Source organism: Haliotis rubra, unplaced genomic scaffold, assembly GCF_003918875.1.
Source record: "Haliotis rubra isolate DU_JTF1 unplaced genomic scaffold, ASM391887v1 Scf173, whole genome shotgun sequence".
Classification (NCBI taxonomy): Eukaryota; Metazoa; Mollusca; class Gastropoda; order Lepetellida; family Haliotidae; genus Haliotis; species Haliotis rubra.
The window spans coordinates 1,484,849-1,556,937 of NW_025765703.1; the positions used below are offsets into that span (position 1 = coordinate 1,484,849).

The window sequence follows — 72,089 nt, forward strand, 5'->3', positions numbered from 1 at the left end:
TACGTAGAAATCACTTTAGTTAAAGAATCCTAACGTAGATAATTAACCTGGGTTTAGATTACTTAATAAGAAGTATTTTCAGATTAAGTCATATCATATTTCATTCTGAAACAGAACGCCAGCTCAATCGTCAGTGTAAAGACGCGTTAACTGAAGAATCAAGGAACATGTCCAATGTTTTTTTAATCATCACAAAGAGGGTTCATTTGATTACACAATGTAGTTGAAGGATTCTCAATTATTTTGGGGAATGAACGGGGATGTATATTAAAATCTATGTAGTTCCTTTTTGGATCCCACATTGAAGACTTTACTTAGTGGTATGTGGCACACTATGATAAAGACGGAAGATATGTTTGTTTTAACCCCACTCAGCAATATTCCAGCGACGACAGTCTGTTGATAAACGAGCCTCGGCTAGACAATCCAGTGATTGACATTATGAGCACCAATCTACACATTAGGGGATGCCATGACATGTTTCAACCATACATGACCATCCGATCCCGTTTCAACAAGAACGGGTTGGTGAAGGTCGGGTGATCTCGGGCTTGTTGTCTGAAAGTAAATGCATATAACAGTATTATCACAACAAATACCTCCTCTCTAGGCGGCCGGGAAGTAAACTGTGGATACTGCATGCGTATGTCTGTCATAATGACACTATACAGGACGTGCGCAAGCTAATCGCCTCATATCTGTAGTGATTGGACGCTGGACTTCGATACGATTGTCTATGTTATCAGTAGAGCAGTTAATTTCAGCCAACAGCTCGCTGGCGTTAAGGAAACTTCCGATTTGGACACTCGGATAACTGACCTCTCCGAAGATGCCGTTCACCACTACCTTTGTTTGTTACTTGCATATTACAGAATGACAAGAATTGAAAAATATATGCATAGTGTCCAGTTTGTGATTATACTCAGTTACTAAAAACTGGAAAAGGAAGAGGATAGAAGTAGTTTGTGTTATGTTTTAGTAGTTTTTTTATCAGTGCTAAAATAAGTATTTTTAAAATAGTATTTTGGTAAATGTGTTTCATAGTCTGATGATGATTTAATTAAGGGCTTGTCATATACATTTAATTCATAAATCATGACAATAACTGCCAGTTTTATAACTAAACGAAAGTGTGAAAGGAATTGTGCAGACCCGTTAAGATCCGGGTTAGAATTGATCTTTAGCAACCCATGATTGTCGTAAGAGGCGACTAACGGGACCGTGTGGTCAAGCAGACTTAATTGGTTGACACATGTCATCGTATCCCAATTGCGTAGATCGATGTTCATGCCGATGTTCACTTGATTGTCTGGCCCAGACTCGATCATTTTCAGGCCGCCGCCATTTTGCTGAAATATTGCTAAGTGCGGCGTTAAACAACAAACAAAGAAGATGTGCCGATCCTCATGTCTTTAGCTGCATGGCGAGACATGCACCGGCAAAAGCGTGTATTGTATTTTGAATCGGCATGTACGTGAGCGGCAGTCTGTGCACAGAAGGCACTCGCTCAGCAATTCAAGTACTTCATGCAAATCAACTGCAGAGATCGCCAAATGTATCCATTGATGGACTTACTGATCAAGACTTTTAATTGTAATGTCGTTAAGAGCTATTTTCGCAATTATCACGTGTGGGCATGACAGAAACTTTGATGGTTCGAAATCCGGTTCGTCCTGACGTTTTGACTAACGTAAAAATTAACCCTTCCTGATGAGAAAAGTAAAATCCGACCTGAATGATACCAGAGATGAATATCACGAACTTGTCAATTAACATTGTTAACAATCGCTCGGGTGCAGTATAGTTCACTTCCGAGTTTTGTGGGGTAGCCTAGTGGTTAAAGCGTTCGCTGTCACGCGGAAGACCCGGCTTCGATTCCCCACATGGGTACAACGCGTGAAGCCCATTTCTTGTGTCCCCGCCGTGATATTGCTAAAAGCGGCGTAGACTAAATTCACTCTGAGAGTTGTGACACTAAATCTGATGCGTTAGGTACAAGAATGCTGTCAGTTTACTTTGTATAAATTCGATGAGCCGATCTATGTATGACTAGGTATACTGTATAATATGTACACCTCCAGTCTGTCTCACAGTCCCTGAACCAACTACAATATTTTCCCTACTGCCTAGCCCTCCCTGCAATGCCAAAGCCCTAAATGAAGCAAGTCTAGATTTCTCAGGTTCCGATTTTCCCATCCAACTGTTCTTCCTTTTCAATTTTTAATGTTGCTATCAAAATTATATATATTCAGAAACCAAGCGTTCGTCTAGTACACCTCGCCTCTCTGTCTCAGTTCCTGGACCACATTATTTTCCCTACTGCCCAGCCCTCCCTGCAATGCTAAAGCCCTAAATGAAGCAAGTCTATTTCCTCAGTTTCAGTATGTCCCATCTGGGACTGGGGTTCCTTTACAACTTAAATAGATTTTTTTTGTTAAGTAATATATATTCAGCTACTAAACGTTAGTCTACTCGTAACAGTGTACTTCCTTGAACATTCAGTATAAGCACACTATCTCCTGGGCATAATATACTCTGCAATACTGTAGGGTTTAATTATAACGATTGGGATTATCCGATGCGTCTCGGTGTACGGTTGGGACACGTCCACGTTAATATGACCTGGTTATGGGCATTGTACTACCATTATCATTAGGAACTCCTGTCAAGTGACATGCGTAATGCACTGTATAATGGCGTCTTGACAATGCCAGCATCTTTAACGAAACTTCGTACCTTCTCAATTCCCTATACACAAGAACGTCATCTAAAATGGCGAAGCTAAATAATAACACGCGCATATTGTTTCGTAGATATTGATAAACGTACTTAATAACATCACCCAAGAAATTTACCGTCGCCATTTCAGTATGGAAATCAGCATGCTGACTAAATACGTAAATTACAACAAAATTGTCAGATTTCACTTCGTTCTTTTATATCATGAAATGGCATATATACACAATGAATCGCGATATCAATGAGCAATGGCGTGCGCATTTTGCATAACAATAAATAATTAACAAAATTGCACAAATGAAAAAGTCAATGAGCACTTTTGATACTGTCTTTCGATGACCCGTATGAGGGATGTCAACATCCACTTGCCACACTGAAGTCAATCTGCTGCCTGTCCAGTTTTGCCCTGATGCAGAGCGAATGTGAACACAATGGTAAAATGAGTTAATGTACGACACTTGATGAGGCGGTGATGATGATAGCACTAGGTGTGAAAGTTTGTACATAATTACACAAGTCAGTTTCACAACATCAGTATTCACTTCTTGGCTGCTGCCTTCTTCTTGGGGCTCTTTGCCTTCTTGGGCTTGGCTGCCTTCTTAGCGGGAGACTTCTTGGCTGCCTTGGGTTTAGCTGCCTTCTTTGCCGCGGGCTTTTTGGCTGCCTTAGGCTTCCTGGATGCCTTCTTGGGAGATTTCTTGGAGACAGCTGCCTTTGGCTTCTTCACTTTCTTAGCTCCGGCAGCCTTGGGTTTGACAGCTTTCTTGGCCTTGGGCTTCTTTGTCTTCTCAGACTTCTCTCCGATTTTAAATGATCCGGAGGCACCGGTTCCCTTGGACTGCTTCAGAGTTCCGTTACTGACACCAGCACGGAGAGCCAGCTTCAGGTGAGTTTTGGCGGCATTAGCGTCAACTTTAAAGTTGGCCAAGATGTACTTTAAGAGAGCCTGGCGAGACGAACCACTACGATCTTTCATACTAGTGATGCCCTTCTTGATCATGTCACAGTATTTAGGGTGACTTGCTGGCTTCTTTGGCTTGGATGCCCTCTTCTTTGCTGGGGCCTTAGCAGGTGATTTTGCAGGTGCGGCGTCGGCCATGGTTGGAGCTTTGCTGTAGAGCGAGTTCTTCTACTGCGTGTTACCGGCGAGAGAGCGAGAATGCTGACAGCGGCGCGTTGACCCCTATATATTGACTTCGCGCGGACGTCGGAGAAGACAACCAACAACTCGCAATGGCTTCGCTAGTGTTATGACTGCTTATACACTAGAGTGTGCTTCCTTCATTCTCTTTGAGAGCTAAAAGCGCTTTATCCTTATGTTGACGCCCATAGGTATTAATATTTACCAGAAGAGATATGAAAATGCTATCCAGCTGTGAAATTTGAACGATATTTACCGCATATTTGCTGAGAAAATTCATTTTATTGAGCGATGTCTGTATACGTGTTTGGCTAGCACTACCAAACATGACGCCTTTTTTAGAAAACTCCATGTCCTCAGCACTGCAATTGTTATGTTGGTCCATTATTCAATAATTAATCTCTTGGTGAAAACGATCATATACTTCATTTGTTGAAAAATTATCTCATGATCGATGTAAACTTTCAAAGCAACAAACACAAGTTGTCATTTTCGGCCGCCATTTTTCTTCACATCGGACGCAAATAACTCCACTAAATACCCAATTTCACCTTAATGTACGTAAAATCATTTCGTTTAATTTCATATATACATTTAGTATCACCAAGGGAAATAGTATATACCAATTCATAATACTTTAAAACTCAGAAACCGGTGTATCCCTTAAAAAATTACGCGTCGTTCACAGGGACACATAATTGGGGGGTTGACTACAGACGCCAAAATTTATAACGTGCAAAAGGACATTTTTGGATAATATCATTAATTACACATCTTGTAAATATATTAGACATGCAACAGGTTATGTTGTCACACGTGTGTGAACTAATTTTCTCAAAACCCACGGAACTTCCTGCATAAAGTGTGTGGAAAATTTCCACTCGCCCTGTATTACATTTGCTCGTCCATAGATTTGTTGATACAAATATTTAGTATATATTGAGTCTATGTGTAGTTTTACGTTCATGTAGATGTAAACATCAAATTAGAATTGATTTTGTTCTGGGGATGATTCCACGTTTTGAATATCATATAATATATTATTTTGTTGACCAGATGCAACGTTTCACCAAGCTCGACCTAAGTTCCCACCTCTACAACCCGTCCAGCATTGGGACGTGGCAAAATGTCAAAAACCTGACTGGTTATGCCAAACAAAACTTGAAAAAGACACTTTTAGTATGACAGAACACTTGATTCTCAGACAACCCTGTTTTACTGTGCACGCTGTTGATGTATTCTCTCAGGTCGTTACGATTTGATGACGTCATCTCTTCACTACACAGCCATGTCAGGTAAAACAACATGTGATCTTTCAAAGTCTAATATGAATGTTTCACACAAAGTATGATAGTTATAATTTAATCAGTTTTGTACGAATTATTTCATTTGTGTATCAACTATTATGACAAACGGCTGCACAATGCTTGTATTCTAATACAGGTATGTAATGCAAGATCGCATGTAGTCTCGTATATGTACGTTCTCTGGTAATCATGTTGGTCCCGGCAAAATGAGATTCTACTTAAGCGGCATATGTTTCCAGCACCAGTAGAGAAAAACACACTCATCTCGTGCGACGTCAGGATGGTGTGATCATGGTTATTTACAGTACTCGCGATGTTACTAATTTAATTTGTGAAATGTGGACTCTAGACAGACTCCATAGTGGTCACGCTACATGGAGACCGCTCGTTCATGCAAATCTATATTGTTACATGTAATCCAATCCTGAAAGAAATTAATAGTAGTAGTAGTAGTAGTAGTAGTAGTAGTAGTAGTAGTAATAATAATAATGATAATAATATTTGATATTTTCACATAAAAACAATTCAAATCACCAGTTCCTGTAGTAGTTTCCCGCCACACAACCCAGGCAGGTATATAAGTACGTAAACCCGTTTTCCTGCTTGTGTTGAAATGTTTTCTAGTTTCATCCATTCCTCCAGTTAAGCCTTTATTTAGATTCCATCACATTATCCCACAAGGAAACAAATACAATTCACGAAAATGTTAATATATTTATGTAAAGTAAAGTTAAACAGTAAATGAAAGAAATTAGTATAATGTGTTTTCCGGGTTCTGTATTCAATCTTGACATTATATTGATATCACAGATGGACAAACACCCAGTTATACATTGTCGCCACAATACAACCTCACATTGACTGAGTATAGATACAACATATCGAGAATATGAACCTGAATAAGCTTACAGTATGCCATGAAGCGAGTTGGGCAACTCAGAACCTGTGGAAAATGTACGTATGCTGAGAGAAAGATTATGAACTACTTATTGTCATATACGCATGTAAATGGAATTAAAGGGTCGTCAACTACTGAATTCGCTCATTGAGAAAGTGTCATCCGCAATCTTCCACGTCTCTACCTGTCCAAGGACGATCTCACTTTAAACAAGCTAAACGCCGGTCATGGAGGAAATATGTGTCCAAAATCAACTCCCGCACACCCATGTCCAAGGTGTGGAACATGATTCAAAAGATAAAGGGCAAAGGATCCAAATCTGGTGTTCGCCATCTCAAAGATGATGACTCCCTTTTAACCAATAAAGTTGAAATTGCAAACAAACTTTGCGAAACTTTGGCAAACCACTCCTTCTCGTCAAACTATAACCCCAAGTTCCAGAAATACCAAACCCAACAAGAAAAGAAATCAGTCAATTTTAACTCTGATAATGGTGAGGATTACAATGAAATGTTTCTCTCCATGAACTACGTAATGCCCTGGGGCAGGCTCACGACACTGCGGCAGGAGCTGATGATATCCATTATCAGCTTCTCAAACACCTTCCTGATTCAAGTTTGGAAACTCTACTCAATACATTTGATGACATTTGGACAACCGGCAACTTTCCTCCTTCGTGGCACAACGCCATTATCATCCGTATACCAAAACCTGGCCGGGATCATACTGATCCCTCAAACTACCGTCCTATATCACTAACTAGCTGTGTTTGTAAAACCATGGAACAATCGATTAATCTGGTACCTGGAGACCAATAACCTCCTTAGTGATCTCCAATGTGGTTTCCGAAAAAACCGAAGTACCATTGACCATCTGGTGCGTCTGGAATCTTTTATGAAACATTCCATTGTCAACAAACATACTGTATCTATCTTTTTCGATTTAGAAACAGCACACGATACAACATGGAAACATGGTATCTTAAAAGATTTACATGAATTTGGACTGAGGGGCAGTTTACCTCAGTTCATATCTCAGTTTTTAAACAACAGACAATTTCAAGTACGGGTAGGTTCCACATTGTCTGATTATTTCCACCAAGATCAGGGCGTCCCACAAGGCAGCATCCTGTCTGTCACACTGTTTAGCATCAACATTAACACCCTCACTAACGTCTTGAACAGTTGTGTTGATGGGTCCCTTTTCGTGGACGATTTCAATATTTCATGTCGTGGTAAGAACATGCACGCAATAGAAAGGCAGCTACAACTCTGCCTTAACAAAATCCAAAAATGGGCCAGTGAAAATGGCTTTAAGTTTTCAAAATCCAAAACAAATTGTATTCACTTTTGTCGTAAATACAAACCACACAAGGATCCAGACCTATCTTTAGATGGTACTCCCATCAAGGTAGTATAAGAGGCCAAATGCCTGGGACTCATATTCGACCGTCACCTGACATTCTTACCACACATAAAATATTTGAAAACCAAGTGCTTGAAGGCTCTGGACTTACTAAAAGTCGTTTCAAATACAGAGTTGGGAGGGGATCAGACTACCCACCTTCACTTGTACATATCTTTGGTTCGCTCTAAACTAGACTACGGCTCCACTGTTTATTGTGGAGCCTGCAAAAGCAATTTAGAAAAATTAGATTCTATCCACCACCAAGGACTGAGGCTCTGCCTGGGAGCTTTTAGGAACTCTCCGGTAGACAGTCTATATGCAGATACTAACGAACCTTCCCTTGAACAACGCCGCATTAAACTTTCACTGCAATATATCACTGAATTACGTTCAAATCAGTCCAATCCAGCATACAATTGTGTTTTCAACCCTCTCTATGAAAACCTGTTTCCCAAACTGCCAAGCCTGGTTCCACCACTTGGAATCAGAATTCAACCACACATATCTGCAGCTAAAATTGATCTCAATATCATAGCACCTTACCGACTCCTGTCTTCACCACCCTGGCAGATGGTGAAACCACAGGTCGATCTTACCCTAACTAAACTCAAAAAAGTCTGAAACGAATCCTTTGGCGTTCCAGCAGGAATACAACCAGTTACGTTCCAAGTATGACACCCATAGATCCATTTTCACAGACGGATCCAAGGAAGAGGGCCAAGTTGCCAGTGCTACAGTCATTGGATCCAAGACTGTCTCCTCTAGGATTCCCGACAACAGTTCCATTTTCACTGCCGGGGCCAAAGCTATCTTCTCAGCATTGACCTACATTAAACAGCAGTATCACTTCAAAAACTTCATCGTTTTTACAGATTCATTATCTTGCCTTCAAGCACTTCAAAATATAACTTCAAGTCACCCAATCATTCTGGAAATTTTAGAACTTTACAACGACCTTTCTACTGGCCAATGTGACATCGTCCTCTGCTGGTTGCCGGGTCACGTCGGCATAGCAGGTAACACAAAAGCCCTTATCTCCACTGCTGATCCCATACAGTGATTTCAAACCCACTATCAAAAGCTATACACGGGACCTCATGAAAAAAAGGTGGGACACTCAAGTAGGAAGAAATAAACTGTATGAAATGAAGCCAACAATTGGTTATACCTACTTGGGTTGTCAGTCAAGACGCGATGAGGTAATTTTACGACGATGTCGTATTGGCCACAGTCGGTTTACACATGACTATCTGCTGAAGACGGATGGGGATGAACCCCCCATGTGTGTCTCCTTGCGATGAGGTTTTCACCGTCAAGCATATTCTGCTTGACTGTGTGGACCTGTCGTCTGCAAGGGACTCACATTATGATGCAACAAATCTGAAAGAAAGATTTGTTCTCCCGTGTGAGCGCTCATCTGATAGTGAACTACCTGAGGGAAGTTGATCTGTATCATAAATTGTAACTATGTAATGTGACAAACGAATTGCCTGCTTTTAAATTTGGTGCTATGACTTTTTCTGTTTTTAAATGACAATGTAATGAATATATGCTTTTGAAATAAAACTCATTCCGAGTATGTACTTACAATGTTTATTAATGCAAACTTGTTCTCGTCACTATATGGCTGGAATAATGCCGATGTGACGTAAAACCCAACTCAACTCAACTCAACTCAACTCAACTTTCATGTTGTACAAGTTTGTTTTGATAATTCCGTGTCTTCTTTCGACTTGGTGTTGCCGTTATTAGAGTAAATGAAATTCCAACATAGACTCAAACAAGAATAGCGTTTCTTTCTTTAGTCGCTGTGATGCAGCCTAGGAATAACTATGTGTGTTATCCCATGTGCACGAATATTTGAGTCAGTCGAGTAAGAGTTTATATTCTTCACAGAGGTATGGATATCGGGGAACGTTCACTACTACACACTGTTCAACACGTCTCAAAAGTATCCCAACCTTTTGTCTGCAACATGACGTTATTATATTTAAGGAATCAGGCCGAATCGCGACTCGGAATTACAGACACGGACTTGTCTTGTGAATTTAGGACCATCGACAAGGCTTGGGCTTTTCAACGTTATTTCTCTAGAAGTACACATAATTAGTAGGTTAATATTCTCCATGTCTCTCCTATCGTCAGAGTAACATTTTGTTCCGGAAAGCTGTCTTATTTAAAAAGGAATGTCTGCGAAACATATGTAGGAATACAAATGGCATTGAGAACAATGCACAATATGAAGCTGAGGCAGTGCAGGCTTGACAGTCATTCTATACTTGAGTTGGGTAAATGTGTTCTGTGACACAGACTACTACACCGTCTGTCCATGAATCTGAAGTGGAAACATATATCCTAAAAGCTCATTCTGAGATGGAAGAATGGAGGCAGACCTGTTTTGCTATACATGGAAGTGGCCTCTACTATACCGCTCTGCGTTTTTGGTTGTTGGTCAACAAATGTTATGTGGGTTGACACAAAGTACCTACTGGTCAACTGCAGGTCTCAGCTCGCTACTGAAGGGAACGCAACGTGTGACGTTATTTAAAATGATCAGGCCGCGATGTTCAGTGGACCGAGCAGTAAGCGGTCAACCGGGTTTCTGGTTACTGGCTGTCATAACCATATAGGACAAAGTCGCTGGCTGGTGATATCCAGTCTCGCAACCACCGTCGTTGTTAGGTGGGCGGCATTGAAACAAACAACTGCATGACCACGTACCTGATGAATTGTAGATTAGGATAATAAATAAGCTGAACATCGAGGATCAAGATCAATCTGTACATATAAATAAATCATATATAAAATAAATAACTTGTACATCTGTAGCGAGAACGGGCAGTAAATTTAGGAAAACAAACATGCTGTACAGCTAGGTAACAAAACAATGTGAACACCTAGTATCAGGAATGTATACTGCCTAGTGCCTGCTAACAGGTATCAGGAATGTATACTGCCTAGTGCCTACTAACAGGTATCAGGAATGTATACTGCCTGGTGCCTACTAACAGGTATCAGGAATGTATACTGCCTAGTGCCTACTAACAGGTATGAGGGAGTGCCTACTAACAGGTATCAGGAATGTATCAGTGCCTGCTAACAGGTATCAATGTATACCGCCCTAGTGCCTACTAACAGGTATCAGGAAATGTATACCTGCCTAGTGCCTACTAACAGGTATCAGGAATGTATCAGGAATGTATACTGCAGGTATCAGCTAGTGCCTACTAACAGGTATCAGGAATGTATACTGCCTAGTGCCTACTAACAGGTATCAGGAATGTATACTGCCTAGTGCCTACTAACAGGTATCAGGAATGTATACTGCCTAGTGCCTACTAACAGGTATCAGGAATGTATACTGCCTAGTGCCTACTAACAGGTATGAGGATAATACAAAATGTGTACAACTCGGTGTCGAGATAATTTGTGCAGCTATAGGGTCAAGAATAAGCTGAAAAACTCGCATAATACATCAGTTGTACATCTGGGTTATACATAAACTCACATCTCGGATAATACATCAGCTGTACATCTGGGTTTATACATAAACTCACATCTCGGATAATACATCAGCTGTACATCTGGGTTATACATAAACTCACATCTCGGATAATACATCAGCTGTACATCTGGGTTATACATAAACTCACATCTCGGATAATACATCAGCTGTACATCTGGGTTATACATAAACTCACATCTCGGATAATACATCAGCTGTACATCTGGGTTATACATAAACTCACATCTCGGATAATACATCAGCTGTATATCTGGGTTATACATAAACTCACATCTCTACATCTGGGTTATACATAAACTCACATCTCGGATAATACATCAGCTGTACATCTGGGTTTATACATAAACTCACATCTCGGATAATACATCAGCTGTACATCTGGGTTATACATAAACTCACATCTCGGATAATACATCAGCTGTATATCTGGGTATATAATTGTCTGCAATAAAGTTAGGGTCGGTCGGGCGATGAGAAACAGAAAATAAATATGCTGCATGCCCGTACTGTATTTCTTGGATGTTATAGCTCGCTGGTCCATATTGTTTCTTAGAAGGTTTCGACGGTTACGAAATAAAGAATATCTTTTCAAACACAAGAATAAATTCATTTCTTCAGACAAATAATGTATTCCGGGTTTTAGGAATAGTCACTCAACAAATTTTAACATCTTCGTAATGAATATGCTCAAAAATTATTAAAAACTAGTAAAAAGAAAACTTGTGTGCTTTTATTGATTTTCGAAAGCGCTTGATAATGTATGGTGGGTTGGGCTATGGCATAAGCTACTCCACAATGGAATTAATGGCAGATTTTTTACACTTGTTCAAAATATGTATGCTAATATCAAATTTTGTGTACTAGTATCAAATAATGATATGTCGGATTACTTCCCATGCTACGCTGGCGTGCGCCAAGGTGAAATCCTTTACCCTCTGTAGTTCTGTCTATTTATAAATGGCCTGGACGAATACCTTATTTGTGATGGCTGTACACAAGTGAGTCTTCGTAACTTCCCGTATATTGATAGGAACGTATGTATTTCATTTATGATACTACTTTATGCAGATGATACAGCCCTATTTGCTGATTCAGCTCCTGAACTTCAGCGTACGTTAGCTCATTCCATACATATTGTAACATGTGGCATCTAGAAGTAAACCTAGATAAAACAAAGGTACTTATATTTGGGAGCGGTCCAGCAAAACACTCCAAGCTAAAGTTCCACTTTTGAAATACTTTGATTGAAATTGTAGATGATTACACTCATCTTGGAGTGACTTTCAACAGAAACGGAATATTTAATAAAACAATAAAAAATATAAAAAATTCAGAAAGCGCATCTAAAGCTATGTTTTGCCTTTTGAAAAAAAACAAGAAATGTTAATACACCTATGGAAGCATTTGATGTGATGACGTCACCAAGCTTGCTCTATGCCTGTGACACATGGGCATGTGAACATTTACAAGTTATTTAGAAGGTTCGTTTGAGATTTCTTAAATCAGCTATTGGTCTAGGCAACTCTACCCCAAATTATATGGTATATGGAGAACCAGTGCGAGAATCAATTCTGAAAGATCAGTTTTACCAAAGCTGGAAAGCTGAGATAGAAAGTAGCCCTAAAGGTTTCCTATTACAAACACATTAAAAATCTCCCAATTTTAGAAAATTATCTTCTCCTGAACGCTGATGTACGTTGACCAATTTTAAAATACAGAACCTGTAACCATAACCTACCTGTTGAAGTTGGCCGTTGTCATGGCATTGATCGTGAAAACAGAACCTGTAATCTCTGTAAATCACCTGCTGTAGCATATTAATTTCATTATTTATTTAAATACCAAGCTTTTATTTAACAAAGAAAGAAATACAATCCCATTAAATACTTATCTTTTCCAAATCTAATGACTTGTAGGAACATGTTTTGAAGCAAAATCTTATACAATCACAAATGTAGCAAAATATCTAAACTTAGTAGATAAAAGTTTAAAAAAAAGAAGAAGATTATATTGTAAACTGTAACTATGTTGTATCTACATTGTATATCTATAATTGTACTTTCTGCCATCTTGCCTTTATATGTTGTAAATGTTTAATAATGCATCTCTTGTACCGCCAAAATCTGTGGGGCTACATAACAGGTATCCGTGACTAAGGAATTCTATTTACTAACAGTTCTTTCTTAACTGGAGAAAACCGTCAGAATACCTGTGTAGAGCTGAAATCTATACCCATATTCTTCCCCAGAAAATACATCAGGACCCTAAACATAATAAGTACCGATGAATACAAATATTGACAGTACTGCAGGTTTAGCAGGATAACAAGTTAGAAACAATTTGAGGTAAGTTTTTAAGTCGTTTCCTTCCTTTAACATTTTTTTTTCTATTTGTCTAATTACAAACTAGTTTTTGGTAATAATTTATTAATAGCTAAAAGGAAATAGCATTTTGGGGCATGAGATAATAATACGAATAATAACAAAATCATGATTTCCAAAGCTTCCCTCAATAACAGCAAGTTAGTGTGCTCCCAAACCCCCATGTTATTTCCTAAGTAAGTTTTGAAGTATTATATTTGGGTAATCGTCTGAGACACTCCAAAAGATTTATCTTTTGCTTTTAAATATATTTTTTTTAATAAAAAACGACAGCTTGCTAGAGTAGTCCATTCTTCTTCAGTGCTTGATGTTGAATAAACATACGGTTTGTAGAACGCTTTACAGAATTATTCTGTTCTCTGTACGGATGTACATGTAGCTGTTCTCCTCAGGAATCACTATTGGTGACAGGTCTAGATGGTGTTTAGTAATTAATTATTTTCAAAGGACAATTATTCTGGTCCATTTGCTATTAAACGATGTGGGAGACCTGGCAACTGTCAGAGTCTCTCACTAACTGTAGTTACCAACGAGTTTAGGTGTACATGTGTATTTGGATTTCACTGAGACTGGTCTAAGGGAAGTAACTCTATCTGTAGGGAGGGTGGGGGTGGGGATTCCAAACAGGAGTGGCAGGGCGCTGTATCTTATGCTGACTAATCATAACAGCAAAAATCTGCGCGAAGTTGTCTTCACGCATACATGTTTACGTTTTATATATTACGTAATGATTACAAGGACGTTTTTATTAGTTTGACGGTTAGTTGACTGAAGCATATTATGTGTTCTTTTTTTTCATGATCGGGTGGTCAGGCTCGCTGGCTTGGTTGACACATGTCATCGTATCCCATCTGCGTAGATCGATGCTCATGCTGTTGATCACTGGATTTTCTGGTCCAAACTTATTGTTTGATTCCAGCGTACAATCGCTAATAGCTGAAAGGATGATTTAAATCCAGCTATGAAACCGTGCAGAAAGCACGGCCCCATGAATGGTGGGCTGTTCCTGCTTGCGACCTTTACCCATATTCATGGAGTGTTGTGTATTACCAGTTTAATATTTTGCATGCTATCAAACAAGTTTTAAATAAAATGTGATAATCTAGTTGTTATACTGCCATTTGACTACAGGAATTTATCCCGTTTGAATAAATTTGTTACTTACAATTTTCTCTCGCTTAAGTATTGCCGATGTGACGATAAATGTCTTACTCACTCACCGTTTGATTGTATTGGTCGCGATTTCTTTAATGGCTTTTTTTTCCTTTACATGTTTTGGGTGTGGCGACAATGATCGTCACACAAATGGACGTATATCACGCGCATGGGAAATGTGGACGGCAACACCATAATAACCTTCACCTTCGACCTTTTGAAACTCGCATCCTATAATGAACGCAAGTGTAATGAATTATGTGTCAAAGTAATGTTTACCCTTTGTCTGGAACCAGTGTAATGACCGGTTTGCATTTTTGAGTGAAAATATTTTTTTCCATCTCTAACAGACATCTTGGATGTTATGAAGGTTTGGTTATGTTATTTTTCATTTGTCGAGGCCCTTGTGAAAAACATTAAGCCGAGAACAAATAACAGTGTTCACTAATTATGTTGAGACAAATAACCCCATTCTCCCTTTCTCGGCTTCCATGTTTTGACAAGAGACCCAATAGTCAGACGTCAGACAAAAGGGACGTCATAAAATGGGGTAAGCCATGATAAACATTGAAAATATTAATCCGTATTTATAAGTTTCGCTTTATAGTTAAACATGGCTGACTCCATTTGCAATAAGAAACTAATGAATTTAACACAGACAATAAATATCATTTCAATATTTTAATTTTGAGGTTCTATTTACAACGACATGAGTTTTTTCAATGAGTATTTACAGATGAATAATATGCAACGATAAATAACGGAACGAGATCATGATACTTTCAGTCATTAGCACTTGTATCAATCTCATGATGGCTGCCTATGAAGACAAGAGTTCCGAGAGCACTAATGTCACTTTTCACTCCTCTGGCGCGGGGCACTTGTTCAGTTCGAGGGGAGGTACTCTTGCATGGCGGACAGGAATGATGATGTAGATGTGATGAATGATCTACGATGAAATGGGCCGCGTCATATCGACGATGGGACGTCACAGCGATGACTGGACTGGATTAGTGTCTCAGTCGATGATTTCTACGATGATAGGGCATCCTAGCCCATGATGTAGCGATGAAACACACGGATGAGTTCACTATGTCTATGAATTAATCTCATATAAAGTCAAGCATCACGCACTTCATTTCTTAGCTGCCTTGGCCTTCTTAGGGGTCTTTGCTTTCTTTGCCTTGGGCTTGGTAGCCTTCTTGGCTGCCTTTGGCTTGGCTGCAGCGGCTGGTTTCTTTGCCTTTGGCTTCTTTGCCTTCTTGGGAGATTTCTTGACACCAGCAGCCTTTGGCTTCCTCACTTTCTTAGCCTTGGGCTTAGCTCCGGCAGCCTTGGGTTTGACAGCTTTCTTGGCCTTGGGCTTCTTTGTCTTCTCAGCCTTGTCTCCGATTCTGAATGATCCGGAGGCACCGGTTCCCTTGGACTGCTTCAGATTTCCGTTCTTGACACCAGCACGGAGAGCCAGCTTCAGGTGAATTTTGGCGGCATTAGCGTCAACTTTGTAGTTGGCCACGATGTACTTGTAGATGGCCTGGCGAGAAGAACCACCACGATCTTTCAGACTAGTGATGCCTTTCTTGATCATGTCACAGTATTTAGGGTGACTTGCTGCCTTCTTTGGCTTTGCTGGTGCCTTCTTCTTTGGTGCCTTCTTTGTTTGGCTGGCAGGAGCGGGAGCGGCGGCGACTTCAGCGTCAGACATTGTGAGACTGTCAGAGAACTGTCGGTAGACTATCAATGATGAAAACAGTTGCAGTATGAAGCCTCCGGTCCGCTCGCAGCTTATAAATACAACGCGCGGACGTCGGAGAAGACAACACGCACTAGGCGCCCGCCGACAGCGAAGCTTTGCCTTCTGTCAGAATATATGTGCTTCCTACACTAACTTTTCGGTCCCCTTTCTCTTCTGCCTGAAAAACAATCGTTATGACAACAATTGTTTTATAGAGTACATATATTAGGCTAATTGAGAGCAAAAGATAATTAACTTTTATTCAATGATAACATAGATATTCCATTTTTAGCTGAAGCGACTGAAGCGTGCTATCTTGATACACTTGGATTTCTTGTCGTATATTTAAGAACTGGTGTATCATTCGACGAACAATTCAATTAAAATATGAAATTCAATCATCCTTCTTTCAGATTCTGTCACTCAACACTGCTGATCGATAGCTGAGTACAAATAACTTTCAGATACATTTCTGTCAACAAGCACAAACTCGGAAATCTCGGCCGCCATTTTCATTATAATGGTAAATGATCGCGTATGTTTTCTAGCTCATTTATTACAAATTACGTAGGCATACGTCAAAATAATAGCAGAAATGCATTCAGAGATGAATTCGTCACGGTATCTTACAATTTGTTCAACTTATATCAACGATGATCTAAAGATTTCAGAAATTTTATCCTGTGACCCGTTTGTTAGGTCATCAGAAAGATGGCGGTTTGTTCCTTTCGTGTCAGAGAAACGAAAACTTGTTTTGGATAAAAGTAATACTTTGTGAATAATGTATTTGAGTTTCGATATAGTACAACTGTACTTCGATGTATTTGGTGTGTTTCAGTGAAGTTTGAATCAGATCCACAGTACAGAAGTCAAGGAATTGTGTGAATATCCACTGCCAACTGACAGGCACGTACAAGCAAAACAAACAATATTAATTTCGAACCGAGATATTCCATTCCATAAATACTATTTCATGTAGCAATATTACAAGAATAAGACGCTGTGTGTAAGTCAGTCATTTTTGAGACTTTCAATTATTTGTTTGACATGGTGCAAGTCCTTGTTTGTTATTTCTTTGTCGTTTTCTCTTACTTGAATCGAGTTTGACAATGGCCTACATACAAGCAGATGCCGGAAAAGCTCTCCCAGTTTGGGATAGGGTAGCAGATGTTCAGGAATGCATGTACATGCAAAAATTAGAGATGCATCGGGAGGTTATTGGCGCACGTGCTCTGACAAACTAATTCTAGCTGTAAATATTAGTGTCAGAGGTAAACATTGAGATTATTTCATCTGGAATCTGCCAAGTCTGTATTGTGATGTAAATTCGTGACGTCACACAGCTTTCTCTGGGACATTGTGTGGTTTCATTACATAAGGTGCTAGATTATTTCTTTTAATTTAATTCCTTCATTTTGTATAATTTAAACATTCATACATTACGTGTAACGCTTAGGCCTATTATTACTGTTGTTTTCCACAACAGATAATTGTTTTAATGTAGCTCTCTATATATTTCTTGGCAACTTCACATATTGGTCTAAAGTTACTATATTTTTGTTTATGTTTGATAATTTGAACATTCAGACACAGCTTATTTTCCATCGTTTTTTTTGTTGTGTTTTTGGGGGGTACGAGTAACGCGTCAACAGACCTATCACGTGATGGAATTAAAATGGAGTAAAATCTAGTGTTTCTATTAATTGTCCATGTCTGGTTCGGCGTGATTGTGCTTTTGAAGATTATGATGGTATTTAATTTTATTTTTATTTCCATGTACGAGTTAAATGTGGAGTGTTTTGCCAAATAGGACAACCTGCATTCTGTTGCCACGGCCGTTCGTTTGAGAAAGGATATATGTCAATTCTTGCCAAATGATTATAAATTTCAAAGATTGTTTAGGCAGGCCGCAGACACGCGGGATTCACTCCGCTGCAGCTGTGTTTACTCGCCTCAGTAGCAAGTTTATACCCTATCCGTAAAGACGGGTTAGAATTGGTCTACAGCAACACATGCTTGTAGTAAGGGGCGACTAACGGGATCGGGTTGTCAGGCTCGGTGACTTGGTGACACAAGTCATCGTATCTCAAATGCGTAGATAGATGCTCATGCTGTTGATCACTGGATTGTCTGGTCCAGACTGGATTATTCACCGACTGCTGTCATATAGCTGAAACATTGCCCTGCCCACGAAGACGTTCTGTACAATTAAAAGTCTTGAAATGTTTCAATCTTCACAGATGGATGGATTTTGATATAATTAAACCCTCACCACTGCCGGTGATTCTCATTCAAAAGGTCGCCCCAAAACGTTTAGTTTGTGATTTCAGGGCGGCATTTTCGGTAACAATTACTTTTGTAAGTGAGAATGTGAAATATAAAGAAAAATAGGTTTACTTCATAGAAGAAGGAAAAAATGTATATCGGTGCCCTTGGAACGTGCAGGTGGGTAATCCAAAGCTTTCATTGCTTCCCAATCCAGTCAGTCTAATACAGTGTTCATACATGCATATGCTTGGCTAGGATCTACTACACCATTATAAACTAGCTTGAAATTCGCCATGAATTGTTTAACTGAAAATATATTAACCGAGGCCAACGCACTATGCTTGGTTGTCATGGTGACAGGGGTTGACGATACTCAGATTCCTCTACAATGGTGGTATAGAAGGTGACATCGAACTACAGACGTCTATAGGATGGGATGGCATATGCTTTTGGCATTGAGCACGTACAGCGAATAATGGAATAGGTCAGCCAGCAAACTGGACCTCGGACTAATGTTGGGGCTGGCCGAATGTGCAGTTCAAACTGAACGATATTTGGAAACGTGATCCGAACTGCCCACGTGACATAATCAATGTTACCCGATGGTTTGACAACCCTGGTTGTGTTAAGTGGAGTCTGTCTTACTATACCCTATCCTGACACTCAGCACACACAACCCCTAACACACGGCTCCAAACACATACTCCTAACACAGGGCTCCTAACACACAACCCCTAACACACAGCCCCTAACACACAACCCCTAACACAGGGCTCCTAACACTGCATACACTAACACATGTCCATTGGCGGATCCAGAGGGGGGGGGGTGGTTCAGGGTTCGAACACCCCATCCCCCCACCACCCAAACTTGAAAAAGACTTAAGACCACATTGAAGATTTTTTTTGCGTTGGCGGAGCCAATGGGGGTTCAGGGGCTTCGAACCCCGACCCCCACCCCTTTCAAAATTCCTGGTTCCGCCTATGCACGTCAACACGCTATTTTTCAATACTTGCTACTATTTCCTTATGCACAAAAGATAAACCCATCTAGCTCAAACCCAGAAATATTACAACCTGTCAAATATTGCGATCCCAGCAAATATGAATACAGCATACAAAGGGTACAGTCCTCGCAGCTGGATGATTGTTCCGTATTGTATCGGTTTGAGCAAACTCGATACAAGTTGAAACCGCTTCTGTGTCGACCTGATAGAAGCGGCCAAGAACACAGCCCACGGCTGAGCCTGTCATGTTCGAAAATACTGTGGCAGGAAGACACCTCAAGTAAATCTAGTGTGCTGTTATGCCTTAGTCACTTGTCTGAGGGGAGAATCTGGACGACCAGTTCTGTTTCAGTGGTATTTAGATCGCCTGTCAGTTTAAAGGGAGATAACTCCACTCGCGTTGTTCAATAGGCATTGATTGGTGTGTGTTAGGTGGTTGTTCTCACGTCAGTGAAACGCAGCGACGTCATGCACGAAGGTCGTTGGTGTAAACATTGAATTTGGTTATGCTACTTTTCGTGTTGAAAGTCTCCATAGTTTAGTGATTACGTCCACAACGCGGGGGTCGACAGGCTACGACATCGCGCTGATCCACAGGTTAATCCGGGGGCTTCAGCCATAAACATGACACAAAAATACAAATGGATCTTACGAATATTATCTGTTATGATGTTCTTAAAACTTCTACATTGATTCAACCTGAAAAGGTTACTTTTAGAATTCACATGTAGCCATGAGTTTTAAGGTGTAAAGCCATATCGAAGTGTAAGACACACATGCACGCACACGAAAACGCACACGTACACGCACACATGCACCTGCACGTACGCACACACTGATACACATCAGGTTTCTATTTGGTATTATTAATCATATTCCGTTAGTTGGTGGTATATGATATTGCATTATTATTTGTGTCACATAGAACTGCATTGTGCGCATCACCTTATGTAAGGAAGCTCGATGTCCACACGTGTGTGTGTGTGTGTGTGTGTGTGTGTTTAGGGCTGTGGCATAGCCTTGTTTGTAATGTTTCATAACACAGATTAAGCAGGCAAGCGTCGACATTAGTCTTAGGATATGACAATACATGTATCTACATTTTCTGTCAAAGGAAGGGCCTCGGTAAGAATCCCATTAACGCTCTAATTTAAAAACTGTAATAATAATATTTTTTTTCATTAAATAAAACAAATTAAGAACCACTGGTGGCACCGTCGGCGAGATCATTCGTGTAAGTGTTATCAGCACAGCAGTTTGACAAGAAAACGTGTTCACAAACACACGTCGGGTAGACGGGCGTCCATCGTCCACAGATCACCAATGTTTCCCAAGTTGGGGGGAACGAGTACCCCATGTACTGTCTGTACATGATGAGTTCACTGTGGTGAATATGGAACTGGTCACCGAGTATTTAACTCAACCCACTGATTGCGTCTACATAACGAGTCCCGTGGGTTGCGAGAATGGGAGCCATTCGTAAATTATCTCCCTTTGACCGTGAAACTTAGAGGTGAGGCGAAATGGGGTTTAACGTCGTACATGTATGACGCTATTTCGCTCATATGACGATGTACATGCATGTATGTGTGGCTGCTTGTACTAGCCCAGACTAGCTGGTTTTATAGTGCTAGCTCACTGAGATACCATGCCGTAGTCAAGCATGAATACCCCACTCAGACACATTATAAATTTATACTGACTCCGAGCCGACCAGTCCTTGTTATACCCATTAATGCCGAGCACCAGGCAGGGACCAACAAGTACCATATTTCAACCACGTCTTTTGGTATGAGAGAGAGAGGAGGGAGAGAGAGAATACAAAGGCTATACGATTATCTCTGAGGCCTAATACCTTATCATTTGCAATGGATTTGGCCAAAGCGAGTAATTACTATTTCAATTGAATCAGAGCTTTCACTTTGATATTGCTAGAGTTGGATAATAATATAATATAATTTCGAGGAATTACTACTCGACACTGTATCTGTACTGAACAATGTGTACCAATGAACACGTGCATCCTTCCTTTCTCCCCTTTGCTATCTGGGACCTGGCTCTATATAACGTATGGCACGGAGGCTTCCTCCACCAAGTGATCCCATGCAAACCCGATCCCATGCAGACTTCACGGACCCAACCTATGTCAACATCCTTGAGTATAAGCATTGGGTGCATATTTGTATAACTCGGTCACACCTCACATCGATCGCACAGATCTAAAACACAATCCGTTAACATATATACAGGCAATCCATATCTAATTATTAACTGAACAATACCCGAACGTGGCTATGCCTTCTCTTGCGAGTAACAGTTATGTAATAGCTAGCTCTATGTACGTCGATGTTCCTGTAGTCGGAGACTGGAATTCCGTGTTATCTGTTCCACTCAGCATGGCGAGGGTGATGATATTATTCTTTCCATCTCAACACATCTCTAACTGCATCTATGTTGCTGTCTGTCAACTTCAAAGAAGAACATGTTATTAGGGAAACACAAACGTAAACACGTGATTAACATAAAGTCAACACACGATGTCCAGTTATGAATGATTCAGATATTATCCTTTGTATTACGACCAATTTATTTATCTGTAATTAACTCTGGCTTAATTTCTTCTTGGATGTGCAAATATTGACATTTGTCCGTGTTACTGAGATCGGCAGGATATATCAGCTTATATAAGGCCATATATAAGAATATGCTTGTTTCTCATTACTCCCGTCCCAACAATTCGACTGGACCTTAAGATTTTATATATTTTTTTACACTGGAGAAAATGCAACTTTGACTCTCAACATGTGCATGAATTTTTCATCTTTATAGTTTGCTTTTCTATTGGAGAAAATGTGTAAATTTCCACAGAAATGAAGGGGTTTGGGACATAAAATTAAAAAGTGATGAGAAACAAGAATATTTTTTATGTGGTCTAAAACACGTACGAATAACATTTTATCGAGATAGTTGGAAAAGATATAAGTAAAAGTTTGAGTCACGACTTTTATAAATAAGGTATGTATACAGAAACACCTCTCCATGAAAACTGATGGCGTCTTGGAACTGATGGCACAGACATAAGTAAGAGAATGGTCGTCTGTTTGAATGAGCCCATGGTGAATATGTAGCCTGTATGTTCATGCCATACATCTCTTCATACATTTAATGCACATCATATGCTATGATGTCATGACAACGTGTGTGTATATATATAGGTGTAGATGCATGAAAATAGAAGAAAGACTTGATAAATGGTAGATAGACAGACAGATGGTTTATTGCAGTCTCACCTCACATATTACAATAAAAAAGGGTTATGAGAAACAATTTTAAAATGTACATATATATACTCTCCCCGAAAAGAAACGAATCGTGAAAATAGCAATTTTATGTAGCAATGAATTAAAACGTGATTCATTTTACAAAAGGTTTTGCTCTGTTTATGAGTCCTATGGTGTTTTCAAACATCACAACAAAACGCACCATCCGTAAAATACCCGTATTTAACAGCATGATTTTCAATTTCGGCATGTAGTGTCACAGAATACACAATTCACATGCAATGCACGTGAAAGGGTTGTATCCCATAACCCCTACATGCCACTACCCCTACAGCCCAGTACCCCTACAATTAGTTAAAACAACACATGGCATTTACCTGTCTGGCATAATGAACTGACCCAAAGAGAGATTAGTGCATAGAGTATACAGATGAGAGTATTGAGAAGTGGAGGGAAATGAGAAGGTGAGACGAGAAAGTAAATTGAGATAGTTCGGTATAGTATATAGCTGTTGACAACAAACTAACATGGCATCAACATGATTTCACAAATAGACTTTGGTGCTGCGACAAGTAGGGGATCAGATAGTCTCAATGATGGGTATAAAAGGTTGATCGCTGTCTGTCGATTATTCACTGTATTTGGAATATTGTTGACGAACGCAAAATGCCACGTCTAAGTGAAGCCAACCGTCATATCGCCATTGGTTTGCTTGAAGCTGGCCAGTCTCAACGTGCAGTTGCCCGACGCATGAATGTTCACCAAAGCACCATGCATTTCACGGCTCTGGGAGAGATATCGCCGGCAGAATTCGGTAGCAGATGCTCCTCGTAGTGGACGACCTCGAGCGACCACTGCGGCGCAGGATCGCTACATCCGGGTACATCACCTGTGTCATCGAACAGCTACGGCGACCAGTACCGCTCGACAAATACCCGGATTGAGGAGGCTTTCTGCACAGACCGTCAGGAACAGGTTGAGAGAGGCTGGTTTACGTGCCAGAAGACCTTATTTTGGCCCTGTGCTTCGACAACAACATCGTCGACATCGAGTTCAATGGTGCACCAACGTTCAGGCCTGGAACCTACCGAATTGGCGTAGAATCTGGTTCAGTGATGACTCACGATTTCTATTGGAACGACGCGATGGAAGTATGCGGGTGTACAGACGTCGACGTGAACGTTTCGCCGACGCTTGCGTTCCCCAGGAGGACAGATTCGGCCGGGACAGTGTTATGATGTGGGGAGCGATCACCTACCGTAGGAGAACTGATTTGGTGATGATCCAGGGCAACCTGACAGCTCAACGGTACTGTGACGAAATCCTACGCCCACACCTCCTTCCAATCATTGATCGCCAGTTGTTTCAACAGGACAACGCCAGGCCCCACACAGCACATCACACTAGAGACTTCCTCCAGAACCACAACATCAATGTGCTCCTCTGGCCCTTAAGATCACCGGACTTAAACCCGATCGAACATCTGTGGGATGCCCTGGATAGACGGGTGCGACGCCGTAACCCTCAGCCTCAGACACTTCAGCAACTCGCACAAGCACTACAGGCAGAGTGGGCTGCGATTGGGCAACACGAGATTCTGAGACTTATTCCTTCGATGCCGAGGCGATGCCGTGCAGTTCTGGATGCCCACGGTGGTCACACGAGGTATTGACTTCAGCGTCACCACACGTCTCAATGTGACACTCAAACTGTTGGTGCCAAAGATGGATAAGTCTGCATTCCCAGTGTGCAATTTCTCTATATTTCATTGACTCATAAAGCCTACAAGATGTTTCAAAATAAACATAAAAATACAGTTGAAATTCCTATATGCGTTTCTTTTTTGGGAGAGTATATATATAGTAAAGGGTACATACATATACCTAAAAGATATTTTCTGTAAATGAAATTTCTTCTATCCTTGAGTAAACTATAGCAGGTATATATATATGGTATATACTGGCACAAAGAAACATTATTGCCCTTGTTAACACAATATAATCGATAAGCCATAGTACACGAGCACGCAGGGCTGAGACTCAGTCAGCTGAGAAATGGCTTGCACGGTTAAAAGCTGTGTATCTAGAGCGTATCGTAAGTTTTGAGCGCGACAAAGGACATTTCCATGACCATGGTAGGTATCTGCTAGAACGCAGTTCATCGCACAAGGGGGACTAAACCATGCTGACGACGTGTATATGAATCACTATCCCAGGGTGGTGATGGCTGGGCTCTGACCCTGACGTGACATCCAGCACTAACACATGCAGTGGCAGGTCAACTGTTCATCTGAATAAACACTAGAATATATGGCAAAGTAGGTCATTGCACCGGACACCAGTTTGGGTAGAAATGGGTCAACTTAGCAAATGTCCTCTACATATCTACAATACAATTGTTTCTAAACTTGACCAAGCCCAGTATGTATAACCATAAACACAGAACAGTTGAACAAGAGGGGTATAACTCTTATTAACATCTCCCTTGAAAGAACATGCTAGGTTGACAGACATCAGGGCCAGGAGCAGCTGGAATATTGCTAGACTTATGAGGAAAATTGGCAGTTTGAAAGCTAAAGATGTTCTGTCATCTTGTCATCCAATATAAAGCAAGTGAGGCGTTATCTGTGGTATTTGTAGTTCAGGTGGGTAGATCGTGGAAGGGATACACCCGCCGCCGTTTAGATCGTGGAAGGGATGTGGGGTATTTGTAGTTCAGGTGGGTAGATCGTGGAAGGGATACACCCGCCGCCGTTAACTTCGTGGAAGGGATGTGGTGGTATTTGTAGTTCAGGTGGGTAGATCGTGGAAGGGATACACCCGCCGTTAACTTCTTTGTGGTGGTATTTGTGGGTTATAGATTGTAGATTCAGGTGGGTAGATCGTGGAAGGGATACACCCGCCGTTAAACTTCTTGTGGGGGTATTTGTAGTTCAGGTGGGTAGATCGTGGAAGGGATACACCCGCCGTTAAACTTCTTGTGGGGGTATTTGTAGTTCAGGTGGGTAGATCGTGGAAGGGATACACCCGCCGTTAACTTCTTGTGGGGGTATTTGTAGTTCAGGTGGGTAGATCGTGGAAGGGATACACCCGCCGTTAAACTTCTTGTGGTGGTATTTGTAGTTCAGGTGGGTCTTACACCCGCCGTGGTGGTATTTGTAGTTCAGGTGGGTAGATCGTGGAAGGGATACACCCGCCGTTAACTTCTTGTGGGGGTATTTGTAGTTCAGGTGGGTAGATCGTGGAAGGGATACACCCGCCGTTAAACTTTTGTGGGGGTATTTGTAGTTCAGGTGGGTAGATCGTGGAAGGGATACACCCGCCGTTAACTTCTTGTGGGGGTATTTGTAGTTCAGGTGGGTAGATCGTGGAAGGGATACACCCGCCGTTAAACTCTTGTGGTGGTATTTGTAGTTCAGGTGGGTAGATCGTGGAAGGGATACACCCGCCGTTAAACTTCTTGTGGGGGTATTTGTAGTTCAGGTGGGTAGATCGTGGAAGGGATACACCCGCCGTTAAACTTCTTGTGGGGGTATTTGTAGTTCAGGTGGGTAGATCGTGGAAGGGATACACCCGCCGTTAAACTTCTTGTGGGGTATTTGTAGTTCAGGTGGGTAGATCGTGGAAGGGATACACCCGCCGTTAACTCTTGTGGTGGTATTTGTAGTTCAGGTGGGTAGATCGTGGAAGGGATACACCCGCCGTTAAACTCTTGTGGTGGTATTTGTAGTTCAGGTGGGTAGATCGTGGAAGGGATACACCCGCCGTTAACTCTTGTGGTGGTATTTGTAGTTCAGGTGGGTAGATCGTGGAAGGGATACACCCGCCGTTAACTTCTTGTGGTGGTATTTGTAGTTCAGGTGGGTAGATCGTGGAAGGGATACACCCGCCGTTAACTTCTTTGTGGGGTATTTGTAGTTCAGGTGGGTAGATCGTGGAAGGGATACACCCGCCGTTAAACTCTTTGTGGTGGTATTTGTAGTTCAGGTGGGTAGATCGTGGAAGGGATACACCCGCCGTTAACTCTTTGTGGTGGTATTTGTAGTTCAGGTGGGTAGATCGTGGAAGGGATACACCCGCCGTTAAACTTCTTGTGGGGTATTTGTAGTTCAGGTGGGTAGATCGTGGAAGGGATACACCCGCCGTTAACTCTTGTGGGGTATTTGTAGTTCAGGTGGGTAGATCGTGGAAGGGATACACCCGCCGTTAAACTTTGTGGTGGTATTTGTAGTTCAGGTGGGTAGATCGTGGAAGGGATACACCCGCCGTTAAACTTCTTGTGGGGGTATTTGTAGTTCAGGTGGGTAGATCGTGGAAGGGATACACCCGCCGTTAACTTCTTGTGGTGGTATTTGTAGTTCAGGTGGGTAGATCGTGGAAGGGATACACCCGCCGTTAAACTCTTGTGGTGGTATTTGTAGTTCAGGTGGGTAGATCGTGGAAGGGATACACCCGCCGTTAAACTTGTGGGGGTATTTGTAGTTCAGGTGGGTAGATCGTGGAAGGGATACACCCGCCGTTAACTTTGTGGGGTATTTGTAGTTCAGGTGGGTAGATCGTGGAAGGGATACACCCGCCGTTAAACTTCTTGTGGGGGTATTTGTAGTTCAGGTGGGTAGATCGTGGAAGGGATACACCCGCCGTTAACTTCTTGTGGGGGTATTTGTAGTTCAGGTGGGTAGATCGTGGAAGGGATACACCCGCCGTTAAACTCTTGTGGTGGTATTTGTAGTTCAGGTGGGTAGATCGTGGAAGGGATACACCCGCCGTTAACTTCTTGTGGGGTATTTGTAGTTCAGGTGGGTAGATCGTGGAGGGGATACACCCGCCGTTAACTTAACTTCTTGTGGGTATTTGTAGTTCAGGTGGGTAGATCGTGGAAGGGATACACCCGCCGTTAACTCTTGTGGGGTATTTGTAGTTCAGGTGGGTAGATCGTGGAAGGGATACACCCGCCGTTAACTTCTTGTGGGGTATTTGTAGTTCAGGTGGGTAGATCGTGGAAGGGATACACCCGCCGTTAACTTCTTGTGGGGGTATTTGTAGTTCAGGTGGGTAGATCGTGGAAGGGATACACCCGCCGTTAAACTCTTGTGGTGGTATTTGTAGTTCAGGTGGGTAGATCGTGGAAGGGATACACCCGCCGTTAAACTCTTGTGGTGGTATTTGTAGTTCAGGCGGGTAGATCGTGGAGGGATACACCCGCCGTTAAACTTTGTGGGGTATTTGTACTTCAGGTGGGTAGATCGTGGAAGGGATACACCCGCCGTTAACTTCTTGTGGTGGTATTTGTAGTTCAGGTGGGTAGATCGTGGAAGGGATACACCCGCCGTTAAACTCTTGTGGGGGTATTTGTAGTTCAGGTGGGTAGATCGTGGAGGGGATACACCCGCCGTTAACTTAAGCTTCTTGTGGGGTATTTGTAGTTCAGGTGGGTAGATCGTGGAAGGGATACACCCGCCGTTAACTTCTTGTGGGGGTATTTGTAGTTCAGGTGGGTAGATCGTGGAAGGGATACACCCGCCGTTAACTCTTGTGGTGGTATTTGTAGTTCAGGTGGGTAGATCGTGGAAGGGATACACCCGCCGTTAACTCTTGTGGTGGTATTTGTAGTTCAGGTGGGTAGATCGTGGAAGGGATACACCCGCCGTTAACTTCTTGTGGTGGTATTTGTAGTTCAGGTGGGTAGATCGTGGAAGGGATACACCCGCCGTTAACTTCTTGTGGTGGTATTTGTAGTTCAGGTGGGTAGATCGTGGAAGGGATACACCCGCCGTTAACTCTTTTGTGGTGGTATTTGTAGTTCAGGTGGGTAGATCGTGGAAGGGATACACCCGCCGTTAACTTCTTGTGGTGGTATTTGTAGTTCAGGTGGGTAGATCGTGGAAGGGATACACCCGCCGTTAAACTCTTGTGGTGGTATTTGTAGTTCAGGTGGGTAGATCGTGGAAGGGATACACCCGCCGTTAACTCTTGTGGTGGTATTTGTAGTTCAGGTGGGTAGATCGTGGAAGGGATACACCCGCCGTTAACTTCTTGTGGTGGTATTTGTAGTTCAGGTGGGTAGATCGTGGAAGGGATACACCCGCCGTTAACTTCTTGTGGTGGTATTTGTAGTTCAGGTGGGTAGATCGTGGAAGGGATACACCCGCCGTTAACTCTTGTGGTGGTATTTGTAGTTCAGGTGGGTAGATCGTGGAAGGGATACACCCGCCGTTAAACTCTTGTGGTGGTATTTGTAGTTCAGGTGGGTAGATCGTGGAAGGGATACACCCGCCGTTAACTTTGTGGTGGTATTTGTAGTTCAGGTGGGTAGATCGTGGAAGGGATACACCCGCCGTTAAACTCTTTGTGGTGGTATTTGTAGTTCAGGTGGGTAGATCGTGGAAGGGATACACCCGCCGTTAAACTTTGTGGTGGTATTTGTAGTTCAGGTGGGTAGATCGTGGAAGGGATACACCCGCCGTTAACTTCTTGTGGTGGTATTTGTAGTTCAGGTGGGTAGATCGTGGAAGGGATACACCCGCCGTTAAACTCTTGTGGTGGTATTTGTAGTTCAGGTGGGTAGATCGTGGAAGGGATACACCCGCCGTTAACTTCTTGTGGTGGTATTTGTAGTTCAGGTGGGTAGATCGTGGAAGGGATACACCCGCCGTTAACTTCTTGTGGTGGTATTTGTAGTTCAGGTGGGTAGATCGTGGAAGGGATACACCCGCCGTTAACTTCTTGTGGTGGTATTTGTAGTTCAGGTGGGTAGATCGTGGAAGGGATACACCCACCGTTAAACTTCATGTGGTGGTATTTGTAGTTCAGGTGGGTAGATCGTGGAAGGGATACACCCGCCGTTAAACTCTTGTGGGGTATTTGTAGTTCAGGTGGGTAGATCGTGGAAGGGATACACCCGCCGTTTAACTTCTTGTGGTGGTATTTGTAGTTCAGGTGGGTAGATCGTGGAAGGGATACACCCGCCGTTAAACTCTTGTGGTGGTATTTGTAGTTCAGGTGGGTAGATCGTGGAAGGATACACCCGCCGTTAAACTCTTGTGGTGGTATTTGTAGTTCAGGTGGGTAGATCGTGGAAGGGATACACCCGCCGTTAACTTCTTGTGGGGGTATTTGTAGTTCAGGTGGGTAGATCGTGGAAGGGATACACCCGCCGTTAACTTCTTGTGGTGGTATTTGTAGTTCAGGTGGGTAGATCGTGGAAGGGATACACCCGCCGTTAACTTCTTGTGGGGGTATTTGTAGTTCAGGTGGGTAGATCGTGGAAGGGATACACCCGCCGTTAACGTCTTGTGGGGTATTACCAGAAGGATTAACAACAGGGATAATGATTAAGGAAGTAGCTGTCACCTAAGTCTCCTGTCCCTATATCGCGGCGATATATTTCAATAAGGACGTCCAGAACATCACAGACTGCTTCGGTTCTCAGTGATCTACACTTACATTTGAACAAGCTGCCTCGAACGTTTGCAGACAGAGACGTGGCTGTGTTCTCCCCCACGCTAAGTGACTAATTCCTCAAAGATCAAGGCATTAAGGTTACCTTTCAATTTGTCGTGTCGGGTAGTGGTGTAACCTTGAATAATTAAACGTTTTACATAAATTATAATTATCGCAGTTTTCCAAACCAAAATGAAAACACATATCAAGCAAATGCTATTTTTTTAGAATCTACATGGTATTAATTCTCCTATCAAATACTTTCTCTGACTATGAAGAATGTCCATCCATGACTCTCTGAAATAGGGAATTGGGGCCCATCAAGATATATCTCCTGGTTGGGTTGTTAGGGAGTTCTGGAATCCATTGCAAAAGAGGAATGGAACTGTCTTGATGTTTAAGAGTCACGTGACCTTGAAAGTGCTGATGGGTTTGGTTTAAGAGAGAAGTATAAATGAACAATATCAATATAGACGCTTTTACCTATTGTCTACACTTAACCACGTGACCTAACAAATGTCGGAGTAGGATGGACAATGAACAATATCAATATAGACGCTTTTACCTATTGTCTACACTTAACCACGTGACCTAACAAATGTCGGAGTAGGATGGAGTCGATAACCGTGAGCCACTGTCGCCGCTCTGAACAGGGACAGATGCTGTTATCAGGGTGCCACCGGTTGACAGTCAGTCACGTGAACTCACATCACGTGTACACAAGCAGGTACAAAACCAGGTATGTAGTTAGCGATGCGTAAGGAGCAGGTGTATATGTGTCTCTGAGTAGGCTGGACATATACACGTATATTGACACACAGGTAGGGGCAGGTGCATATGTCTCTGGCTGGACATACACGTATATTGACACAGGGTAGGGTGCAGGCATATACATGGCCCACTGGACACACACATGTATATTGACACAGGGCAGGTTGACACTGGAGACACACACACACATGGACACACAGAGAGACACACACACACACAGAGCCCTGACTGGAGACACAACACAGACACACATGGACACACACACACAGAGACATGACGAGAGGAGACACACATGGACACACACACACATGGACACACACATGGAGACACATGGAGACAGCATGGACACACACACAGACACTGACACATGGAGACACACACACACACACACACACACACACATGGACAATGACATGGAGACACACACACAGCACACACACATGATAACAGATGACACACACACAGTGGAGCTGGCCCCAGGAACTGACACATGCACACACACGTGAGCAGGTGTTCCACAGGAACTGACAGACACACACAGACATTGACACACAGCCCAGCATGGATATACATGGCATGGACACAGGGTGCAGGAAGGAGATGCACATGAGCATGGACACAGGTGTGGCTGGAGACACACACAGACATGGACAGGCACACATACACATGGCATTGGACACAGTGTGAGCATGCACACACACTGTGGCATGGAGATATATATGTATACGGACACAGGTGCATGTGTGGAAACTGGTATGGATATATGGTGGATGGACAGTGGTGGCAGCATGCTGGTAGCTGGAGACATACATGTACATGTATATTGAGACATGGGTAGGGTGGAGGGCTATATATGACGTGCTGGGTAAGCTGGAGATATACATGTATATTGACACAGTAATGGAGGAAACACAATGGAGATATATGTAGAGAATGGACACAGGTGGATATACATGGAGCAGCACACAGGGTATATGGATATATATGGACATAGTGAGCAGGCAGGAAAGATATATATATGTATATTGGACACAGGTGGTGCAGGTGTGAAAGGAAACTTGAAAGAAGTGGAGATATATGGTATGGACACAGGGTGGTGGTGGCAGGCATGTATATGGACATGGCAGTGTCCCCTCAGAGACTGACACACACGCATACTGACATCATCCCATGGGCATTGACACACACGCATACTGACACATGCATGTCCTCCATTGACACACATGCATACTGGACACAGGGTGCATATGGTCCCAGGCTGACACACATGATTGACACAGGGTGCATATGTCCCAAGTACTGGAGATATACACGCATACTGACACAGGGTGCAGGGACACACATGACAGTTCGAGACATACACATGCACACGACATTGACACAGTGCAGGGCCATATCCGATCATTGAGAATGAGACACACACAACCCAGATATTGACACACAGGGCATATGTCCCAGGCTGACATACACATATTGACACCAGGGAGACATGATCACTGAGATATGATATGTATACTGACACAGGGAGACATGTGTCCCACACTGCTGAGACACACGAGACACCACAGAATGCAACCCCAGCAGGCCGAGATACAGACATTGACACACAGGGTGCAGGTGATATGTCCCATTAGCTGAGACACACGCATTGACAGGGCAGGCATGTCCCATTAGGCTGAGACATACACATAGGCATATGTCCAGGGTTTGAAACACACGTATACTGACACAGGCACATGGTCCTCACTGATTGACAGGGCATATGTCCCAGGCCTGACATACACGCATATCGACACAGGTGCATGTCCTGGACATACACATTGACACAGTGGGTAGGGTGACATGTCCTTGAGACATACAGACATTGACACAGGGTGATATGTGTCCTGTTTTGAGATACATACACATTGACACATATATGGCTGAGACACATGCACACACTGACAGGGCAGGGACATATCCGATCACACACACAAAAATCCATTGACACACAGGCATGTCCCAGGCTGGACATACTGACACAGGACCATGACACTGACACATGTCCCAATCATTGAGACACATTGACACAGGTCCCAGACACATTTGAGACATATCACAGGACCTGACATACACACTGAGACAGACACATGGAGGCATGGAGACACACAGAGCACTGGAAACATGGAATGGAGACACACAGACACCCCTGCATGGACACACACTGACACAGTGGAGAGAAACAGAACCGGAGACATCCTGAGACATTGAGATCATTGGAAACCCTGAGGCCGGACACACATGCATACACACAGTGGCTGGAGATGGACACAGACACAGCATGAGACATGGAGACAGACACAGGCATGGACACAGCACACAGGTGGAGAGAATGGAGGCACATGGACAGGCATGGACACAGGGAGGTGGAGGAGGAAGGAGGCACGGACACTGTGGACGCACAACCGGACACGAATGATATGGACACAGCCAGGACACCCCAACCCCACTGGAGGCGGACACAGCCGAACGGACACAGAGGATAACGGAACGGAGGCCAGGAGACAGCCAGGAGGGAGCACAGCCAGGACAACGGAGGCCGGTGGACACAGGACAACCCCAACTTGAATAGCCAGGACACAGGACAAAGGAGGCTTGGTGGACACAGGATAACCAACACTGGATACAGCAGCATGTGACAACGCACACTGGATACAGGACACAGCCCAACTGATACCAAGAGTCACATCTTCAGACAACCTCAACCCGAACTGATACCAAGTGACACGTCTTCAGACAACCTCAACTCCCAACTGACACCAAGTGACACGTATTGAGCAAACCTCAACCCCCAACTGATACCAAGTGACACGTCTTCAGACAAACTCAACCCCCAACTGATACCAAGTGACACGTCTTCAGACAACCTCAACCCCCAACTGATACCAAGTGACACGTCTTGAGACAACCTCAACTCCCAACTGACACCAAGTGACACGTATTCAGCTAACCTCAACCCCTAACTGATACCAAGGGACACGTCTTCAGACAACCTCAACCCCAACTGATACCAAGTAACACGTCTTCAGACAAGCTCAACCCCCAACTGATACTAAGTGACACGTCTTCAGACAAGCTCAACCCCCAACTGATACCAAGTGGCACGTCTTCAGACAACCTCATCTCCCAACTCATACGAAGTGACACATCTTCTGCCAACCTCAACTCCCAACTGATACCAAATGACACGTCTTGATACAACCTCAACCCCCAACTGATACCAAGTGACACGTCTTGAGACAACCTCAACTCCCAACTGATACCAAGTGGCACGTCTTGAGACAACCTCAACTCCCAACTGATACCAAGTGACACATCTTCAGCCAACCTCAACTCCTATCTGATACCAGGTGACACGTCTTGATACAACCTCAACTACCAACTGATACCAAGTGACACGTCTTCAGACAACCTCAACCCCCAACTGATACCAAGTGGCACGTCTTCAGACAACCTCAACCCCCAACTGATACCAAGTGACACATCTTCAGCCAACCTCAACTCCCATCTGATACCAGGTGACACGTCTTGAGACAACCTCAACTCCCAACTGATACCAAGTGACACGTCTTCAGACAACCTCTACCCCCAACTGATACCAAGTGACACGTCTTCAGCCAACCTCATCCCCCAACTGATACCAAGTGACACGTCTTCAGCCAACCTCATCCCCCAACTGATACCAAGTGACACGTCTTCAGCCAACCTCAACCCCAAACTGATGATAATAGTTCATGAATTTCTACAGCGCATCATTCACAGTCTTAGCAATGGAAAGCCTGGGAGAATGGAACAGTCTTTAGTTATGACTTGAAAGATTAAAGTGAATCAGATTTCAGGTTCTCGGGTCGACAGTTCCATCTTTCTGCAGCTACATATTTGAATGTTCTCTTGCCAAAAGTGACACGTCTTCAGACAACCTTAACTCCAAGTGATGCCCTCCCAACAGTTCCAAAATTGGGTGGTGCCCCTTTTCAAAATTTGCTCACTTACTCTTTATATGACCTCAACGCCAGATCGGCCTCAGTTACACGGGGCGAGAAGATGCAACTACTGTCAGCACTGTCTGTACACGACGGTGTCACTCTACATGTCATCACAACACCTGCTATGCGGAGTGGTTATGTGCAGAGAGTCACACACATTATGTCAGATCACAGTTGTAGTTGGTTAACCTAGCATCAAGTCATATTTCTGGCCTAGAGAGACAGTATGGCAACCTTGCATGATGGGTGCTTTCCCCGACATCAGTGATAATGCATGTTCCCCTATTTTTGTGTCATAACAACTTGTACCCCTACATTTCGAGATGTATATTTCATACTGACTGGGCGTCAAATAACTGAGTTCGTAAAATGGCCTTTATAACACGCATGGAGGGAAATTCGTGATGGGTCATTATTTTGTATATTTTCTTTCTAAATGTACTATGGTATATCGATACACTTCGTCTCGTGTACGCACACATACATACACACACTCCCCTGTATATCTGAAACATGGTGTGTACTGATCCCTATGTCCTCGTAACACACGCAGTTTATGTATGGTGATATGTAAATATTCCCCACCAAGTGTGATGCAGGGCATGTATATATTCCCTACCATGTGTGATACAGGGTATGTATATATTCCCCACCAAGTGTGATACAAGGTATGTATATATTCCCCACCAAGTGTGATGCAGGGCATGTATATATTCCCCACCATGTGTGATACAGGGTATGTATATATTCCCCCCCAAGTGTGATGCAGGGCATGTATATATTCCCCACCAAGTGTGATACAGGGTATGTATATATTCCCCACCAAGTGTGATGCAGGGTATGTATATATTCCCCACCATGTGTGATGCAGGGTATGTATATATTCCCCACCTAGTGTGATACAAGGTATGTAAATATTCCCCACCAAGTGAGATACAGGGCATGTATATATTCCCCACCAAGTGTGATGTAGGGCATGTATATATTCCCCACCTAGTGTGATGCAGGGTATGTATATATTCCCAACAAAGTGTGATACAAGGTATGTATATATTCCCCACCAAGTGTGATACAAGGTATGTATATATTCCCCACCAAGTGTGATGCAGGGCATGTATATATTCCCCACCATGTGTGATACAGGGTATGTATATATTCCCCACCAAGTGTGATGCAGGGCATGTTTATATTCCTCACCAAATGTGATACAGGGTATGTATATATTCCCCACCAAGTGTGATACAAGGTATGTATATATTCCCCACCAAGTGTGATACAGGGTATGTATATATTGCCCACCTAGTGTGATACAAGGTATGTAAATATTCCCCACCAAGTGTGATACAGGGCATGTATATATTCCCCACCAAGTGTGATGCAGGGCACGTATATATTCCCGACCTAGTGTGATGCAGGGTATGTATATACTCACACCAAGTGTGATGCAGGGTATGTATTTATTCCCCACCATGTGTGATACAGGGTATGTCTATATTCCCCACCAAGTGTGATACAGGGTATGTACATATTCCCCACCTAGTGTGATACAGGGTATGTATATATTCCCCACCAAGTGTGATGCAGGGCATGTATATATTCCCCACCAAGTGTGATGTAGGGCATGTATATATTCCCCACCTAGTGTGATGCAGGGTATGTATTTATTCCCCACCAAGTGTGATACAAGGTATGTATATATTCCCCACCAAGTGTGATACAGGGTATGTACATATTCCCCACCTAGTGAGATAAAGGGGAATGTATATATTCCCCACCAAGTGTGATGTAGGGCATGTATATATTCCCCACCTAGTGTGATACAGGGTATGTATATATTCCCAACCAAGTGTGATACAAGGTATGTATATATTCCCCACCAAGTGTGATACAGAGTATGTATATATTCCCCACCAAGTGTGATACAGAGTATGTATATATTGCCCACCTAGTGTGATACAAGGTATGTAAATATTCCCCACCAAGTGTGATACAGGGCATGTATATATTCCCCACCAAGTGTGATGCAGGGCACGTATATATTCCCGACCTAGTGTGATGCAGGGTATGTATATACTCACACCAAGTGTGATGCAGGGTATGTATTTATTCCCCACCATGTGTGATACAGGGTATGTCTATATTCCCCACCAAGTGTGATACAGGGTATGTACATATTCCCCACCTAGTGTGATACAGGGTATGTATATATTCCCCACCAAGTGTGATGCAGGGCATGTATATATTCCCGACCTAGTGTGATGCAGGGTATGTATATACTCCCACCAAGTGTGATGCAGAGTATGTATTTATTCCCCACCAAGTGTGATACAAGGTATGTATATATTCCCCACCAAGTGTGATACAGGGTATGTACATATTCCCCACCTAGTGTGATACAGGGTATGTATATATTCCCAACCAAGTGTGATGCAGGGCATGTATATATTCCCCACCATGTGTGATACAGGGTATGGATATATTCCCCCCCAAGTGTGATGCAGGGCATGTATATATTCCCCACCAAGTGTGATACAGGGTATGTATATATTCCCCACCAAGTGTGATGCAGGGTATGTATATATTCCCCACCATGTGTGATGCAGGGTATGTATATATTTCCCCACCTAGTGTGATACAAGGTATGTAAATATTCCCCACCAAGTGAGATACAGGGTATGTATATATTGCCCACCTAGTGTGATACAAGGTATGTAAATATTCCCCACCAAGTGTGATACAGGGCATGTATATATTCCCCACCAAGTGTGATGCAGGGCATGTATATATTCCCGACCTAGTGTGATGCAGGGTATGTATATACTCCCACCAAGTGTGATGCAGGGTATGTATTTATTCCCAACCATGTGTCATACAGGGTTTATGTATATATTCCCCACCAAGTGTGATACAGGGTATGTACATATTCCCCACCTAGTGTGATACAGGGTATGTATATATTCCCCCCCAAGTGTGATGAAGGGCATGTATATATTCCCGACCTAGTGTGATGCAGGGTATGTATATACTCCCACCAAGTGTGATGCAGGGTATGTATGTATTCCCCACCAAGTGTGATACAAGGTATGTATATAATCCCCACCAAGTGTGATACAGGGTATGTACATATTCCCCACCTAGTGTGATACAGGGTATGTATATATTCCCCACCATGTGTGATACAGGGTATGTATATATTCCCCACCATGTGTGATACAAGGTATGTATATATTCCCCACCAAGTGTGATACAAGGTATGTATATATTCTCCACCATGTGTGATACAGGGTATGTATATATTCCCCACCAAGTGTGATACAGGGTATGTATATATTCCCCACCTAGTGTGATGCAGGGCATGTATATATTCCCCACCATGTGTGATACAGGGTATGAATATATTCCCCACCAAGTGTGATGCAGGGTATGTATATATTCCCCACCAAATGTAATGCAGGGTATGTATATATTCCCCACCAAGTGTGATGCAGGGTATGTATATATTCCCCACCAAGTGTGATGCAGGGTATGTATATATTCCCCACCAAGTGTGATGCAGGGTATGTATATATTCCCCACCAAATGTAATGCAGGGTATGTATATATTCCCCACCAAGTGTGATGCAGGGTGTGTACATATTTCCCACCAAGTGTGATGCAGGGTTTGTATATATTCCCCTCCAAGTGTGATACAGGGTATATATATATTCCCCACCAAGTGTGATGCATGCTATGTATATATTCCCCACCAAGTGTGATGCAGGGTATGTATATATTCCCCACCATGTGTGATGCAGGGTATGTATATATTCCCCACCAAGTGTGATACAGAGTATGTATATATTCTCCACCAAGTGTGATTCAGGGTATGTATATATTCCCCACCAAGTGTGATACAGGGTATGTATATATTCCCCACCAAGTGTGATACAGGGTATGTATATATTCCCACCAAGTGTGATTCAGGGTATGTATATATTCCCCACCAAGTGTGATACAGGGTATGTATATATTCCCCACCAAGTGTGATGCAGGGTATGTATATATTCCCCACCAAGTGTGATACAGGGTATGTATATCTTCCCCACCAAGTGTGATGCAGGGTATGTATATATTCCCACCAAGTGTGATGCAGGGTATGTATATATTCTCCACCAAGCGTGATGCAGGGTATGTATATATTCCCCACCAAGTGTGATGCAGGGTATGTATATATTCCCCACCAAGTGTGATACAAGGTATGTATATATTCCCCACCAAGTGTGATACAAGGTATGTATATATTCCCCACCAAGTGTGATACAAGGTATGTATATATTCCCCACCACGTGTGATACAAGGTATGTATATATTCCCCACCAAATGTGATACAGGGTATGTATATATTCCCCACCAAGTGAGATACAGGGTATGTATGTATTCCCCACCAAGTGTGATGCAGGGTATGTATATATTCTCCACCAAGTGTGATACAGGGTATGTATATATTCCCCACCATGTGTGATACAGGGTATATATATATTTCACACCAAGTGTGATACAGGATATGTATATATTCTCCACCAAGTGTGATGCAGGGTATGTATATATTCCCCACCAAGTGTGATACAGGGTATGTATATATTCCCCACCTAGTGTGATGCAGGGCATGTATATATTCCCCACCTAGTGTGATTCAGGGTATGTATATATTCCCAACCAAGTGTGATACAAGGTATGTATATATTCCCCACCAAGTGTGATACAAGGTATGTATATTCCCCACAAAGTGTGATACAAGGTATGTATATATTCCCACAAAGTGTGATACAAGGTATGTATATATTCCCCACCAAGTGTGATACAAGGTATGTATATATTCCCCACCAAACGTGATACAGGGTATGTATATATTCCCCACCAAGTGTGATACAGGGTATGTATGTATTCCCCACCAAGTGTGATGCAGGGTATATATATATTCTCCACCAAGTGTGATACAGGGTATGTATATATTCCCCACCATGTGTGACACAGGGTATGTATATATTCCCCACCAAGTGTGATACAGGTAATGTATATATTCTCCACCAAGTGTGATGCAGGGTATGTATATATTCCCCACCAAGTGTGATACAGGGTATGTATATATTCCCCGCCATGTGTGATACAGGGTATGTATATATTCCCCACTCAACTCCCAACTGATACCAAGTGACACGTCTTGAGAGAAACTCAACCCCCAACTGATACCAAGTGACACGTCTTCAGACAACCTCAACCCCCAACTGATACCAAGTGACACGTCTTCAGACAAACTCAACCCCCAACTGATACCAAGTGACACGTCTTCAGACAACTTCAACCCCCAACTGATACCAAGTGACACGTCTTCAGACAAACTCAACCCCCAACTGATACCAAGTGACACGTCTTCAGACAAAATCAATCCCCAACTGATACCAAGTGACACGTCTTCAGACAACCTCAACCCCCAACTGATACCAAGTGGCACGTCTTCAGACAACCTCAACTCCCAACTGATACCAAGTGGCAAGTCTTCAGACAACCTCATCTCCCAACTGATACCAAGTGTGATACAGAGTATGTATATATTCCCCACCAAGTGTGATGCCCACGTAGTGTGATACAAGGTATGTAAATATTCCCCACCAAGTGTGATACAGGGCATGTATATATTCCCCACCAAGTGTGATGCAGGGCACGTATATATTCCCGACCTAGTGTGATGCAGGGTATGTATATACTCACACCAAGTGTGATGCAGGGTATGTATTTATTCCCCACCATGTGTGATACAGGGTATGTCTATATTCCCCACCAAGTGTGATACAGGGTATGTACATATTCCCCACCTAGTGTGATACAGGGTATGTATATATTCCCCACCAAGTGTGATGCAGGGCATGTATATATTCCCGACCTAGTGTGATGCAGGGTATGTATATACTCCCACCAAGTGTGATGCAGAGTATGTATTTATTCCCCACCAAGTGTGATACAAGGTATGTATATATTCCCCACCAAGTGTGATACAGGGTATGTACATATTCCCCACCTAGTGAGATACAGGGCATGTATATATTCCCCACCAAGTGTGATGTAGGGCATGTATATATTCCCCACCTAGTGTGATACAGGGTATGTATATATTCCCAACCAAGTGTGATACAAGGTATGTATATATTCCCCACCAAGTGTGATACAGAGTATGTATATATTCCCCACCAAGTGTGATGCAGGGCATGTACATATTCCCCACCATGTGGGATACAGGGTATGTATATATTCCCCACCAAGTGTGATGCAGGGTATGTATATATTCCCCACCAAATGTGATACAGGGTATGTATATATTCCCCACCAAGTGTGATACAAGGTATGTATATATTCCCCACCAAGTGTGATACAGGGTATGTATATATTGCCCACCTAGTGTGATACAAGGTCTGTAAATATTCCCCACCAAGTGTGATACAGGGCATGTATATATTCCCCACCAAGTGTGATGCAGGGCATGTATATATTCCCGACCTAGTGTGATGCAGGGTATGTATATACTCCCACCAAGTGTGATGCAGGGTATGTATTTATTCCCAACCATGTGTCATACAGGGTTTATGTATATATTCCCACCAAGTGTGATACAGGGTATGTACATATTCCCCACCTAGTGTGATACAGGGTATGTATATATTCCCACCAAGTGTGATGCAGGGCATGTATGTATATTCCCCACCAAGTGTGATACAAGGTGCATATATATATTCCCCACCAAGTGTGATACAGGGTATGTATATATTCCCCACCAGTGTGTGATACAGGGTATGTATATATTCCCCACCATGTGTGATACAAGGTATGTATATATTCCCCACCATGTGTGATATATCCCCAGGGTATGTATATATTCCCCACCAAGTGTGATACAGGGTATGTATATATTCCCCACCAAGTGTGATACAGGGTATGTATATATTCCCCACCTAGTGTGATGCAGGGTATGTATATATTCCCCACCATGTGTGATACAGGGTATGAATATATTCCCCACCAAGTGTGATGCAGGGTATGTATATATTCCCCACCAAATGTGATGCAGGGTATGTATATATTCCCCACCAAGTGATGCAGGGATGTATATATTCCCCACCAAGGATGCAGGGTATGTATATATTCCCCACCAAGTGTGATGCAGGGTATGTATATATTCCCACCAAATGTAATGCAGGGTATGTATATATTCCCCACCAAGTGTGATGCAGGGTGTGTACATATTTCCCACCAAGTGTGATGCAGGGTTTGTATATATTCCCCTCCAAGTGTGATACAGGGTATATATATATTCCCCACCAAGTGTGATGCATGCTATGTATATATTCCCCACCAAGTGTGATGCAGGGTATGTATATATTCCCCACCATGTGTGATGCAGGGTATGTATATATTCCCCACCAAGTGTGATACAGAGTATGTATATATTCTCCACCAAGTGTGGTTCAGGGTATGTATATATTCTCCACCAAGCGTGATGCAGGGTATGTATATATTCCCCACCAAGTGTGATGCAGGGTATGTATATATTCCCCACCAAGTGTGATACAAGGTATGTATATATTCCCCACCAAGTGTGATACAAGGTATGTATATATTCCCCACCAAGTGTGATACAAGGTATGTATATATTCCCCACCACGTGTGATACAAGGTATGTATATATTCCCACCAAATGTGATACAGGGTATGTATATATTCCCCACCAAGTGTGATACAGGGTATGTATGTATTCCCCACCAAGTGTGATGCAGGGTATGTATATATTCTCCACCAAGTGTGATACAGGGTATGTATATATTCCCCACCATGTGTGATACAGGGTATATATATATTTCACACCAAGTGTGATACAGGATATGTATATATTCTCCACCAAGTGTGATGCAGGGTATGTATATATTCCCCACCAAGTGTGATACAGGGTATGTATATATTCCCCACCTAGTGTGATGCAGGGCATGTATATATTCCCCACCTAGTGTGATTCAGGGTATGTATATATTCCCAACCAAGTGTGATACAAGGTATGTATATATTCCCCACCAAGTGTGATACAAGGTATGTATATTCCCCACAAAGTGTGATACAAGGTATGTATATATTCCCCACCAAGTGTGATACAAGGTATGTATATATTCCCCACCAAACGTGATACAGGGTATGTATATATTCCCCACCAAGTGTGATACAGGGTATGTATGTATTCCCCACCAAGTGTGATGCAGGGTATATATATATTCTCCACCAAGTGTGATACAGGGTATGTATATATTCCCCACCATGTGTGACACAGGGTATGTATATATTCCCCACCAAGTGTGATACAGGTAATGTATATATTCTCCACCAAGTGTGATGCAGGGTATGTATATATTCCCCACCAAGTGTGATACAGGGTATGTATATATTCCCCGCCATGTGTGATACAGGGTATGTATATATTCCCCACCAAGTGTGATACAGAGTATGTATATATCCCCCACCAAGTGTGATAAATGACAAGTAAAATACCCTCTACAGTTCTAGGATGTGTATCACTGCATCTGGCATGGAAGTGAGTCAGTATGTTGAGGGGTTTTTGTGCGCCGTGTTAACCTGCATTTCAACTATGTCCCGGCCCATCACAGGCCAGTGTGACACATATCGGTCGACACATTGTTGAAGCCACGTGCACACTGTAGTGGTGCCAGGTACGTTGTTGCACCACCGTAGGTACATTTACTGTAGGTACATCTACTGTAGGTACATCTACTGTACTTTGGAACTCTCTCCCATGTGCCCTTAAAAGCTCTGACACAATTGACATTTTAAGTCCAGACTGAAAACCCACCTTTTCTCAGTATATTATGTATAACTTCATCTGTAAATACTCCAGTGTAAATATTCTGTAGCGCTTTGAGCATGCCTTACGGTGTGGAAGGGGCGCATTATAAATATGCATTTATTATTATTATTATTACTGTAGGTACATTTACTGTAGGTACATCTACTGTAGGTACATTTACTGTAGGTACATTTACTGTAGGTACATCTACTGTAGGTACATATCTTATACACTCAGTATGTAGTTAATATGCACAGCTATTGATATACTGCCATATCTTTAACGTGCAGACACACTGCCATATAATTACCATATATTATGTAAGTAGACATCTGCTGAATACTTCATACATATTACATATATTGTTGGAGATGATGTTTCTGTGCACATCAATGGTCAAGTCAACAGATGACGTGTATACTTGTGGCTATACATGATCTGTGTAGGGTTATTGTTGATGTACATGACGTCATGCTACAGGATCTATTTACTGACAGGGAACGGCTGACATCATCGACATGTCACATTCATTACACACATCGTCTCTCAACCCTGTAGGGTGGCTGAGATCAGACTAATGACATGGTACCAGTTGCACCACAGTGTCACCATGCCGATGTTGCATCCATTGTGGCTGCATACACACACGCTGGTCTGATCTGTGTTTGTGCCTGCTGATGCATGTTTTATAATTATCTATTTTATCGAGCCTCTCCTCATAAAACGTGACACGCTGGTCTTTCCAGCAGAGAGCGCCAGTGCACATCACATACACATAATTCACATTCTAATAGCTCACACTCAAACAAGGTCACTGTGCAAGCAGAGCTGTACAACACAAGAATGCGTAACTTTGGTTAACATGTCACGTGACTCGTGCATTGGGTCAGTGGGTCAGTGTGTCTTGGCTGTGAGCCAAGCCACGTCTGACAGGTAAACACAAGCAGCTGAGGTTGGTTTTCCGGGCTGCGCGACACGTAATGTCACGCAACACGACCGTGTTAGGAGCTTTTGAGGGAAGATATTGATTCAAATAGCTGGGTTAACTGTTCGTCATTAGGCTCAACTGCGTGCGCATGGTTGAGTTTTATATTGCAGACAAAGACGTATACTAGTACGTAATGTAATATGTATTGCGTATTCAACCTGGACGGCAGAGGGATTCGGTCCAGACAGCTATTATGACAGAGTTAATGAAGCTTGTATTGTATTGTATGTCAGTATAGGTTGAATGTTATATAGCAAATTAATTTTATGTATGACTTGAATTATAATAATATTATACGTTAATCTTTACCGTATCTACTGAAGTAAGAGTGGACCTTAGTACTGATTCCTCTGTATGATATTATACGTTAATCTTTACCGTATCTACTGAAGTAAGAGTGGACGTTTGTACTGATGCCTGCAACTTGGTTTCTCTGATGATCTGCCTTTACAGTAACATAGTGAGCGAGATGGCTCCACGCGGCGTTATGTCCATCGTCCAGGAAATACGGCCCAATTGAGTCCAGAGCATGTCCGATCTCTCCTGCAATTGGAATGTGATAGAAATAAGTGACTTTAATTAATAAACAGTTTCCTAGTTACTCAGCCGGGGGTTCACGCGAGACACCACAACTGGGCTACACACATTGTCATGCCGGAGAATACACCCAGGTCGTTGGCGTGTGCTTCAGATGGAGAATATTTTTGTTATTTCGACCACCATTGCGAGTGTGGCTGGGCACGTGGTTATGTGAATACCGTATTTTCACCACTAGAAGCCCTGGCATCCACCACGCCTAGGCTAACAACTGTCTCTGAAATGAACATATTTTACAGATAAAAAACAGCTCATGATAAAAAGAAAAGTAAAATATCATGAAAAGGAGCCCTGGAAAATGTGGAAATGTAGACTTGCCACCTAATCTAGACTTGTATGGGAATCTTGGATATATTTGTTTCAGGGTCAGTATGACAGACTAATCGCGCCGTTTAGCGGTATGTATCAACCGGCTAATGCTGGCGCTGTGGCATCTGACAGTCTTAGCCAACTTAAGGGTACATTTACACGAAGCGGGTATTATAAGGTTAAAGGGAGTAATCATTAATGTAATTAGATCAAGTGTCATTACTATTCTGCCCTACAGATCATGCGTCAAATAAACCCACTACAGCATGCAAGTCTTGAATAAGTGGCAAGTCCAGATTACCACCGTGTCATGGCCTTTACCTGCTGTATTGTCAATTGAAGTCACAGCTTGTAATTATCACTGACTCTCTATAGCTGTCATCGGTGTTTAGTATTAGCACATGGCAAGGCTCCCCACTATTCCCCAAGGCCCAATATCTTATGTTCGTTCGCTGTTCATTCCCCGTGCGCTCAGCCATGTGTGATTACACTGATGACACAGTGACATACAAACTCTCTGTATTTCCTTGACTTGTTTTATCGTTACTCATGGCAGGAATGATTTCTAAAAAATGGGCCCCTGTTTATTATATTTGATGAATATAATCTAGGGACCGTTTTTTGTGTATACAGTTTAAGCCAGGCGTCTATCTTATGGACAGTGTGTACGACGCGGCCCCGAGTCGGAGTCTTATAGTGAGTGAGTGAGTGAGCATGGTTTTACGCTGTTTTTAGCAATATTCCAGCAAAATCACAGCGGGGGACACCAGAAATGGGCTTCACACATTGTACCCATATGGGGAGTCGAACCGGGTTCTTCGGGGAGTTGAGCAAACGCTTAGCCACTAAGCTACCCCCTCCAGTCCCGGGGTCTAATAGAAAAAATGCGGTAATAGAAGTTAATGATTACAGTTACTTTTAGCTATATGTCAGATATATCACGGTGTGTAGCGTGTTATGTGAATATCAGTCGGGTGTATGAGACAAAACATCAACACCGATCTAAATCTAGAGACACATGAAACTGACGTAGCCTCTGATTAGTTTTATCTGGGGTACGAGAGGGTCACTGAAGCAAAGATAGAAGGGGATATACAGGTGTCATTTCACACACTCGAGAAGAGACTTTCACCCAGATAAAGTTTATCTAGGCTACTGAAGGGTCAGTAAGGCGAAATTATGGGAAAACAATTGTGTCATTTCTGACACTGGTTAATCTGGAATTATCTGTGAAAACTGGCCAGTGTCAAATTGGGTGTTTTAGCAGTATCCATATTTTCTCTGGGCACTAAAATTTGTTAATGATCGTCAACTGGCATTTTAAAATGTGATCGGAAACCTGTACTCTATATTGAAACCATTCTATAGATCACATTTAGATTATCAACTTCCGAAACTAAGATGTATTAAAAAAATTAAAGGACAAAAGGTACATAACATATGTTACAGTGGGTATTTTTCGTGATATAACAAGGTTATGCGTGAACAACTGTCAGTCGGAAGCGAAAATGATGTTGCCATATTGTCGCCCTGTAGGGCACGTCAAATCTCCAAATCATCATCATCACCATAATCATCCATAAAGCGATTTAGACCATCCACGTTGCCTATTTTTGTTGTATCAGCATTAATAGTTCTTGTATCAGCATTAATAGTTCTTGTATCAGCATTAATAGTTCTTGTATCAGCATTAATAGTTCTTGTATCAGCATTAATAGTTCTTGTATCATTAATAGTTCTTGTATCATTAATAGTTCTTGTATTATCATTAATAGTTCTTGTATTAGCATTAATAGTTCTTGTATTAGCATTAATAGTTCTTGTATCATTAATAGTTCTTGTATCATTAATAGTTCTTGTATCATTAATAGTTCTTGTATCAGCATTAATAGTTCCTTTGTATCAGCATTAATAGTTCTTGTATCATTAATAGTTCTTTGCATCAGCATTTCAATAGTTCTTTGTATCAGCATTAATAGTTCTTGTATCAGCATTAATAGTTCTTGTATCAGCATTAATAGTTCTTGTATCATTAATAGTTCTTGTATCATTAATAGTTCTTGTATTATCATTAATAGTTCCTTTGCATTATCATTAATAGTTCCTTGTATTAGCATTAATAGTTCTTGTATCATTAATAGTTCTTGTATCATTAATAGTTCTTGTATCATTAATAGTTCTTGTATCAGCATTAATAGTTCTTGTATCAGCATTAATAGTTCTTGTATCAGCATTAATAGTTCTTGTATCAGCATTAATAGTTCTTGTATCAGCATTAATAGTTCTTGTATCAGCATTAATAGTTCTTGTATCAGCATTAATAGTTCTTGTATCAGCATTAATAGTTCTTGTATCATTAATAGTTCTTGTATCAGCATTAATAGTTCTTGTATCAGCATTAATAGTTCTTGTATCAGCATTAATAGTTCTTGTATCAGCATTAATAGTTCTTGTATCATTAATAGTTCTTGTATCATTAATAGTTCTTGTATTATCATTAATAGTTCTTGTATTAGCATTAATAGTTCTTGTATCATTAATAGTTCTTGTATCATTAATAGTTCTTGTATCAGCATTAATAGTTCTTGTATCAGCATTAATAGTTCTTGTATCAGCATTAATAGTTCTTGTGCTGACGGAGAACATTTTGAAAAAACATCGACTGACAAAAAGCGTTCGTTCAGGTGAGCGAAACGTTTATACAGAATATAACCTAATAAATTCCACTTGAATGTCCTTGGGGCATAACTTTCAATTTGTTGACGGAATATATTAGATATGACGTTGGAGGTGAATGCAGTTATTTCGTGCTTCGTGTCACGATCATAATTAACGCTGACAACATTCGGCCTCCGACAGCAGGGTGTGTCGCGGGCTCAGCTGATCGAATGACAAACGGCGACATCTAGGTCACTGGTAATTACAGGATCTCCCAGTTGCATCAATACCCATGATTGACCGGTATTGTGTGGGAACGGTATTGTGGGAGAGCTGTCCTCGCCATGCAGGTAGCCAGGTGCGCCATGGACCTACTGACGGATTGATAAACATGTGACTCTCAACGTCCAACGTGGAGATTCCTATTACATGACACATTAAACTGCTATCTATGTGTATGTCACTAGTGTGACATAAAGTCAATATTGATATCAGCACAGAGCGCTTTATACTAATGGGGTACACTCTGGGACACGTAACGCGACCATCCTCCTCGGGGGGATTTTGGATGGAGAAGCGTTAGGTATCAATATAACAATTGTCGCCTGGGATACAGGTATTATACAACGATTACAGCAATCTGGATATAGTACTAGCGATGTCAGCGAGGCCCACAATCTGTACATACCATTCCCTTGCACGGCACTTCACTGACAAGCAAGAGACTGCATAAGAATATACATCAGTATATGTACACCTATAGTTGTCTAACTCTAGCAACGCTTGACTTTGACTCAGATAAGTTGTACTGAGGTACAGGCATGCACGAAAGGGTCAATTTCAAATGGAAATTAAGATGGTGTCACATCTTATATTCGTTATTAATGCATATTTGAAACGATAAAGTTGAACACTTCTTGGTGTTGAATTATGTACTATAAATTTAATTCGTATTAATTTCAAACGATACAATTGCTTCAGCTCTAACTCATTTGACGTAAAGAAATGTTTGAGCACCCAAAACCTTATCGTGTTTCGTGGCCCCACCGCTTGTCTCCCAGTACAGTTGTATGAGATGTGATCAGTAGACACGAGTTACTGAAGCTCACCTTCACAGACTTTGTTTTACAAAATAATCCTAACAATATATTATACATTCGTCAACGTATTATGGTATAGCCGTGCTCATTGACACTCGCCTTAGAAGGATATACACAAATATTATTTTCAAACTCGCTCACATTGGTTTGGGTGATGACGCCATTTGAAGGGAATGCCAAAACATTTTTCAGCCGTATAAAAACATACGTCAGCGTCAAAGAAAGAGTCCAAATATTTATATAGGTGAAGGTAAAGGCATGTCCGCCGCTAGGACAGTCATGCCGTACTTCACCGTAAAGTACACCAGATACTACATGAGAAAGACACACGTTTCTATTTCCCCTTTACATTTTGATCGTATTTAATAAAGATTAATCCATAAAAATACCGTAAAGGGTTTTGGTGAACACAAGCCTATGTCACTTTCTAACACGTGCACATAAATTCGAAAGGGATCTGTCTTTCAAATTTCTGGGGTAGTACATACACACACAAAATATTGATAAAAAGAACATTCGTTTTAATTTAATATCCTTACTATATAGAGTACAGTATCTCACGCCACGCGGGAGCAACCAACGCCGCCTACAGCAGGCATCCCTAAACGAGACCTGTGCCTGTGGCAGTAGGTCGACTGTAGACAGTCGCCTCGAATCAATATGGATGACTTCTTCGCAAGTGACATTCGGCAGCACATCAATTAGACTGATTGGGGAACCTACATTGCGATAACCGGGACTTAATTGAAAACTTGTGTAACACTGTTGTATAAACATAGCTTTTTCCAACTGATTGCTGATTCTCACGATTAACAGAACTTTTAACCAAATGAAATAAGACAGATTTGTACCAGTAATATAGCACGTGTATTGCATAGAATTGCGCATTACCAGGTTCTTAATGTCTGTCTATGGCCAGGAGCGAGTCCAAGGTCTTCTATCTATGACGCACACAACGCGCACCTGCCAGTCATATATATGAACGTGATGAGCATCTTGCCCCTAGAATAATATTCTCCATAATATAGTATTTCTATTGAAAGTTGGAACCCTTTTAAATGGGAAGGTTACTTTTTGGAAAGTGTGGCTGGTTTTCTCAGTGTTAAGATTATGGTGTAGAACTGTACACGTCATGATGTAGAACTGTACATGTCATGGTGTAGAACTGTACATGTGATTGTGTAGAACTGTACACGTCATGATGTAGAACTGTACACGTCATGGTGTAGAAATGTACACGTCATGGTGTAGAACTGTACATGTCATGGTGTAGTTCTGCAAACCTCATAGTCAAAAGATATGCTATTTTATTGCAGACTAGTGTCTTATGAGTGAGTGAGTGAGTTTAGTTTTACGCCACACTCAGCAATATTCCAGCTATATGGCGGCGGTCTGTAAATAATCGAGTCTGGACCATACAATCCGGTGATCAACAGCATGAGCATCGATCTGCGCAATTGGGAACCGATGACATGCCAGCGAGCCTGACCACCCGATCCCGTTAGTCGCCTCTTACAACAAGCATGGGTTACTGAAGGTACACTCTAACGCGGACCTTCACGGGTCTAGTGTCTTAGGAGTGCAGTTCCTTTTTTTAGTATAAGTTTATATATAAATATAGTAATTCACCACCTGCTAATGTTGGGAAACAACAAAATAAGGTCCTAAACATTCAAAGAAAAGCTTGATCTGCAAATACGCCCCCCAACATGTATTGAAAACAGTTGTTGGGTTATGTAATGCTGCTGACAGTCACCATAATGCACCCATCGTAATTTGCTCCCGTGCTTAAGGGGAAATACCACTATTGTTTTCTGTCGGAAATACTCAGATTTTCAACAGCCAATATACCATTTGCCCCCTCGACTACACATTAAATGATGATCCAGCGAAGCTCCAGCAGCAGGATTCTCCGTGTTGACCATTATTCGCAACATTACCAGCTTGTCAAGGTTCTCGGTATCACAGTGGCTTCATGCAGTCGTGCAGGTTAGATTATAAAATGCTGCTAGGTGAAAAAGACTGGCAACCCTGTCTTCTCACCCCCAGCGATCTGTCAGCGCTTTGCCTTAGGGGTGGGTGTATGATCCTATCACATGGAGCCCCCACCTGTGTCTCGGTAGGTTGTATCTGCAGGGGAAATGCCTCTCGACTAGTTACGTCACGACCTGTCAATCAGCGCGAGGGGCGGCGTCAGCCTTAACCTTGGCAACCCACGTGTTGTACGCATGTCCAAATGAAACTGCACCTGACGCTGTGCGAGATCCTGGATTGCAAGACGTCTGACAATACGCACTTATTGTTCTAGAAGTGATACCCCAGAATGATGGGTCCAGCACGTATGGGGGCGGGGGAAGGTTTTCATGACATTTCATTCTAAGTGGAAAGATTATATATAGGTGTGCGTCACATCGGCTATTGTTGCCTGGTTGTGGCTTACAAAGCACGACTTGACCCCACACCGGAAACCGAGATGTCACCAGCTCACGAGGCCAAGACATTGGGTAATTAATCACAAAGTACATCAGGGTGAATTGAATCACTTGACACAGACTAAGTTAGACAAGAAACTGATCGTTCTTTTGTACTTAATGACAAAATATTGGGGAACAGCACTGTTATAGAGGCAATATGCCGCTGTTGAAAGGTAGTTTCTGGAGTGTTGATTACACTGAATGTATTGACAACGTGCATGGGATGGTTTGGTTGGTTTGGTGCTTAACGCGGCACCCAGCAATATTCCAGCGGCCGGTGAATAATCCGAGTATCGACCAGACAATACAGAGATCGTCAACAAGGGAGACAATCTGGTCTTAATGCTGGAACATTTGTGTCCAGGATCCGCTTTGCTCGATAGGTGTTAACTTTTTCTTTCCTTAAGTATCTGAAAGTTTTAGCATGCGGTGTTTTCGCTTACGCCGTCGTGAATAAGCCTGACAATTCGATGTAACTCATCTCAGAACAGGACATACGCTAGACTAACAACTAGTCTCTGAAATGAACATATTTTACTGAAAAAAGTTCATAGTCACAAAATATAAAATATAATGAAAAGGAGCCCTGAGACCTTCATTTTCAGAAGCTGAGGAAATCTAGACTTGCCACATTTTCTAGACTTGCGTGGGCTTTCTTGGATATATTTGCTTCAGGGTCTGTACGAGAGACTAGACATACGCATGATTACCCAAAAGATAACATTTTACAAGTATTGTTAATCTAAATACAATCAAATTTTGGGTTTAATATGCATATATAAAACACAGAGTTTGACGTGGAGTGTTTGCACTTTTAGAGTTTGCGTCTAGTATATAACTAGGCAATACTCTAACTGGATGGCAAGATGCATTAGTGATTAACCGTTCTATTTTCATAACAGAAGGAAGGATAATCGAGGGTTGTCCAGTGAAATGGATGAATATTTAGGTGCAATTACCGTTGTTATATAACTGCGTCGTGGTAATTATTCTACCCTGCCTGGGTTGATAGCAGCCTGAGCGTCGAGCCGAGGGATACAATCAGGTTAATCCCTGTACTTCTTGTAGCAAGCATTGTATACATGGAGCCATACAATATGTAACGCATATGGCGTCACAAACCAAAGATGATGCTTCTTTGCAAGGACCATACCTGTGTGCATGGGTTTCGACAAAGTCGTCACCCTGGTTGGGAATACAGGGCAGGATTAAAACCAGCAACCAATTCTGGCTATAAGATGGTGGGACGGTCTGACTCTGTGGCGTGGCTGATTGCGTGGCATCACAGTCCGACGAATGGATTGTTGTTCCAAATATTGATGTTCGGGCCCTGACTCAGTCACATACAGGAGGTCACCGTATAGCTGGAATAGTGCGGCCTCAAACTACAAACGTCAAGCTTTAAAACGCGTACGTCACGTCTGGCTTTCTTCCCTTGCTGAGCTGACAGGACCTCAAATGTCTGAACTTCTATCCAATGGGTGTTATATCCAAATAATTCATCATGCCCCCCTCTTGGAACCTGCTGTAGGGCTCATGAACGTGACTCAGTAGATGGGTGATCGCCATGGATACGCTGACACATGGTTCCAGTAGATTCCGACTTGCCCGGTACGACCCAGTTGATTGTCTAGGATATTCCGTCTGATGGACTGGGACGTTTTCAGGTGATCGTGTGCTCAGACTCTTTAAAGGATAAATAATTATTCTTCGGATATCTAAATATGACGAAACAGTTCGCATAATCAGCCAAAATTTGTGATTTTGGTTGAGGACTAGATGCATTATAGCGAAACCTTTTCAAAATGATGCCCACCCATACCCACCTTACGTATTCTGTGGACCATTCAGTCCTTGAAACCTACACAAAGCTAACACTTGTATTCCAATGGAGACAGTATTTCCGAATATTAATTAACACATCAGTATGAAGGAGGAATGGCGTTGCAATATGAGGAAGTATTGCCTGTGCATAGGAAGCGCAGACTGCTGACATCAGCAGTTGTTTTTACTTGGCTCATGGAACTTATTAGACTTCACTTTCATGTCAACTTTTTGTCTTCTGAAATTGCAGATAACAGATCTTCCGATTTATCCGGGATAGCGAGTACCCTGATTCATTCAGTGCCTATTCAGGTCACGCTGTTTGTTGGAGAGCGACCAGGCTTGCCCTACTTTCAAGCTCAGGGACGAAATCAATAATTGTATTCTGTGATTATGACGCTGTTGAGACGTCTGTGAAAGAGTCACCAACCTATGAGCGGCGACGTGAATGTCATTCCCCAGCTGACATTTCGCTACGGCAAACGACGTCATACACGCGTATTTTTGTACAGACTCAAAGCTAGCCGTTTAAAGCCGTAAAGTCTCGGTTTGGTCAGTAGGACATCATGGTAAAGCTTACGTGACTGATTATGTCACATGACTCTCTTCATGGGCAAATGTCAAAGGCAGCTGATCAATAGTTTTTCTTAAGACAATGAACTAAAGCCCGTGCTATCATTGACACAGCTGACATACGTACATATAGGAAGGCGACTATTGATTCTGAGCGACTGTCTACAAGAAACATTACCAAGCCCCAAATATATTCTGTTGGCATGCAGTGACGGCGGCAACTCGCTCTCTCTCTCTCTCATACACACCATAATCGCTCACTCACTCACTGTTGGAAAGACAACGCCTACTGTCAAGACGTTCTGCAAGAGTATGGAACAGCTGCGGGTGTGATCGACATCGATAAAAGTACATAGAGAAATTGCAATGGCGAGATATGGCGTTAAAGTGCATCCCCGCCCACAGGGAAATGTAATAGTTGCCACCTCCGTGCCACCTCCTCCCTCACGACATGTTTGCTTCAGGAACAGGAACTAGATGTTTGCACAGTTGTGGCTGCTTGGTGGGCTGAAACACGTCCTGATGTGCCGTCAAATATAGCAGCCGCACAAGAGACGCATGCTTGTGTTACACATGCGCTTGGTGCATGGAAGACTCTCGCTAGTCGCGCACAAGACGCACACACCACACACCACAGAGATGAGGTGCAAGCTAGTCGCACAATAGACGCACACACCACAAACCACGGAGATAAAGTGCAAGCTAGTCGCACAATAGACGCACACATCACAAACCACGGAGATGAGGTGCTAGCTAGTCGCACACTAGACGCACACACCACAAACCACGAAGATAAAGTGCAAGCTAGTCGCACAATAGACGCACACATCACAAACCACGAAGATGAGGTGCTAGCTAGTCGCACAATAGACGCACACACCACAAACCACTGACATGAGGTGCAAGCTAGTCGCACAATAGGCGAACACATCACAAACCACGGAGATAAGGTGGTAGCTAGATGCACAATAGACGCACACACCACAAACTAAGGAGATGAGGTGCAAGCTAGTCGCACAATAGGCACACACATCACAAACCACGGAGATAAGGTGGTAGCTAGATGCACACTAGACGCACACACCACAAACCACGGAGATGAGGTGCAAGCTAGTCGCACAATAGACACACACATCACAAACCACGGAGATGAGGTGCAAGCTAGTCGCACACTAGACGCACACACCACAAACCACGGAGATGAGGTGCTAGCTAGTCGCACACTAGACGCACACACCACAAACCACGAAGATGAGGTGCAAGCTAGTCGCACAATAGACGCACACATCACAAACCACGGAGATGAGGTGCTAGCTTGTCGCACACTAGACGCACACATCACACCACGGAGATGACGCTAGACGCACACACCACAAACCACGGAGATGAGGTGCTAGCTTGTCGCACACTAGACGCACACACCACAAACCACGAAGATGAGGTGCAAGCTAGTCGCACAATAGACGCACACATCACAAACCACGGAGATGAGGTGCTAGCTTGTCGCACACTAGACGCACACACCACAAACCACGGAGATAAGGTGGTAGCTAGTCGCACACATCACAAACCACTGAGATGAGGTGCTAGCTAGTCGCACAATAGACGCACACACCACAAACCACTGAGATAAAGTGCAAGCTAGTCGCACACTAGACGCACATATCACAAACCACGGAGATAAGGTGCAAGCTAGTCGCACACTAGACGCACATATCACAAACCACGGAGATAAGGTGCAAGCTAGTCGCACACTAGACGCACACACCACAAACCAAGGAGATGAGGTGCTAGCTATAGATGCACAATAGACGCACATATCACAAACCACGGAGATTAGGTGCTAGCTAGTCGCACACTAGACGCACACACCACAAACCACGGAGATAAGGTGGTAGCTAGTCGCACAATAGACGCACACACCACAAACCACTGAGATGAGGTGCACGCTAGTCGCACAATAGACACACACACCACAAACCACGGAGATAAGGTGCACGCTAGTCGCACACTAGACGCACACACCACAAACCACGGAGATGAGGTGCCAGCTAGTCGCACACTAGACGCACACACCACAAACCACGGAGATGAAGGTGCAAGCTAGTCGCACACTAGACGCACACACCACAAACCACGGAGATGAGGTGCAAGCTAGTCGCACACTAGACGCACACACCACAAACCACGGAGATAAGGTGCTAGCTAGTCGCACACATCACACACCACGGAGATGAGGTGCTAGCTAGTCGCACACTAGACGCACACACCACAAACCACGGAGATTAGGTGCTAGCTAGTCGCACAATAGACGCACACACCACGGACATAAAGTGCTAGCTAGTCGCACACAGCACACACCACGGACATAAGGTGCTAGCTTGTCGCACACAGCACACACCACGGACATAAGGTGCTAGCTTGTCGCACACAGCACACACCACGGACATAAGGTGCTAGCTTGTCGCACACAGCACACACCACGGACATTAGGTGCTAGCTTGTCGCACACAGCACACACCACGGACATAAGGTGCTATCTTGTCGCACACATCACACACCACGGACATAAGGTGCTAGCTTGTCGCACACATCACACATCACGGACATAAGGTGCTAGCTTGTCGCACACATCACACATCACGGACATAAGGTGCACCGTTATCGCTCACTCGTCGCTCAAGTGTCATATGTTTGACACGCTAGTGACACAATAGGTGCACACATGACACACATAAGACTCTAGCTCGTCGCAAACTAGACAAGGGACACTGGTGGCATGTTATTCGCGCGCTCGACGCACACTATTCTTAAAGCAACCGCCCAACAAACATCTCTAGATTCAGTGAGTGCATATAGTAAAACGCCGTTTTACTATACACCTCGTACAATTCTAGACAGGCTTGGGAATGTTGGATCGTACCGCGATTTATACAAGGGAACGGTGACACGTGGTTAGCCATGAATAATTCACAGCCATAATTGGACTACCCATAAGCACAAGATAGTGTGACAATCACAAGATAGTGTGACAATCACAAGTCAGTATCGCAAGAGTGGTACCTGTCTGTTTTCACCTGCATACCATAAGACCATACCACTCCCATGTTGCAGGATATTTTTCAGTTTTACCTCGGTATATAATGTCTCATGGCCGAAATGTCAGCCCGTTGACGTGTACATGTAAGAACAGATATCTTTTCTTTGAGAGGCATTTTAGAAGTTGTAAAGATGAAGGAAAACCAAGTTCTATGGATAGTCAACTTCTTTGTTGCAACCCGTGAAGAATTGATCTTCAGTAACCCATACTTGTCGTAAGAGGCGACTAACGGGATCAGGTGGTCAGGCTCGCTGATTTGGTTGACACATGTCATCGGTACCCAATTTTGTAGATCGATGGTCATGCTGTTGATCACTGGATTGTCTGGTCCAGACTCGATTATTTACAGACCGCCGCCATATAGCTGGAATATTGCTGAATGTGGCGTAAAACTAAACTCACTCACTCACATCTATGCTTTAGCAGTTGTACAGACGCCCATGATTTGTGATACAAATGTCCTTTTAATAAGATGGATTTTCCTGCATGATTTTCACAATCTAACTCTGACTCTAGTGTTAGTGAGGATGTCTGACAGTAGATCCGGCACGAAATATTGTTTCACTCATGTTAAATCACCATTGTATAGATTATAAGAATTTATCACTATAGACACGTTAAAATCTATTTTCGGAGCCCTAGTAAACAACAGAGTAAAGTATTTACATGATGTTTAAGCACCCCTCGTTTAGGTAACGTCTCCATTCAACATAACAATACCGAGCAACACTAAAGCCTACATGAGTATGGTTTACACCGAAAAGGACGCAGGTGCCTAACGCATTAACCACTGGGCCATCACCGCAACCCCTCTTGTACATGTATATGCGTATCCATACCGTAAGTCGGAAATATCACTTGCTTCACAACGAGATTAGAATCTTTTACAGAATAAAGAAGTTGTATCCATAAAAGTACCATCATTCTTCATCGGAAATATACGCTTTAAGTCCGAGTCAGTGCTACAGCAAAGTTTTTAACTGACTGTCCTTTAACTCTATATCAGTACTGTATGACATTAAATAAGATCGATACAGACGTAAAGTTTGGTCATTAAAAGGAATTTCAGAACCTTGAATTTGACTTTTTAGGAAATTCGCGGCTAAAATTACACTTACAGATGAGGTGACACTGACGGAGGCCTTAACGACTTGATGGAAGTGAGTCATAGAGTCTGAACATACGGAACTAGGTGACGGTCGCGTGATTGATTCGTCGTTAAAGAAGATCTAACGTCATCTCACTTACTTTGTACATAAGGAGGCATATTAGAGTCATTCATTTATTTTTATAACTCAAAGGATGTAAGTGACAGTGCCGATTAACGCCGAGTAAAATGACACGTGCTTCGCGACGCTGCAGGCACAGGCGCTAAAAACGCACATTGCACAAACGGCATGGCTGTAAAACACGTGCTACAGTGAAGGGACGTCAGGCAAGCAATACACGTGCTTCACGACTCTTTAGATACTGTTTAAATGCAGGGCTAGACTTGCACAAGTCTGTAAGGTAAAATTTGATAGTTTAAAAGATAGTTTCTAAAAGAAATAAAAATAACAGACTGGGGTCCGTCAGCTTTTCTAGACTTGCCTCTTCGAAGGATAGAATTACTATACTAGGCTCAGCATCCAGTAGATCCTTGGAGCAAGACTAGTGCAGGGCCTACACACCCACTAAAAGATCTAAGGTCCTTGCTACTTCTAACCAACATCTGGAACTTGCGCAAGTTTGGGGTTTTCACGAAGCAGATACAAAGTTAGCCTTGCATAAGTCTCTAAGGTAATAATTACTTTTTTAAATGAAAATTTATGAAAAAATTATAAATAACAGACTGGTATTCGCTTATCTAGACTTGCAGCTTTAAGGATAGAATTACAATGCATCCATGGGCTTAGCATTAAGTACAGCCTTCCTTGGAGCAAGGCTATTACAAAGTATACAAGAGATATTCCGCAAATGCCCCATATAGAAACACCGACAGCATAAACTAAATAAACAGATACACAGTAAGTCAGGATAACAATACACGCACATTGTTTTAGTGTGACCTAGGATTATCTAAGATTATCTTTGAAGTTGTATATCACAACAATTTGACGATTGTTGTGTTGAAAGCGACGTCCACCCGCTCACTCGCCAGGCTACTGTACACGTGGTCCCGTACACGTAACTTCATAGACTAACAACTAGTCTCTGAAATGAACATATTTGACAGAAAAAATAGTTCATAGTCAAAAAAAGATCTCATATAATGAAAAGGAGCCCTGAGACTTTCTTCATTTTCAGAAGCTGTGGAAATCTAGACTTGCGTGGGCTTTCTTGGATATATTTGCTTCAGGGTCTGTATGACAGACTAGTCACGTCACGGAGAACAGGTTTCGAATATTGATGCAGCTTAACCATTCGCAAATATATGTTCAAGGATCCTAAATCGACACCAACCCTTGAAGGTCCGGGTTAGAATGAACCTTCAGTAACCCATGCTTGTCGTAAGAGGCGACTAACGGGATCGGGTGGTCAGGCTCGCTGGCTTGGTTGACCATGTCATCGGTCCCCAATTGTTCAGATCGATGCTCATGCTGTTGATCATTGGATTGTCTGGTCGAGACTCGATTATTTACAGACCGCCACCATATAGCTGGAATATTGCTGAGTGCGGCGTAAAACTAAACTCACTCACTAAATCGCCACCAACTATTCGTGAAACCAGCTCGGGTGTATAATATTGTTATGTTGTACAGTAACGACATACATGAAAGAAGCAAATTAATTTGCAGGGCTATGTAAAGTGAGGACCAATTCAATCACACTTAACTCACTAAATCACATCCTAACCGACATAGCACAACATGTTATGAATGATGAAATTCTAGCCGGCTTGATAACTGGAGTATGAGACAGGCCATGAAAGACGGAAGTGGGGCGCTGTCGGTGCTTGTCCCGTGCTCCACCGCTGGCCTCAGCGAGACGCCCACACACCAGTTCACAAGGCTGTAAGATAAAAAACCGTCGGGTTTAAAATACCTCTCCATAACAGATTAGAATTAGCACGTTCGCTCAACAAACCCCGAAGGATAAAAACGCACAGCCTTTCTCTCTTCTCAGCGCTAAATACAGAAGCAAATTAGATCGTGGTAGAAGTTGTGTTGTGGGAGACTGGACTCGCTGCCGTATGAACCTGGAAGGCCAGACGCTGAGGCATTCTTTTTTTTTAAGGTATTAAAGTAGTCTTTGAGGAATGGGTGGCTCTAACCGCTGTTAAGGAAGAAACTGGGTAAATATCCGGTAACCTAAAAGTCTTTCTTTACCTGCAAGGGGCGGTGGGGTAGCCTAGTGGTTAATGCGTTCGCTCGTCACGCCGAAGAGCCTGGTTCGATTTCCCACATAGGTACAATGTGTGAAGCCCATTTCTGGTGTCCCCCGCCGTGATATTGCTGGAATATTGATAAAAGCACACAAACACAGCTGACTGGGGTATCGGAGGGTGAAGTGGAGTGGGGTTAAAATGAAGGGTTAGGTTACGTGAGGTCAGGTGGACTGCGGTTAAACTGACGGTGGGGATACTACCATCATGCTACCACCCTCAAGCCACCTAAGATGACCGAGAACATGATAACATGACGTCTGTGGGCGAACAGAGTAACGGTATTACTGAAGTGGGGGAATATCAAAGAAAGGTATCTTGCAATACCAGTGAAAGCTGAAGGCGCACAGATCAGACGGTCAAAGCGCAGTCCATGGTTCCCAATTGCGCAGATTGATGTTCATGCTGTTGATCACTGGATTGTCTGGTCGAGACTCGATTATTTACAGACCGCCACCATATAGCTGGAATATTGCTGAGTGCGGCGTAAAACTAAACTCAGTCACTAAATCGACACCAACTAACTATTCGTGAAACTCACTCACTCACCCTTTGGTTCACCAGTATCAGCCTCTTTGGTTCACCATTATCAGCCCCTTTGGTTCACCAGTATCAGTCCCTTTGGTTGACCAGTGTCAGCTTCTTTGGTTCACCAGTATCAGTCTCTTTGGTTCACCAGTATCAGCCTCTTTATTTCACCAGTATCAGCCCCTTTGGTTCACCAGTATCAGCCTCTTTGGTTCACCAGTATCAGCCTCTTTGGTTGACCAGTATCAGCCCCTTTGGTTCACCAGTATCAGCCCCTTTGGTTCACCAGTATCAGTCTCTTTGGTTCACCAGTATCAGCCTCTTTATTTCACCAGTATCAGCCCCTTTGGTTCACCAGTATCAGCCTCTTTGGTTCACCAGTATCAGTCCCTTTGGTTGACCAGTGTCAGCTTCTTTGGTTCACCAGTATCAGTCTCTTTGGTTCACCAGTATCAGCCTCTTTATTTCACCAGTATCAGCCCCTTTGGTTCACCAGTATCAGCCTCTTTGGTTCACCAGTATCAGCCTCTTTGGTTCACCAGTATCAGCCTCTTTGGTTCACCAGTATCAGCCTCTTTGGTTCACCAGTATCAGCCCCTTTGGTTCACCAGTATCAGCCCCTTTGGTTCACCAGTATCAGCCTCTTTGGTTCACCAGTATCAGCCTCTTTGGTTCACCAGTATCAGCCCCTTTGGTTCACCAGTATCAGCCTCTTTGGTTCACCAGTATCAGCCCCTTTGGTTCACCAGTATCAGCCTCTTTGGTTCACCAGTATCAGCCTCTTTGGTTCACCAGTATCAGCCCCTTTGGTTCACCAGTATCAGCCCCTTTGGTTCACCAGTATCAGCCTCTTTGGGTCACCAGTATCAGCCTCTTTGGTTCACCAGTATCAGCCCCTTTGGTTCACCAGTATCAGTCCCTTTGATTGACCAGTGTCAGCCTCTTTGGTTCACCAGTATCAGCCCCTTTGGGTCACCAGTATCAGCCCCTTTGGTTCACCAGTATCAGCCCCTTTGGTTCACCAGTATCAGTCCCTTTGGTTCACCAGTATCAGCCTCTTTGGTTCACCAGTATCAGCCCCTTTGGTTCACCAGTATCAGCCCCTTTGGTTCACCAGTATCAGCCTCTTTTGGTTCACCAGTATCAGCCCTTTGGTTCACCAGTATCAGCCTCTTTGGTTCACCAGTATCAGCCCCTTTGGTTCACCAGTATCAGCCCCTTTGGTTCACCAGTATCAGCCCCTTTGGTTCACCAGTATCAGCCTCTTTGGTTCACCAGTATCAGCCTCTTTGGTTCACCAGTATCAGCCCCTTTGGTTCACCAGTATCAGCCCCTTTGGTTCACCAGTATCAGCCCCTTTGGTTCACCAGTATCAGCCCCTTTGGTTCACCAGTATCAGCCCCTTTGGTTCACCAGTATCAGCCCCTTTGGTTCACCAGTATCAGCCCCTTTGGTTCACCAGTATCAGCCCCTTTGGTTCACCAGTATCAGCCCCTTTGGTTCACCAGTATCAGCCCCTTTGGTTCACCAGTATCAGCCTCTTTGGTTCACCAGTATCAGCCTCTTTGGTTCACCAGTATCAGTCCCTTTGGTTGACCAGTATCAGCCTCTTTGGTTCACCAGTATCAGCCCCTTTGGTTCACCAGTATCAGTCCCTTTGGTTCACCAGTATCAGCCTCTTTGGTTCACCAGTATCAGCCTCTTTGGTTCACCAGTGTCAGCCTCTTTGGGTCACCAGTATCAGCCTCTTTGGTTCACCAGTATCAGCCTCTTTGGTTCACCAGTATCAGCCCCTTTGGTTCACCAGTATCAGCCCCTTTGGTTCACCAGTATCAGCCTCTTTGGTTCACCAGTATCAGCCTCTTTGGTTCACCAGTATCAGCCCCTTTGGGTCACCAGTATCAGCCTCTTTGGTTCACCAGTATCAGCCTCTTTGGTTCACCAGTGTCAGCCCCTTTGGGTCACCAGTATCAGTCCCTTTGGTTCACCAGTATCAGTCCCTTTGGTTGACCAGTGTCAGCCTCTTTGGTTGACCAGTATCAGCCTCTTTGGGTCACCAGTATCAGCCCCTTTGGTTCACCAGTATCAGCCTCTTTGGTTCACCAGTATCAGTCCCTTTGGTTCACCAGTATCAGCCCCTTTGGTTCACCAAGTATCAGCCCCTTTGGTTCACCAGTATCAGCCTCTTTGGTTCACCAGTATCAGCCTCTTTGGTTCACCAGTATCAGCCCCTTTGGTTCACCAGTATCAGCCCCTTTGGTTCACCAGTATCAGTCTCTTTGGTTCACCAGTATCAGCCTCTTTGGTTCACCAGTATCAGCCTCTTTGGTTCACCAGTGTCAGCCCCTTTGGGTCACCAGTATCAGTCCCTTTGGTTCACCAGTATCAGTCCCTTTGGTTGACCAGTGTCAGCCTCTTTGGTTGACCAGTATCAGCCTCTTTGGGTCACCAGTATCAGCCCCTTTGGTTCACCAGTATCAGCCTCTTTGGTTCACCAGTATCAGTCCCTTTGGTTCACCAGTATCAGCCCCTTTGGTTCACAAGTATCAGCCCCTTTGGTTCACCAGTATCAGCCCCTTTGGTTAACCAATATCAGCCTCTTTGGTTCACCAGTATCAGCCTCTTTGGTTCACCAGTATCAGTCCCTTTGGTTGACCAGTATCAGCCTCTTTGGTTCACCAGTATCAGCCCCTTTGGTTCACCAGTATCAGCCCCTTTGGTTCACCAGTATCAGCCTCTTTGGTTCACCAGTATCAGCCCCTTTGGTTCATCAGTGTCAGCCCCTTTGGGTCACCAGTATCAGCCTCTTTGGTTCACCAGTATCAGCCTCTTTGGTTCACCAGTGTCAGCCCCTTTGGGTCACCAGTATCAGTCCCTTTGGTTCACCAGTATCAGTCCCTTTGGTTGACCAGTGTCAGCCTCTTTGGGTCACCGGTATCAGGCCTCTTTGGGTCACCAGTATCAGCCCCTTTGGTTCACCAGTATCAGCCTCTTTGGTTCACCAGTATCAGCCTCTTTGGTTCACCAGTATCAGCCCCTTTGGTTCACCAGTATCAGCCTCTTTGGTTCACCAGTATCAGCCCCTTTGGTTCACCAGTATCAGCCCCTTTGGTTGACCAGTATCAGCCTCTTTGGTTCACCAGTATCAGCCCCTTTGGTTCACCAGTATCAGCCCCTTTGGTTCACCAGTGTCAGCCTCTTTGGTTGTTTCATCATTCACTAATTCACGTCTGGTCTTCGCCGTTTCATCATATCCAAAGACACCCTACCGTCCGTCAGGATGCCGTTGTACAAAGCGATCTTAGCCATAAGCTGACCGCAACTTCATACCTTAACATAGGCGTAAGGTAATCGTATCGCTAAGGTTGTTTTGTACAACGGCATCCTGGTCAATAATAAAAAAGATATTACAGTTAACTATTTATAAGAACACCCTTTAAATATAAGGCACTGACGGATATAACTGACTTTTGTCCCTACCATTTTCTGTATAATTCAGTGGAAATGTGTATAACGAACTACGGCTTTGACGAACTGAAGCTGGTCCCTTAGTGTGCGTCATAGCCGTAGTTTACTTACTGTGGTTTAGGCAGTTGCGTCAGAGTACCAATGCAAGACGTCGTTTGGTCTCTATCACCCATCCGTGAAGGTCCGGGATAGCATGAACCTTCAGTAACCATGCTTGTCGTAAGAGGCGACTAACGGGATCGGGTGGTCAGGCATGTCATCGGTTCCCAATTGCGCAGATCGATGTTCATGCCGTTGATCACTGGATTGTCTTGTCCTGACTCAATTATTTATAGACCGCCGCCATATAGCTGGAATATTGCTGAGTGCGGCTTAAAACTAAATCCACTCACTCTTATATCACCGTAGTCAGTGCACCTGCACGTCTCTGTTGTCGTCACGGCTGCAGTGGACCTCTGTGGCTCTGACCTCACTGAACGTCCACCTTATTTACCAGATTCGGCATCCTCTTATTTCCCCAACTTAAAGAGCTAAAGCCAAACATTGTGAAGCATTCCCCCCACATCGAGCTGACGTGCGTAATGTACCTGCAGTAATTTCAACCTTACAACCCAACTCACTCTCTCAATCTGACAATATTTCACATCTACTTATACACCATAATATACACTATTTGAAAGTCTCTGATCTACTACACTTGCGAACCCTTTCATATGTGCACAGAATTCCCTGGAGCAACACGATGTATCGCCATTATTAGCAGAGATCAACAGGAAAGGTGTCTCCTTGCTAGCCCCTACTAGTGGAGAAGATGGCTGGCTGCAAGGCTTCCACTCCAACTTGACCCAGTGAGGAGTTTGCTACTTGCATGCTTTCTGCCGAGAGTAATTAGATTTGCCCAGTTAATAATTCAACTCTTTTTGGCATAGCAAAATTCCACTTTTGAACAACGATGATGTCAGATCTTTATAAATACTTCAGCTTTGAGTAATTTTGAGCGAATTAAATGATTTAGAGGCGCGTGTTGGTCCTCCCGACCTCAGTGCTGACTCGGTGTTAATTAGTGAGTTCCCCGGCGGGTTGCAGCCATACATAGATGTGGTCAAGGCTTCCATTAGACTGTACACACCTGGAGCATATCCACTCCATCTCAACTAGCGTGGGCGTCTGAAACCACCTGAAGAAATGAATGGAAGAGAGAAGACTTCTAGAATAGTTAATGCAGTTTGTTGTCACCGATGACTGACGGGAGTATTTGTAGCTGTTGATAGGGGCTTCCTTGGATCTGGTTGGGAAAGAAGTGTTCATTACGTTGAGGATGAATACTCATGACGTGGGTAAAGGCTGGTTGCCAGGAACTGGGAGATAACCTGTTGCATGTGTTACATGGGGTCAGCTGGCTCACTGAATTTCACCACACCATTCATATTACTCGTATTTGTTACTGGGTCATACCCAATTATCTGAAAGGGCAACATATATAGCTTGATTATTGCTTACTCAACATTCATTCTACGTTTCATACATTTATATCCCCATTTTACATTACAGTGCATCAGCTGTCTCTAAGTGCTGTAAGAAAGAAGTACAGGTGGACACAGGTACAGACCAACAGTTTCGGCCTGCAGTTAAACAGCAGACTCCAGTACTGCCCATTTGGCAGCATATAGACTCCAGTACTGCCCATTTGGCAGCATATAGACTCCAGTACTGCCCATTTAGCAGCATATAGACTCCAGTACTGTCCATTTGGCAGCATATAGACTCCAGTACTGCTCATTTAGCAGCATATAGACTCCAGTACTGCCCATTTGACAGCATATGGACTCCAGTACTGCCCATTTGGCAGCATATAGACTCCAGTACTGCCCATTTGGCAGCATATAGACTCCAGTACTGCCCATTTGGCAGCATATAGACTCCAGTACTGTCCATTTGGCAGCATATAGACTCCAGTACTGCCCATTTGGCAGCATACAGACTCCAGTACTGCCCATTTGGCAGCATATAGACTCCAGTACTGCCCATTTGGCAGCATATAGACTCCAGTACTGCCCATTTGGCAGCATATAGACTCCAGTACTGCCCATTTGGCAGCATACAGACTCCAGTACTGCCCATTTGGCAGCATATAGACTCCAGTACTGCCCATTTGGCAGCATACAGACTCCAGTACTGCCCATTTGGCAGCATATAGACTCCAGTACTGCCCATTTGGCAGCATATAGACTTGGTACTGCCCATTTGGCAGCATATAGACTCCAGTACTGCCCATTTGGCAGCATATAGACTCCAGTACATTTGGCAGCATTAGACTCCAGTACTGCATTTGGCAGCATATAGACTCCAGTACTGCCCATTGGCAGCATATAGACTCCAGCATATAGACTCCAGTACTGCCCATTTGGCAGCATATAGACTCCAGTACTGCCCATTTAGCAGCATATAGACTCCAGTACTGCCCATTTGGCAGCATATAGACTCCAGTACTGCCCATTTGGCAGCATATAGACTCCAGTACTGCCCATTTGGCAGCATATAGACTCCAGTACTGCCCATTTGGCAGCATATAGACTCCAGTACTGCCCATTTGGCAGCATATAGACTCCAGTACTGCCCATTTGGCAGCATATAGACTCCAGTACTGCCCATTTGGCAGCATATAGACTCCAGTACTGCCAATTTGGCAGCATATAGACTCCAGTACTGCCCATTTGGCAGCATATAGACTCCAGTACTGCCCATTTGGCAGCATATAGACTCCAGTACTGCCCATTTGGCAGCATACAGACTCCAGTACTCTGCCAATTTGGCAGCATATAGACTCCAGTACTGCCCATTTGGCAGCATATAGACTCCAGTACTGCCCATTTGGCAGCATATAGACTCCAGTACTGCCCATTTGGCAGCATACAGACTCCAGTACTGCCCATTTGGCAGCATATAGACTCCAGTACTGCCCATTTGGCAGCATATAGACTCCAGTACTGCCCATTTGGCAGCATATAGACTCCAGTACTGCCCATTTGGCAGCATATAGACTCCAGTACTGCCCATTTGGCAGCATATAGACTCCAGTACTGCCCATTTGGCAGCATATAGACTCCAGTACTGCTCATTTGGCAGCATATAGACTCCAGTACTGCCCATTTGGCAGCATACAGACTCCAGTACTGCCCATTTGGCAGCATATAGACTCCACAGACATATAGACTCAGTACTGCCCATTTGGCAGCATATAGACTCCAGTACTGCCCATTTGGCAGCATATAGACTCCAGTACTGCCCATTTGGCAGCATATAGACTCCAGTACTGCCCATTTGGCAGCATATAGACTCCAGTACTGCCCATTTGGCAGCATATAGACTCCAGTACTGCTCATTTGGCAGCATATAGACTCCAGTACTGCCCATTTGGCAGCATATAGACTCCAGTACTGCCCATTTGGCAGCATATAGACTCCAGTACTGCCCATTTGGCAGCATATAGACTCCAGTACTGCCCATTTGGCAGCATATAGACTCCAGTACTGCCCATTTGGCAGCATATAGACTCCAGTACTGCCCATTTGGCAGCATATAGACTCCAGTACTGCCCATTTGGCAGCATATAGACTCCAGTACTGCCCATTTGGCAGCATATAGACTCCAGTACTGCCCATTTGGCAGCATATAGACTCAGTACTGCCCATTTGGCAGCATATAGACTCCAGTACTGCCCATTTGGCAGCATATAGACTCCAGTACTGCCCATTTGGCAGCATATAGACTCCAGTACTGCCCATTTGGCAGCATATAGACTCCAGTACTGCCCATTTGGCAGCATATAGACTCCAGTACTGCCCATTTGGCAGCATACAGACTCCAGTACTGCCCATTTGGCAGCATATAGACTCCAGTACTGCCCATTTGGCAGCATATAGACTCCAGTACTGCCCATTTGGCAGCATACAGACTCCAGTACTGCCCATTTGGCAGCATACAGACTCCAGTACTGCCCATTTGGCAGCATATAGACTCCAGTACTGCCCATTTGGCAGCATATAGACTCCAGTACTGCCCATTTGGCAGCATATAGACTCCAGTACTGCCCATTTGGCAGCATATAGACTCCAGTACTGCCCATTTGGCAGCATAGACTCAAGTACTGCCCATTTGGCAGCATATAGACTCCAGTACTGCTCATTTGGCAGCATACAGACTCCAGTACTGCCCATTTGGCAGCATACAGACTCCAGTACTGCCCATTTGGCAGCATATAGACTCCAGTACTGCCCATTTGGCAGCATATAGACTCCAGTACTGCCCATTTGGCAGCATATAGACTCCAGTACTGCCCATTTGGCAGCATATAGACTCCAGTACTGCCCATTTGGCAGCATATAGACTCCAGTACTGCCCATTTGGCAGCATATAGACTCCAGTACTGCCCATTTGGCAGCATATAGACTCCAGTACTGCCCATTTGGCAGCATATAGACTCCAGTACTGCCCATTTGGCAGCATATAGACTCCAGTACTGCCCATTTGGCAGCATATAGACTCCAGTACTGCCCATTTGGCAGCATATAGACTCCAGTACTGCCCATTTGGCAGCATACAGTACTCCAGTACTGCTGCCATTTGGCAGCATATAGACTCCAGTACTGCCCATTTGGCAGCATATAGACTCCAGTACTGCCCATTTGGCAGCATATAGACTCCAGTACTGCCCATTTGGCAGCATATAGACTCCAGTACTGCCCATTTGGCAGCATATAGACTCCAGTACTGCCCATTTGGCAGCATACAGACTCCAGTACTGCCCATTTGGCAGCATATATAGACTCCAGTACTGCCCATTTGGCAGCATACAGACTCCAGTACTGCCCATTTGGCAGCATATAGACTCCAGTACTGCCCATTTGGCAGCACAGACTCCAGTACTGCCCATTTGGCAGCATCCAGTACTGCCAGTACTGCCCATTTGGCAGCATATAGACTCCAGTACTGCCCATTTGGCAGCATATAGACTCCAGTACTGCCCATTTGGCAGCATATAGACTCCAGTACTGCCCATTTGGCAGCATATAGACTCCAGTACTGCTCATTTGGCAGCATACAGACTCCAGTACTGCCCATTTGGCAGCATATAGACTCCAGTACTGCATTTGGCAGCATATAGACTCCAGTACTGCTCATTTGGCAGCATACAGACTCCAGTACTGCCCATTTGGCAGCATATAGACTCCAGTACTGCCCATTTGGCAGCATATAGACTCCAGTACTGCCCATTTGGCAGCATATAGACTCCAGTACTGCCCATTTGGCAGCACACAGACTCCGGTACTGCCAATTTGGCAGCATACCGACTACAGTACTGCCCATTTGGCAGCATATAGACTCAAGTACTGCCAATATGGCAGCATATAGACTCCAGTACTGCCCCTTTGGCAGCACACAGACTCCAGTACTGCTAATTTGGCAACATATGGACTCCAGTACTGCCCATTTGGCAGCATACAATCTCCAGTACTGCCCATTTGGCAGCATATAGACTCCAGTACTGCTCATTTGGCAGGACTCCAGTCCTGCTCATTTGGCAGCAGACAGACTCCAGTACTGCCCATGTGGCAGCATATAGAATGTAGTACTCCTCATTTAGCAACATATAGACTCCAGTACTGCCCATTTGACAGGATACAGACTCCAGTACTGCTCATTTGGCAGCATATAGACTCCAGTACTGCCCATTTGGCAGCATATAGACTCCAGTACTGCTTATTTGGCAGCATACAGACTCCAGTACAGCCCATTTGGCAACATATAGAATCTAGTACTCCTCATTTAGCAACATATAGACTCCAGTACTGCCGATTTGGTACTATAGAGACTCCAGTACTGCTCATTTGGCAGCATATAGACTCCAGTACTGCCCATTTGGCAGCATATAGACTCCAGTACTGCCCATTTGGCAGCTTGCAGACTCCAGTACTGCCCATTTGGCAACATATAGACGCCAGTACTGCTCACTTTGCAGCATATAGACTCCAGTACTGCCAATTTGGCAACATATAGAATGCAGTACTGCCCATTTGGCTGCATATAGACTCCAGTACTGCCCATTTGGCAGCATATTGACTGCAGTACTGCTCATTTGACATCATACCGACTCCAGTACTGCCCATTTGGCAACATATAGACTCCAGTACTGCCCATTTGACAGCATACCAACTCCAGTACAGCTCATTTGGCAGCATACAGACTCCAGTACTGCCCATTTGACAGCATATAGACTCCAGTACTGTCCATTTGACAGGATATAGACTCCAATACTGCCAATATGGCAGCATATAGACTCCAGTACTGCCCATTTGGCAGCACACAGACTCCGGTACTGCCAATTTGGCAGCATACCGACTCCAGTACTGCCCATTTGGCAGCATATAGACTCCAGTACTGCCCATTTGGCAGCATACAGACTCCAGTACTGCTCATTTGGCAGCATACAGACTCCAGTACTGCCCATTTGGCAGCATATAGAATCCAGTACTGCTCATTTAGCAGCATATAGACTCCAGTACTGCCCATTTGGCAGCATACAGACTCCAGTACTGCTCATTTGGCAGCATATAGACTCCAGTACTGCCCATTTGGCAACATATAGACTCCAGTACTGCCCATTTGGCAGCATACAGACTCCAGTACAGCCCATTTGCCAACATATAGAATCTAGTACTCCTCATTTAGCAACATATAGACTTCAGTACTGCCCATTTGACAGGATACAGACTCCAGTACTGCTCATTTGGCAGCATATAGACTCCAGTACTGCCCATTTGGCAGCATATAGACTCCAGTACTGCCCATTTGGCAGCATACAGACTCCAGTACTGCCCATTTGACAACATATAGACGCCAGTACTGCCCATTTGGCAGCATATAGACTCCAGTACTGCCCATTTGGTAGCATATAGAATGCAGTACTGCCCATTTGGCAGCATATAGACTCCAGTACTGCCCATTTGGCAGCATATAGACTCCAGTACTGCTCATTTGGCAGCATACAGACTCCAGTACTGCCCATTTGGCAACATATAGACTCCAGTACTGCCCATTTGACAGCATACCAGACTCCAGTACTGCCATTTGGCAGCATATACAGAC

The 72,089-nt window shown here is 43.4% G+C and overlaps 2 protein-coding genes across 2 annotated transcripts; both read right to left on the reverse strand.

Annotated features, from left to right (window-relative positions):
- Positions 1 to 2,921: 2,921 nt before the first annotated feature.
- LOC124272825 (histone H1-delta-like) lies at positions 2,922 to 3,906 on the reverse strand. Its single transcript, XM_046708047.1, has one exon. It carries the CDS (start codon positions 3,836 to 3,838, stop codon positions 3,278 to 3,280), a length of 561 nt encoding a protein of 186 aa, XP_046564003.1. The 5' UTR covers positions 3,839 to 3,906; the 3' UTR covers positions 2,922 to 3,277.
- Positions 3,907 to 15,220: 11,314 nt separating this feature from the next.
- On the reverse strand, positions 15,221 to 16,320 carry LOC124272823 (histone H1-delta-like). The gene has a single exon (XM_046708046.1). It carries the CDS (start codon positions 16,257 to 16,259, stop codon positions 15,690 to 15,692), a length of 570 nt encoding a protein of 189 aa, XP_046564002.1. The 5' UTR covers positions 16,260 to 16,320; the 3' UTR covers positions 15,221 to 15,689.
- Between the last annotated feature and the right edge of the window lie 55,769 nt (positions 16,321 to 72,089).

What these genes read in the sequence shown, in the direction of transcription:
- LOC124272825 (XM_046708047.1), bottom strand. Translation starts at nt 3,838, where the DNA reads ATGGCCGACGCCGCACCTGCAAAATCACCTGCTAAGGCCCCAGCAAAG.
- LOC124272823 (XM_046708046.1), bottom strand. Translation starts at nt 16,259, where the DNA reads ATGTCTGACGCTGAAGTCGCCGCCGCTCCCGCTCCTGCCAGCCAAACA.